The sequence below is a fragment of the Dipodomys ordii genome, unplaced genomic scaffold, assembly GCF_000151885.1.
Source record: "Dipodomys ordii isolate 6190 unplaced genomic scaffold, Dord_2.0 Scaffold25, whole genome shotgun sequence".
NCBI lineage: Eukaryota > Metazoa > Chordata > Mammalia > Rodentia > Heteromyidae > Dipodomys > Dipodomys ordii.
This window is the reverse complement of record NW_012267241.1, coordinates 12733039-12805127: the sequence shown is the minus strand read 5'-3', so window position 1 is coordinate 12805127 and position 72089 is coordinate 12733039. Positions and strand designations below refer to the sequence as shown.

At 37.2% G+C, this 72089-nt stretch overlaps 1 protein-coding gene and 1 pseudogene across 2 annotated transcripts; one reads left to right on the top strand and one right to left on the bottom strand.

Moving 5' to 3' along the window:
• Nucleotides 1-16842: 16842 nt before the first annotated feature.
• On the top strand, nucleotides 16843-17342 carry LOC105984638 (annotated as a pseudogene).
• Nucleotides 17343-22472: 5130 nt separating this feature from the next.
• Dsc3 (desmocollin 3) lies at nucleotides 22473-62511 on the bottom strand. Of its 2 annotated transcripts, none has more exons than XM_013014866.1 (16): nucleotides 62449-62511; nucleotides 53661-53745; nucleotides 51024-51232; nucleotides 48787-48897; nucleotides 45495-45650; nucleotides 44235-44379; nucleotides 42108-42274; nucleotides 38936-39070; nucleotides 38145-38330; nucleotides 34777-35033; nucleotides 34539-34681; nucleotides 32684-32908; nucleotides 28795-29019; nucleotides 27820-27941; nucleotides 24625-24879; nucleotides 22473-22670 (listed from the first exon to the last, which is right to left on the bottom strand). In XM_013014866.1, exons 1-16 carry the CDS (start codon nucleotides 62509-62511, stop codon nucleotides 22473-22475), a joined length of 2682 nt encoding a protein of 893 aa, XP_012870320.1. The 2 variants fall into 2 exon arrangements, with proteins under 2 accessions (XP_012870320.1, XP_012870321.1); XM_013014867.1 differs by lacking the exon at nucleotides 22473-22670 and adding an exon at nucleotides 22766-22792.
• Between the last annotated feature and the right edge of the window lie 9578 nt (nucleotides 62512-72089).

Below are 72089 nucleotides of genomic sequence, written 5' to 3'. Positions count from 1 at the left end.
TGTTATTTATTTAGCAAGCTGTTGTTTACCTCTTTTGTTTTATGTTCATTTGTTGTGCATACAGCTTTTCCCTCCCACAGAAGGAAATTAAGTATAATGTGAACCGATCTTTATGAGTATATACTGTCATTGATGAGGTGACTGCAGTTAGTACGATGCTTACTCATTTTGACCTACACTCTGAAGGCTTGTGCAGTGGGGATATTCTTAGACAATTTTGTTTGGTTTTGTTTCATTTTCTCCTGCATGCCTGCCTGCATGCCTGCCTTTCTTCCCTTCTTCTTTCCTCCCTTCCTTCCTTTCTTTCTCTTTGTCTCCCTCTCTTTTTCTTCCTCTCTTTCTTTCTCCTTCCTGCTTGCCTTCCTTCCTCCTTCCCTCCCTTCCTTCCTTCCTTTCTTCCTTCCTTCCTCTTTCTTTCTTTCTTTCCTTCTGTCTTTCTTTCTTCCTTTCTTCTTTCCCTCCTTTCTTTCTTTCTTCTTACAGTACTGTACTAGGCTTCAACTCATAGCCTGGGTGCTCTCACTTTGCTTTTTGCTCAAGGCTAGTATTCTAACACTTGAGCTACAGTTCCACTTGACTTTCTGCCAGCTGGTTGGAGATGAGAGTCTCATGGACTATTCTGCTCAGGCTATTTTAGGACTACAATCCTCAGATCTCAACCTCCTCAGTAACTGGGATTACGGGTATGAATTGTGGCATCCATCTATAGTATCAATAAAGCTTTCTAACTAGATTTTCATCACAGCAGAATCTAACAAACCATGAGTTTATTTGCTAAGTAAGTAGAAGGTACACATGAAATAAAATAGTAAATTAGTATTATGATGTTCCTTTTGGCCAGGTAAAGCCATGTTTTGTTAATATTTGAACACAGAAGTACCAAAATAAATGTTTAATAAGAAAATTTGAAGATTTAATGTTTCCTGAAATGCAATATCAAGGGCTGTATGAATGAGTAATTAAACATAAAGCTGAGTCATATGTGTAGACTTCTAATGTTCTTTCAAATTGTGTTTTCCCTCATAACTTCAAGCTACATACTAAACCTGACACATCTATTTCTGTAAAACTGAAAAGGGACTAGAACAATTACTCATAAAGATGGGCCAGGTAATGACTTTAATTGGTTTGATAATTAAGACAATGGTAAATACTAGTATTATTTAAATTCACACTTCAATTTTGAAAATGTATTTTCTGTTCATTTCAACTGTGAAAGAGCAAAGCATTTGTTTGAAATTATAAGCAGGCAATCAGAAGGCATCCTCATTTTAGAAGATAATTCATTATCTGCTACCTGTAAGTGGAAGTAGTTTTACATTGAATTGCCTAAAAGAGACTTTCATTCCATTACATGTTGGATTATTTGGCAGTAAGAGCAAGAACACTTGCATAATAGCAGCCTGTTTCATTAAGATTTTTTTTAAAGATAAAACCTGAAGTAGTAACATTCCAAAATAATTCAGCCTGGCTCTATGCTCATCAGCTTTCGCTTTTTCATTACTATACAGATATGATAGATATTTTTTAAACCTAGTTTAGACAAACTGTTCAGGAAGAAATGAATTCTCCTGATCAAATAAAAATTAAGGTAAAAATAAGTGTCTTTTCCTCCCCATCTTCATGGGAATATCTAAGTATAAGAGACAATTATTTCTCAGAACAGTTAAATCCTCTCAGGATTTTTCTTCTTCATACATTATGCAACAACTACTTTAAACTCACCCTATCTCTGCAGGGTTAGAGCTGGAGAAAAATAAATGGAGGAATATTCCTAAATATCATTCTTTCTGGATACAAAAGGCACACATCTGCTTCACCTCTTTTTTTTTCTATTGCTCCACAGAAACTGGAAAGGCTCAAATCAGTCTAAAAAACAAAAAGAAAAAGACAAAAAGACACACACACACACACACAAACCAAACATGGAACTTCTCCACTATATTCATTTCTCAAGTAACCACAGGATGGCAGCATAGGATGCTAAATCAAAATGGATTGCTTAATTCAAAATCATTCCCTAGAGGTTATTAATCAGGCTTGAATCCTTTCCTGCCTAACACATAGCACTGGTATCAAATTCACTCACCAGCAACAGGTGTGGGATATTTCGTTCTACCCATGTGTGGTTGAAATGACAATCTACCAAGAATTTTCTCAATTTACCCAGTAAAGAGGCCATGACAGACTCTGTCTTTCATGCTATCTTGTAACATCTTGTAGCTTCACAGTTTTTATCAATCTGAACATGAGTTTGTTGTGAGAAACACTGCAGCTTTGGAGATGTAAAACATCCATGCATGACAGCCTTAGAGTTTGCTTTTTCAAAAACAAAATCAATGCCCAGTTTCTTAACTCTGCTTCCATTTATTTTCACATAAAAAAGAAATTGTAATGTGTAAAAAAAAATCCATTCTGGTCATTTTGGCTCAATGAACATAAGGTTATTTTTTTGTTTTCTACTTAGACACTGCCAAACAGGACACAATTTATTTCCAAGCTGAATGAAATATTAGGTGAAATTTTTTAAATTAAAGAATTTTTGTTAGCTGGGTGGCTCATGCCTACAATCCTAGTTATTCAGGAGGCTGAGATCTGAGGATTGCAGTTTGAAGCCAGCCAGGGTAGGAAAATCCCTGAAACCCTTATCAACAATTAACCACCAGAAAACCAGAAGTGGTGCCCTAGTACAAAGTGGTAGAGCACTAATCTTGAGCAATAAAGCTCAGGAACAGTGCCCAAGCCCTGAGTTCAAGCCCCATGACCCACCAATTGTTTTTTTTTTAATATTAGGTGACTTTTGATAGTTTTATATCCTTATAAAAATATTCTGGATTTAAAATACTATTTCCATATGTATTTGTGTGTTTGTACACTTTCTACTTACATCCTATTTTATCTCATGTCTACTGATTTCATGTCTTGTTTACACTTATTTCAAATGATATTACACACCACACCTACAAATTCTCACTCTGCAAAGCATTTTCCCTAAGGAAAGCCTGTAATAGAATGTCTCCACTCGGCCAAGTCCATGGTACTCTTCCTGTTAGATATTAAATCATTAAAAATCCTTCCTGAAAAGTCCCATTTTACCTTTATGAGTACTGCTGTTAAAATGAGTACTTGCATTTTAACAGCATATAACAGCACCCAAAACATTGTATTTTTGAAGAGCCAAAATCTCTCTCACAGGCCACCCAGGCATTCTGACATCACAAACATGGAATATATTCTCACTCTGGCTTTGTCAAGCCAGTTAACAATAGAAATTCCAACTTATTTTTGCTAAATTCTAGAAAAAACATGTCAGCATTTTGTTATGTTTCCTGACTGGTGTAAATTGCTCAGTTTGTCTTTTTAAACGTTGGGAAATGCTGCAAGTTATCCAACTGTGGTAACTAATGAATTCCTCGATATGCATTGCCATCTAGTGGCCTTTTGTTATATCACAATTTGGACTCAAAAAGTATTATATTAGAAACACAAATCTGTAGTAGATCATCAGATTCAAATTAATTTATCACAAGGCCATCATGACAACAGTTTAACTAGTGATGACCATTTTCTTCAGGAAATCTATTGGATTTTTATTTCACTTATCCATTTTCTCTAAACTTTTGAATACATATGTGTTAATAGTAATCTGCAGCTATTTCTAAGGTATGAATGCTGACTTGGTTTGATCTACCTACTCATATAACTCCACCAGGCTAATTACAGGAAAATTAATTTCAAAATTTCTCAATTATGTCAGGTGGAACAGTCATACTTCCTTTCATAAAAATAATACTTGGACTGGGAAGGTGGCTCAGTGGTAGAGCACTTGCCTTGCATGCATGAGACCCTGGGTTCGATTCCTCAGCACCACATAAGCAAAAAGAAAAAAAAAACGGAAGTGGTGCTGTGTCTCCAGTGGTAGAGTGCTAGCCTTGAGCTGAAGAGCTAAGGAATAGCACCTAGGCCCAGAGTTCAGGCCCCACGACCAGACCCCCCCCCAAATAATAATAATACTTATACCAGGTTATTGCAACTAACTAAAATTAAGTTTACCAGAACTTCATCAAGTGCTTTATTTTCACCCCAAATATCATTCCATTTCTTTTATTTAAAAAATGCGTTTGAAATATTTCTTTGGTGATTTGTGGTTTGCTAGTAAGCAAGCAAAAATAAATAATAAACATGAACATCTAGCCTGTGCATCATAGGGGATCTAAGGAGAAAAAAAGATAAACAATTGTACACACAATACTTCACTAGAATTTAACATGAGAATTGATCCAATCTATTTTATTACCACTGATCTGTAGCATACTGATTAAAACAGATATTTATGTATAGCTACCCCCTTTGTCTCCCGCAGCTGCATATCCAACTCTATTTGCTGCTGCTGAAAACATTAACCTCTGGGCCTGGTAATGTGGCTCAGTGGTAGAGTGCTTGCCTTGCATGCATGATGCCCTGGGCTCCATTCCTCAGCACCACATAAGCAGAAAAAAAAGCCAGAAATGACACTGTGGATCAAGTGGTAGAGCACTAGCCTTGAGCTGAAGAGCTGAGGGACAGTGCCCAGGTCCAGAGTTCAGGCCGCACAACTGACAAATAAATAAATAAATAAATGACTTCCCCACCACCTATGTGGTGTTTGTTGCTCTCCCCACAGAGGCTCAGTAAATGCTAGCGGAAAACATTTCTTTTGTTTTTGTACCTATATATGTATATATTTTTTCTTTTTTAGTAGTGGGGATCAAACCCAGGATGTAACATGTGTTATGTAAGCACTTTGCCACTGAGCTATATCCCAGCCTGAGTATCACATTTTTTACTGGCTTCTTCTTTGTCTCAAAGAAGAGGGGACTAATGGTGTACATGATTATTACTATAAGTAAAACTTATAAAAGTGGAGTTTGAGGGAGAAAAATCGTATCTGTTGGTTAATTCATTCCTCACAGTGATGTGGGATATTAATTATTTAATACAATATTCTGATATATCAAAAATAAACAGTGTCAAAACACACATCTTTCACATCAGATCATATTGCATGTATTCAAACTCCTAGCAATGTCCCTCAGCACTTAGGACAAAAATTGCTGTGCAAAAATTCTTTAATTGTTCAAATGTTTGCATAGAGAAGTGTCTGCTGGAGAGATACTCAGAAATGCTTGCTTGTTTTGTTTGTTTCTTTGTTTTTCAGTCATGGGGCTTGAACTCAGGCCCTGGGCCCTGTCCCTGAGCTTCTTTGTGATGAAAGCTAGTGCTCTACCACTTGATCCATAGCACCACTTATGGCTTTTTGTGAATAGTTTATTGCTGATAAGGGTCTCACTGACTTTTCCTGGGCTGGCTTCGAACCATGATCCTCAGATCTCAGCCTCCTGAGTAGCTAAGATTACAGACCCAGCAGAGATGTTTGTTGTCCTCCTGATTATCCATTAACTGGGAGCTCTAAGTCAGCAAGTGCAAATAATGTACACACAAATGGATGTACACATATTAATTATCAGGAACACAGAGTTTAAATTAATAGTGAAAAAAATTAAAAACAACAATAAAATTATATTATTTTTAGAGTAAAATATTATATATTTTAACATTAATCATTATTTATTTGTATTTATTATAATTAAATGGTATATTGTATAAATATATAATAAAAATATTAAAATTTCCTAAGGCAATTGTTCAGTTGCCTGGAATAAGCATATTTTATGTGTCTCCCAAACGTGTTATTCTCTTTTGTTCCTTTTCCTTTGTGCAACTCTATGTCCCCAAAATTTCATATTACATACACAACAATAATAAGCTGAACCCCTACAGAACCATAAAATGCACTCTGATGAATATCTCTTTCCTGCACAAAGGCACAGAGATAGTTTGAAGCAAATGGCTAGAAGCTCTTACCCTTGGTGTAACAGGTCAGGTTTATGAACAAGACCACATGTTGGTCTTTTTGTTTTTCTTATGAAAAGGGGAGTAGAACTAAAGATCTTTTATTCTACCTGCACTTTCAGCCAAGTAATCTCTGAAGATAGCTGGCAATGGCCGGCAGAGATGTTGCGGGGGATGTCAAGTAAATGTCATACAAGTAAATGTCAATACATGCTGGTTGGGAGATCTCGTTTAGTAGTGTGCAAGGTTTGGAAGATCGTGACAATGAAGGTGATTGCTGAATTGTTAATTGGAATTAAGTCGATCCAACCGATCAGAGGACAGGAAGAATTCCAAGGAAAGATAAAGTGTAGACAATGTCTTGGGGAAAATGGGGGGTGAACCTTTTAAAGATCTGTATAATGAATGAACCTCAGCATTCCACAGCGGGCTAACTGCTACTTCAACTGAAACATTTGGGGGCTGTGCATTTTTTCTGGAGAGTCGCTTTAACAACGTTCTATGTCATATGGTAGTGACATTCAGATGGCATTCATACTCCAACAATATCTGCTTGCTTGCAGTGAAATCTACAAAGAACAGATTAGCGTACATTCCCAGGTACAAACGCACTTCATCAGGTATCTGGGAATCTCTCTGGAGTCTCCAGTGTTGGGAGACAATGCTGAAGACTTAAGACAACCCGATTGTCTCTTGGGATGGGGGCCACAATTCCTTTCTGGGTATTAGAGGCACCCTCAGTGCTTCATGAGTATCTTCATCGTGGAGGCTTGCTTACTTCAGCAAAAGTATAAGCTGAAAAGCCAGCAGTCTTCAAATAAGATGCAGTATTTTGTGTACAAATTGCAGAATTGACAACTCACCAGATTTACTGTCTCTGAGTGCTAGAAGTTTGGTGAGAATTCAGATTCTACCATCAGGGGCCCTTGGGCATGCGCAGAAAGGGCAAAATGAAGCTGAGGGGTTTTTTTTGCATTGTTTTGTATTGTTTTGTTTTCCTCTCCCATTTCAATTTGAATGGAACCATTTCCAAAATGCCCTGTTTCCTTGCAATGGTTTTCTGATAATTCTCTCTTCCGGGTTGGTGCTTTATACTGATAGCAGTACTCTTTCAGCTGTGACAGCAATAATTTTCTCCTGGTTGAATTCAAGAAGCAGAGGCAGGATTATGCAAATTATACACAATTTAATTTAATTTGTATATTAATTTACATATTAATTACATCACATGTAATTTAATTAAATTATAGGCGATCACAATTGTTAATTTTGCTTTCACCAAACTTATAAGAAGAAGAGAATATGTGTATTACCCAGAAAAGAGGTAGTCAAATTTATAGATATAGATCTTGTCTTTCAGCAGCCAAGACACACACACACACACACACACACACACACACACAGGCTTTTAGTGTCCCAAAATAGGGTGGTATACTCTTTCAAAATATAAACATTGTTATTTCAGAACTTTCTGAGACTTGCCATGATTCTTCTCTTCAGCCTCGTTTACCTCTGAAAGTTTTTGCTGCATTCTCAAAATTGTCTTCTTATCACTGTGTGTGCTTGCATGCATGTGTGTTTTTCTCTCTTTCATCAAATACCCTACAATGCTGTGATCTCAAGAACCCCATCAAATACCAAACATCTGAAATCCCTCCTGGTTTTCTATTTCTTACAATGTAGCCAACTTTCCCTCCTCACTATTCTCATAGAAGGTCACAATTCCCTAACATCCAGGAAAAGAAAATTCTTATATTACACAAAGAATCTTTAACATCTTGAAATATTTACAATTGTTATAAACCTGTTCTCTAGTGCCGTCTCTGATGTAAACAATTTTACAATCATTTTAATTCTAAATTTTCATGAGAAAATACTTATCATATGGAAATGTTTTTAAACATCAAAATGTTGTTGCTATTTTCCGCTATTTTCCTCATCTAGAACATCTGCATATAAATTAAACAGATAGCAAGTATGAATAAAAACAACTAAACAAATAATGAGGTGTTAATTTATTCAGATAAGCTTTGGGGTATAAATTTATCTTTGTTACTTTTTAAATTGGGAATATTATTTTCCTTCAAATACTACCGTTCTTTTCAGGGACTAAGGACAGATCTTTTCCTTATACTTACAATTGGAAACACCTGAAATCTACATGATATGAATAAAGTGTGTGTGTGTGTGTGTGTGTGTGTGTGTGTGTGTGTGTGTGTGTGTGTGTGTGAAGATTAGTATTTGGTTCTATCACCCAGATTTTTGGAGTTGGAAAAATAATGCTGGAGTGTGCCAGCACAATGTGTCTATGTAACTCTCTTCAAATCTCATCATGGAATAAGTTTACCAGTTGAAATCAAATAAAGGATGAAACAATCATTTGAATAGCAGTAAATACCAAAGAAAGGAAGTAAAGTCGATTCATCTTATACATAGCATGGCATATAACCCCCCATAGCAACCAAAACAGAGAGTTGTAAGGAAAGAATATAAATCACCTTTTAACTTCTGAGCACTCCTTCCAATGGGTTTCAGTTCTGAAATTAGCTGGCAGATGTCACAAAGAAAATTATAAAAGCAAAACCACTGAGAATAGAAAACCACTGGGAGCAGAAGTTCTGGTGGTTCCTGTGACACCTCAGCTTGGGACTGAAGATCACACACTACTTTTGATCTTCCAGGGCACTAGGCGGAATGGAGGATGAAACTCCCCTATGAGAAAAAATAAAGAACCATACCTGGGATAGTTCACACTGGTAAAACATAAGAATGACATGAATCTTCTTATTTAGATTTTTTTCTTGAAATGTTTACATTCATTAAAGATAAACATGCCTCATTTTATTATGGTTATATCCATTTGTAAAAATGAAACAAAATTACATAATGAGATCACTAAATATATCGACAAAATATGTGTGCACCAAGGCATCATATTAAGCAGTTATTGAATGATCTGGGCATTGATATTCTGGCTTGCTCTAATGAGCAATCAGCACCATAGATTAGTTCATCTCTCTCTGATGGGTACCTTCATTTCATTATTAAAATAATCCTTTAAAAGTGCTTGCTTGACATTCTCGCAAAGTGACCTTTTTATTCTCAAAGGTCTTATTTGGACCAATTTTTATCCATGAAGCACTGCTTAGTTAATTGAAAAGGTAATTGGAAGCAAAACCCAACTTTAAAACCTACTTGTGAGTATATTTTATAATTACAGCATTAATTGGGTTGATTAAATCAACATGATTTTTTTTAATTACCTTCACAGCAACAGTTCCTGCGTCCACGTAATGTAATTTGTCAGAATAAAAAAACTATCCTTTCAGCTGAACGCTGATGGCTCACCCCTGTAATCCTAGCTACTCAAGAGGCTGAGATCTAAGGGCCAGGGTTCAAATCCAGCCTGGGCAGGAAAGTCCAAAAAAGCCAGAAGTGGAGCTGTGGCTCAAGCAATAGAGCACTAGACTCAAACCAAAGTGCTGAGAGATAGCAATCTGGCCCTGAGTTCAAGACCTAGGGCCACCACCCCACCCCACCCCCAACACACGTCCTTTCTTAAAAAAATTGACAGGAGCTGGGCATCAGTGCCTCAGGCCTACAGTCCTAGCTACTCAAAGGCTGAGATCTGAGGATTGCAGATCAAAGCCAGCCGGGGAAGGAAACTCCATGAGACTATTATATCCAATAAACTACTCAGAAAAATGGGAGTGGTGTTGTGGCTCAAGTGGTAGAGTGCTAACCTTAAGCTATAGAGCTGAGGGACAAAGCCCAGGCCCAGAATTCAAGCCCTATAACTGACAAAAAAATAAAAATTACAGCAAATTCCTATAAATATTTCCAATAGATTTAAAACATAAAGGCAATTGGTATGCTGCACTAAGTATTTTTTAAAAGGTATACATTTTGTTAAATTTATGGCAAATAATTTTAATACTTGAAGAAAATGTATATATTATCTGAAGTATAGATTGATGTGAGCTAAAGAAATAATCAGTGACCATATGATAAAATCAGAGAAAAGCTAGTCAAAGTACTGAGTTTAAGCCCAAGAATTAGGAAAACAAATATACACACAACATCAACAAATATCACTTGAAATAGACCTTCTTAGTTTGTATATTAGGCAACTCATTAATAAGTTGTTGTTTTTCTTGAGGTTTTTATTTTATTTTTTGGACAGTTCTAGAGTTTAAGTTCATGGCCTATCACTTGCTTATCTAGCATTCAGTGTTGAGATATGCCTCCAGCCCTGCTTTGTGTTGGTTGTTTTACAAAGTCTTACATACTTTCTATTCTGGTTTGCTTCAAACCCTGAGCCTCAAGATTTCAGCTTCATTAGTAACTACTATGTCAGGTGTAGCCACTGGTGCCAGAGAAAAATAAATTTGTTTGTTTAGGTTCCTGGCCCTCTGGTGATAGGAGATGCCCAAAACTTACCAAGTTCAGGAATTTAAATAGAAGATGGTTATGTTTCCAGTGCAGTTTTTCATAAGGTCCTGATACCTTGATGCCTTCTGCTGGTAAAGTCATCTAATTCATGGTAAAACTGAGAATTCAAACTCACATGTGACTCCAGATTTGGTAATATTACATAATCAACAAATGTTCACTTACACAGAGTTCTCACTCGGGGTCAGGAGCCATTCACAGTGGTTTGCATGTATAGGCTCAGTTAAGTTCAGAGCAACCTCATAAGGAATTGTCTTTTTATGTCTTTGTGCTACATATAGCTTCTCTTACAAAAAGCTACCAATGGGCTCTTTTCTTTATTCAGAGTTAAATCTCTGATACAGAATTTAAAAGAGTTACAAGTCATTCAAAAGCTGCAAAAATCCTTTGAGAAAACTTAAATTCAGAAACTACCCACAATTTGGAGTTTTATCTCATTATTAGGAGGCCATTATTTCTGTCTCAAGTTTTATAGTGAAATTAGAAAAACACTCAATTCTACTTGAAAGAACTTCTCATTGGCCCTCAATGATGAACAGATTCTGCACCTAACAGATTGTGAAAGAAGAAAAAAAAACAAAAGGTCATCTCACCAACAGATCTATAAAGCAAGTTTGAACAATATGCTCATGTTTGACTAATTGTATATTAGAAAACTAAATCCAGTAATAAGCAAAGGGGCATTTAGCATTGTCTGAGTGCTGACATCATCTTATCCATATTATAAATAGATTTTTAAAGAAGTGGCCGGTCCAGTGCTGGGAATTTCACCTACTATCTACAATGTATAGAAAACAATTTGCTTTAACCATAAAACCCTCTCAGGCACTTTTATTTTGCTTTAGTTTTATGTAAGCATCAGCAGAAAGAAAGCAGTAAGGAAGAGCTACCTACAACACAGGCATCACACCAGGCTTTTAAAGGATGGTTTAAACAGAGACAAAGAAAGAAAATCCATTTTAAATATGAATTAAGGCACAGCTGAAGTAATTAACAATAGATAAAAATGAATTAATTATCATCATATTATAGACTCGTCATAGTCTATGCTTCCATAATTAGATAAATGTGTTATTTAGACACATAAATAAACTCAGAGGGGAAAAAATAATCTCTGTGATAAAACAGGTGGTGTGCTCATTTCTCTTTATAGAGAATGTCAGAAAGCCCAACTGTAAGGACTTTCCATTTATAATGAAGTTAAATAAATTGCCAACTTTAATCCCTTTGAAATCTTTGTTTTAATCTGCTTAGTCCTCCAGAAGATTGTTTTGGATGTTTGTTTGGCAGACACCTTGAGGCATAAATATTTATATCTATTCCTTTCCCTACCATCATCTGAAATTGTAGTGTTGTTGGTTCAGAGATGAATAAAAAATGTGTACCCTGGAATATAAAATTAGAGCAAACATGTAGGCTTTGCTTAGAGGGGATGTTTTCCAAGCATTATAACCAGAGTGGATTGACTGAGGGTGGGGCAGAGCATTTGAAGGTGATGAAAACTGCTGGAGGGAAAACAGTGAGCTCTGAAATCAGGTCAGGCTCAAGGCTGCAAAGACATGTTAAAAGATAAGTTAGATCCTGCTGTTAAAAGAGGAACCAGATGCCCAAAGTTGTTATTGGCAGCTAGAGTTTTCCAAACAACTTGCTGGTGCACGCTTTCGGTGAGCGCTGCGTGCAGTCTTCCAAAGTGGCTAAGCTGGGAGCCTCCACCTTGACATGCAAGTGAGAAGACAGGAAAGCAGCAAAGCTCTGGCACAAACGCAGCTCTCTGTGGAGCAGATTAGACAAAACAAGAAGGGGGAAGAACTACAGAGAAAACCAAGGCACTGAATAGGAGAAAATTAGAAAGGGGAAAAGGAAGCAAAGGAGAAATAGGACAATAAAGAAAATACAGTGCCGGCCTCAGGAGGCTGAGATCTGAGGATCACCATTCAAAGCCAGCTGGGGCAGGAAAGTCCGTGAAACTCTTATCTCCAATAAACCACCAGAAAACCAGAAGTGGCACTGTAGCTCAAGTGGTAGAGAGCTCGCCTGGAGCTGAAGAGCTGAGGGACAGCGCTCAGGCCCAGAGTTCAAGCCCCTTGACCGACAAACAAACAAAAGAAAATATAGTTATTTGTTTAACCTATGATGTCATTATCGTTACAGTTTATTTCTCCCCTCTTCCCAGCCCTCCAGTGTTTTGTTTTGTTTTTCCTCATTCAAGTAAAATCCCAAGCTATTGCTATGGTCACAGAACCCTGCATCTTCTAGCTTCCTATTGTGACCCTCACTCTGTCCCCCCACCCCATGCCTACTTCTCATTCCTTCCACTGAAGTTCACCTGTCTCAGCTTTACTGATCATAAACGTAGCAAGCAAAATCCCACCCAGAGCCTCTGTTCTTCACTGTTCTGTGTCTCCTTTGCCTGCTCCCTTACTTCCTTCAGACCTTACTCCAATAGTGAACTACAGTCTTCATCCACTCCTAATAAGAGTTAAATATTCCCAATGGTCTTTATTTCACTTATATCATTTATGTCTGCGTGATGTATGCTTTACATATTTGTTCATTTATTATCTGTCTCCTTTCCCTGTTTGTGCCTCTTAGAAAAATACTTATTTTAGATATTTGATTAATTGCTATAATTTCAGCTCCTAAAACCTTGCTTGTCATGGGGTAGTTGAACAAAATTTGCCAGTGGCTGGAAGAATGAAGATGCTCACGTAAACAATGAACTTAAACACAGAAAACAGTACTTCCATAGGTGACTTAGTAAAAGAGTTTCATGTTCTAAGTCAGAGTGATTGCTGCTGTTTAGCACATTAATGGTATTCAAATTTGAAGTTTATCTTTTTGTGTACATACACACTTTTATTGTCCTTGTTTCCTTGAGTTTTATATGATTATTCATATAGTATCTTATCCTCACCTACCAAAAGAATAATCTTATTTGCTTTTCACCAGACTGGTATACATGTTGGAAGACATGGGAGGAAAATGATGAAAATGCCAAGATGCATTGTACTCACAAACTGACATGTTGAATTGAAACCTCTTTGTACAACTACTTAAGGATAATTTTTTTTAAAAGTAGCCAGTTGGGGCTGGGAAGGTGGCTCAGTGAGCGAGTGCTTGCCTTTCATTCATAAGGCCCTGGGTTCAATTCCTCAGTACCACATAAACAGAAAAATCCAAAGTGAAGCTATGGCTCAAGTGGTAGAGCACTAAGAGCTGAGGGACAGCGTTCAGCCCCAGAGTTCAAACCCCATGACTGACCAAAAAAAAAAAAAAAATTAGCCAGTAAATTTCCAAGTTAGAGAAAAAGATGTGTTTTCTTCATCTATGATCTGTTACTGGGAATGTAAAATATAGTTTAAGTTAGCATATAAAATCTACCTCCTGATAAATGATAAGGTCTTGGGAGTCAAAAAGCATGAGATGGGTAGGAGTTCCCTTTGAAAGATTGTAGCATTTTGGGATTGGAGCTGAGGGACATATTCAAGTCTTACTCTAAAGCAATAACCTCAGTGTGGTGTGGAGACAGTCTGATGCACCAAGTTTGAATCACAAAACAAAAAAATCTTACCAAGCTAACTTGATGTCAATGAAATCACATCACTTTTTTTCTTTTTTTTTTTTGGTCTCTTTCTCTCTCTAATTTACTTATGCTATTTTTCGTTGGCATTGCTTCAAGTAATGTTGATATGTCTGCTTCAACTTGTCAGCGATGATTGATATTACGTCAGAAATGCCAGAAATATCATAGTATTGAGAGATCTGCAGTTGTCCTCAGCTGAGAACTGGTCCCACCATGGCAAAGAAAGCAGCAAAGTCCACAAGCCATCATTTTGAAGCCCAAACTCAGCAATCAGTAGTGCAATTTAACCATGCAGTCTCTGACTCCTTATGTATAAGAAGCAAACCTATTCAGGCTAAAGTTGAAATATAACTTTTCATAAAACAAATGTATGCTAATACCATGCAGTGTATGTACTATAAGTCATTTGGAAAGCATAATAAAACTAATCTAAATTGTGCCAAGTCAATAACAAAATATTTATGATTTTCCCTGGAATCACACTTTGTCTTTTTGGATCAATGGAAATAATGGCTCATAGTGTCTACAGCAGATTTTCCTGCCCAGGGTGGCTTTTAAACACGGTTCTCAAATCTCAGCCTCCTGAATAGCTAGAATTATGGTACCCTACCTCAGATGCATTCTTATTGAGTCTCAGCAGATCACTGAGACCCTAGTTTCTGATGGTTATGTTAATGGGTGAGGGAAGAGCAGAAAAGCCATAAGGCTCAAGACTTAAGAACTTGGGACACACATGACAGCACATAAGAACCTGGGAAAGAGTTTAATTTTTTTTTCAAAATGTGATATTCATCTGATCAACTAAAATAATATTTATCAAAATGAACTCCAGGAAATAGAAACAAGAGGTTTTTTTTTCTTCAAAAAAAAAAAAAAACGGCAGAGGGGGTTCTTGTCATACATGCAAAATGTCTTCAACGTGATATTTTTTATTCTTTTTGGCATTTAATTTTTCTCACCCAACTCCAGGCTACTGGTAAATCTGATCATTCCATCTTTGTGGCTGCTTGCTTTCAGGTGAATTTATTAGTACGCAGGAACTAGTATGTCAGCATGTTAGGGTCCATGCTGTCTATTTTGAATATGCAAACCAAGACAAGAATTCCCTGAGGCTGTTCAATTACATTGTATAGAAAGTATTCTAGAATGAAAAATCTAGCTCTGTTAGACAGCATACCCATGAGAGTTTAAACAGCATGTTGACAGCAGAGAGAAAGACAAGATGCCATTTTATCATTCTACTCATAAGAACAGACCAAATCAAACAAATTTGCAACTTGTGTTTTAATTCTTTTTTAGAAAAGTTTACCCTTAGCAGTGCACTAGGGCCCACACTTGTAATCCTAGTTACTCAGGACACTAAGATCTGGAATGTTGTGTGATGCCAGACCAGCCTGAGATGGAAAGTCTGCTAGACTTTATCTCTAAATTAGCAAGATTAAAAAGCAAGACTGAAGGCCTGGCTCAAGTGGTAGAGCCCCAGGCTTACAACCATAGGCCCTGAGTTCAAAGCACAGTATTAACAAATAAAAAAGGGAAAGAAAGAAAGAAAGAAGGGAGGGAGGGAGGGAGGAAGGAAGGAAGGAAAATAAAAAAGGAAGTAAAATAAGAAACAAAGAGAAAGAAATGCTTACCTTATGATAGATTTTATAATTAGAGTTGTGGCTAGATTGATAAGCTTCTATGCATAAAAATATTTTCTGCTCTAAGAAAATTATGCCAAGTTAGGCCAGGTACAATGACTCATGCCTATTTTCCCACCTACTCAAGAAATGGAAGTCAGCTGGACACTAGTGGCTCACACCTATAATCCTAGCTACTCAGAGACTGAGATCTGATGATGGGGACTAAAAGCCAGCCAGGGCAAGAAAGTCTATAAGACTTCTATCTTCAGTTCACTCCCCCAAACCTGGAAATGTAGCTAAGGTTCAAGTAGTAGAGGACAAGTCTTGAATAAGAAAGCACAAGGGTAAGTGCCCAAATATTACACTTGCTTTGTCAATAGTCTTTGCAGCCATTAAGATGACCTTTAAATTCTTACCAAAAATATAAAATGTGCTTACAAATAACTATTTGGACCCATTGCTCTTTTATTATCACATCTCCTTTTGCCTTATTTTGTTTTATTTCACAAGATGTCTTGATAATGAATTTACTTACATAAATAATACCCATATTTGTTTATTCAAAAAATTCTGAATAAGATATGTTTGTTTGAGTGTATTTCCAAAAGGGAAACGTTTTGTTTTGGGTCAAGTCGTGGGGCCTGAACTCTGGGCCTGGGCGCTGTCCCTCAGCTCTTCAGCTCAAGGCTAGTGCTCTACAGCTTGAGCCACCGTACCACTTCTACCTTTTTTATTTTTGCTTATGTGGTGCTGAGGAATGGAACCCAGGGCCTCATGCATGCAAGGCAAGCGCTCTAACCACTGAGCCACCTTCCCAGCCCCTTTTTTGTTTTGTTTTGTTGGTCTTGGGGCTTGAACTCTGGGCCTGGGCGCTGTCCCTCGGCTCTTCAACTCAAGGCAAGTGGTCTACCACTTGAGCCACAGCACTACTTGTGGTTTTCTGGTGGTTAATTGGAGATGAGTCTCAGGACTTTCCTGCCCGGGCTGGCTTTGAACCGTGATCCTCAGATCTCAGCCTCTTGAGAAGCTAGGATTACAGGCATGAGCCACTAGTGCCCAGCTACACATATTTTTTATTTCAGTGAGAGAATCCAGACACACAAGGTTATGTAGCGTTCATTGAGATAAAATAGCCAGTCCAAGACTGCTGATAGGCTCAGATATTCTAAAACTATGGATTATCTACATTTTCTCTGACATGCTTTAGTTTTTTTTTTCTGGAAACCGTGTAAATATTCTAAAAGTTCAATGTATTTTAGAACAGACCTGTGGCCATGGCAGTATAGAACCATGTTTCAAGATGTTCTGGGAAAACCCTTTTGACTTGTAGGCTATCCTATTCATTGTGGGTATATAGCCCATTGTGCTTTGGACTGGGTTGGTGGTGTCACAATGTGTTCTGAACCATGAGTGAAGCCTACGATTTAAAATTCAGATATTGTCTTTGCAGAAAAATCTTAGTTTACATTTTTGGTATCCAAATTAGTGACCGTGTGATTGCAAAAAGTCGAAATAATCCAAAGTCAAACATTTGTAAATTAGTAATTGTCTGGAAGGAGACAAAATCCTTACCACTAGTCTATCACATGTCTTTTAAAACCACAGTTCCATACCAATGGGTCATGTTTGGCTAGAAGGGAGTAATCTACTGAATTATCCAGATTCCAGGTGCTGTGGACCCATTCCATATGGACAAATAAGAGGACACATTTTCATTAAGCTTTGGCCCCTGAGTGATTGTGGTTTTTCTATTTGACAGCCCAAATGGCCACAGATTTTCTGATGATTAGCAAACATTTATTCTTTTTACTTGATTGTTGTCTCCTGAGCAAGTAAATTTATATGGCAGCTGAAACCATGTAGTTGTCAATAAACTATCATTCAATAAAATCCAGACCAGGAATATCCCTAGAAATTGAATGCAGATTAGCACTTGCCAGGGACTGGAGATAGAAGAAAAGATGGAGGGGAGGCTGGGAGGTTTTCTACTGAGAATGACAGTGTTCTTTAACAGATAGTGGTGATAGTGTGTAGCTTGGTGGCATGTGCTAACTGCCATTGAATTGTACACTTAAAAATGGTTACAATGGTGACATTTATGTTTAATAAATTTCACCACTACTCTTCCAAAGTGACAAAGTGTAAACAAAAGTTGACTTCCAAGTATGAAACCACAAGTATTTATCAAAGAATCAAAGGGACCGCAAACTTATTCAAGCTACAATTTGACTATTTTCTTGACATACATCTACTTCTATGTCTAGTCTAGATAATCAAGAACTGAGAAAAGCTGTCTGGATTGACTTTGTTATTTAAAATAGTAATTCAAAATACTGTTGTTCTTCATGCATAGAAAACACCCAAAGCTAAGGTCAACCATAATTTGTGTGGAAAGGACCTATTTAGGTCTTTATTTATTAACTTTCTGTATTTATTAACTTTCTGTATAAGCACAAATGCTTTAACCCTTTAAAAAAAGAGATTTTTTGGTAGTGTGTCCAACATTTTTTTCTTACCAAGGTTAGGCAATGTCCTATGCACTTTAAGCATATTCACCAATTTAATCATCTCAACAACCTCATGAGATTGTTCTCATTTTTAAAATAAGAAAACTAGGAAAGGGGCTATGCAACATTTCTAAGACCAAAAAGCTACCAATTAGCAGCACTAAGATTCATCTGCAGCCATTCTGGCTTTAAGGTAAGTGCTCTCAACTCTTATGACCCAATCTTTAACCAAATAATACTAACTGAACACTGAGAAGCCATTCAATGTTTTTCAACTGCAAAGGAAATGTAGGCCCATTCCTGAAAGCCAATACTTAACAAATGAAATCATAACCAATAAAATCCCTGAACTTAAAATTGTTCCAAATTCCATTAAATTTTAAGTCTTTTGATACAGGTAATGATTTTTTTTTTAATTAGAATGGACAGCCTATCTCTATGAAGGATACACTGCCTTGGTGAGCTCGGCCGGGGGCGGGGCTGTAGAGCACATGGGCAGCCAAGATGGCGCTGGGAGAGAGTAGAGTGAGCAGAGCCCAATTGATCTTCCGGATTAGTGCCTAACCAGCCTGTGAAGGCTCAGGTGCATGATAGGGTGTGACCTTGACAGTGATTGGTTCCTCTTCCTCCCTTGCCATGCCACCCTCCCTTTTTGACTTTAAAAAGGGCAACTCTCTGTTAATAAACGAGTTTTCTACCTGCTGGATTTGGCTCCCCGCTGCGTCTGATTGTCTCCTGGGCTGAGGGAGGCTAGGGAACAGGCAAGCTCCTCACTTACCTTTCCTAGGACCCTGTCTGTCTTTCGTGAGACTGACAAAGACCCAACACGGGGCGTGCAAGGATTCTCTAGGAGCCCATAGTATCTCAGTTAGTTGTATAATCTTGTGTTTAACTTTGGACATTATTTATTTTGCCTGGTTTTTTATTTCTGCTTTTTAAATTCATAGTGTTTCCCCTTGACACACTGCTCCTCAAAATTAAACTCTTGTCTCCATGCAGCATCCCTGCCTCACTCTGAGTCACAACAACCCCGTAGTACTTCTCCTATCAAATCAGAATCCAATACTCATGTGTCCATAGATGATACAAACCGAGATGTGACTCAAATGGAAATATCTCCTCAATATATAATATATATTAATGATGTCAGTCATGTTCCAACGGCCCATTTGCAAAAATATTCACTCCAATACAACACCATTGAGGATCTTTATTCCCATGGCAATTTTGCCACACAACCACATTGAATAGTTTATTTTTAAACCCCAAAAAGACAAAAAAAAAACAATTAGCATCATTTTATTGCATTCATTTTACATATCCAATTTTCACTTATTGTTAACTCTCCATGTTTCCAAAGCAAGGTAATACTTATTTCATGGTAAAATTAAAGCTTAGGAGAAAACATGGCAAAAAAAAATCATTGCATTTTAAGACAGCCAAAGCTTCCTTATAAATGTAAGAAAAAATTAATCTGTATATTTACATTTAAAAACCCAAGACTGTTTGGTAGAAAAAAAGCATTATAAAGATGTTTCCTTGCACAATAAAATAGCACAATTTTCACCTCATACATGAAGAAAGAATGCTAAAATGTTACATGTTAAAATGGCTGCATTGAAATTAGGAAGACTTTGAAAGGAAAATAACTCATTTAAAACCCTACCTGTAAACTGAGCAGTGGTAGCTCACACCTGCAATCCTGGCTACTCAAGAGCCTGAGATTTGAGAATTGTAGTTTAAAACCATCCTGGGTAGGAAAGTCTGTGAGACTTTTGTCTCTAGTTAATCACCAAAAAGCTAGAAGCAAGCTTTGGATCACATGGTAGATCACAGGCCTTGAGTGGCAAAGGCTAAGAGACCGCACCCAGACCCCGAGTTCAAGCCCTAGTATTCATACACACACACACACACACACACACTCACACACACAGAGTGCCTATATATACATATTTTTTTAAGTAAGATTTCAGGAGCAAATATGGGGGGGGGATGAATGTAGAATCAAGTCAGTAAATATATATAATGAATTTAATTGAAGACCTGGTTAGGGCCCAGAGATCTAAAGCAGGGATAGAGCCTTCCTCATCAATGCCTTTTTGTGTTTTACACAACCTCTTCAAGTCCTGTCCTGAATGCCTTACACTCTTCATGCAATCATCTTCTTTTGACTCTACCCTCCAAACAAGTCAGGGCATGAGGAAGGGTGTGGCTGACACTTCCCCAAAAGTCAAATGCCAGCTGTTCTTGCTAGCAAAAGAGGAAAAGGCAGATTGAGGCCTATGAGAAAATGAAGCAGAAAACGCCGCCTTCCAGACTGATCACGGTTTTTGTCGGTCTTTCTCTTTGACCTTGGAGGCTTGGGTCTTCGTGTTGCTCTCTAGGACTGTCAAGTACCTCGCACTCCTGCTTGCCCTCTCCCAGATAACCACTTGATCTCTTGGGCTTGCCCATTCCTTGTGTTTTTAAGTGAAAACTTACTCTTTCCTCCTTAAAGACTCCTGTATCTTCTACAATTGTAAAATTCCTTGTAGCAAAGCAAATTGATTGAAAACAATTCACATTGAAGGAGGAGTGGAAACCTGGAATATTTTCTCCCTTAATGGATCTCTGCTGGAAGTCTTTTGGACTATGTTAGCAGATGGATGAAAGAAGAGAGCCATGGAGGTCTGGCTTTGCTTGAGTCATGCTGATGCTACTCTGAGATATATAGCAAATTAGGAAAGGAAATTCAGATCACACAGTACAAGCAGCGACAGGTCTGTGGGCCTGAGTCTAAGGACAGTGTGGTCAGACCACTTGCTTTCATGAAAAGCTACATCCCAGTTCCTCCTAGCCTTCAAATTCTGACTGACAGGGCATAGTTAGTTGGCTGTAAATTTATTTTTAAAAAAAATTGGGTATTGGAGGGAGAAAAAAGAAGAAGAAGCCGGACGCTGGTGGCTCACGCCTGTAATCCCAGGAGGCTGAGACCTGAGGATCGCAGTTCAAAACCAGCTGGGCAAGAAAAATCCATGAGACTCTTATCTCCAATAAAAAACACTAGAAAACTGGAAGTGGTGCTGTGTCTCAAGCGGTAGAGTGCTCTCCTTGAGCAGAAGAGGACAGGGACAGTGCCCAAGCCCAGAGTTCAAGCCCACAACCGACCAAAAAAAAAAGAAGAAGAAAAAGATTACTGCCCAAGACTTGCCAACAGAAAACTGATTCCTAGTTGTGTGGGTATTCTTCAACTTGCTGCCAGTTAGTGGATACAGAACTCTGTCAGTGAGACAATTCAAATCAACTTTCAACCAGGTCCTCTTTTTCCCCCATTGAAGCCAGAAAAGGCTAATTAGTTTCCAAGTTTAAATAAACCATCCCAGTTTACATGAACTGTTAACTGGTGGGTTCAGGTATTATGTAACACATGAATATTGACAAAGGAAGCTCTATTTTTTTGAAAATCTTGGTAACATAGAGAAGGCTGAGTATATTTCAGCCTCATTTTCAATTATTGATGTTCTCTTCTTTGTTTTTGTTTTGATTTTCATATTTCATTGATCAATATTTTATACATTCATTTCAAACTATGCCCCTATAGAAAATTACTACTCAACAAATTCTGTTTCCAAACTAAAGAATTTGAGAATAAGGCCAAGTACGGTAGCAAATTTTCTAATTTAATTTAGTCTTGACTATTTACTCCTAAAACTACCTTTAAATTATGGTACCCAATAATTGTGTCTTTTTTAAAGCAATCACTTGAAGGAAAAGTATAGTAATAAAGTGTTGACATAGCCTCACTATTTTTCTAACTAATGTTTATCCAATGAATTTATTAAGAAGAATGATCTTGTATATACTCTAAATTCAACTATAACATAAGATTTGCTCTTTGCCTTAGTTTTAAAATAATTTGTATGTCTTAGAAATATAACAGAAATTGCTTTACAAATACAAATTAGTAAGGAACTGAATTTGAAAAACTTATAAAAATTCATTATACATGCTTTTTTACTCTTCTGGTTAGGAGGTTATATCTAAATAAAGTGGAACATAAGCTGCAAATGTCACTCAATTGAAAATGCACATCATGCACTCAGACCGCTCAACATTGTAGCCCAGCCACCCATTATATCATAGAATATCAGCTGTTTCCCTTTCTATCATGTAGCTGACTGAGACTTATGGTTTTAATCCATGTTGTGCATTATATCACCCACCTGGGAAAATATTAAAATTTAAAATTTGAAGTACTATTTCTCCCTAAGATATATCACTTTCACACTATAATAAAGTCAAAACATCATATGTCAAAACACTGTAAGTCAGGGACCAATCTGTATGTAAATTGGAACCGAATTTTCCAGCATCATTTTTTTTTGAAACTTCCAGCATATCTAGTAAGTGAGGCCTAATTGCAGTACAGCGACATTATCTCTTTGTGCAAGCTTCTGCTAGGGTAAGAAATTTGGGTTCCAAATTATTTAAAAAGTCAAGTGCATCTTCTTCCTGTTTTTCACTGCAGCAACCCACAGAGCCAGCTGGAGAGCCCTTGCCTTCGTAGTTATAGGTGAGGACATAGTCTTGTGAGGAGATGTGGCCTTCATTCTGATTACACACATGCAACTTCTGTAACATCAAAAGAAATGTTTGTATTATTGCTTTACACAAATTAAACACAGGAACATAAAATGTATTTGTTATTTACCTTTTATGTTTATTTTTTAACCAGTGTGTCCTCTAATCGATTCCTACACACAAAAAATGCACATGATTGGTCTATATCACAACTATATTGTAAAGTCAGTATAGCTTACATTACTAACAACCCATAAAATGAAAGTTACGTACACACATTTAAAAACATTTTTTTTACTATCAAGGAATATTTATCTCTTAAATTTATGTCTAGAGGTCAGGCTTATTTACAATATGCATAATAGTTGGGATTTGATCTTGGATATTAAGCAGTCCTATTTTTTTGAGTAAAAGCTCTGGCTTACCCTACTGTATTACTTTTGACATTGTTTATTTTATAAGCTTAAGTCTCGTTTTCTTCAGGTCTTTGCATTCAGTCCCTCTCTAAATCAGAGTCACTAGATTGGCTTTTGTTATCAAGTATCTTTCTTTAGGACCTGAAAATACTCCTGTGTGTGTCTTAATCTGTGTTCTTCTCAGCTTGATCATAAAAGAATATTAACTCATCGTCATACAGGAAAATAACAGCATTGTTAGAGACATATGATAAACTACAGCTATATCACAAAACATAGCCTATTTGCCATTAAACCAAGGATTGAGGGGGCCTGATTCAGTTTGCTACAAAGGCACTAGTAGCCCTACTTTTAAAAAAAGATGTGGGAATTAATTCCATAAAGAATATTTAACCCAAGTTCTCCTTCCTTAGCTTCCCATAAAAATCATCTGAGAAAATTTTTAAACAGAAAAGTTAATGGAATTAGAACTGTTTATAATGAAGCTTTTCAGGAATTTTGATGGAAATTGAGAATCTGCTATTTAATCCCTCCTTTCTTTGTGTTATTTCTTTTTTTTTCCTTTTTTTAAATCTCTAATTACAAAGTATTTGGAAGAAAGAAATATTTAGAATTTGAGCCTTACAGTATCATTATTAGTAATATAAAATATCAATGAATTAAATAAGTTATTTGATAATGCCTAAAAGTGGAGTAGAAATCACAGGAAGATTTATTTATTTCTTAATAGAAAATTTCATATTTGCCTAGTGATTTATAATACTAAAAATATCTCAGTTGTGACTATAGCTTATAATAGTGGGTTGTATATTGTAAGATTGCTAAGAATAAAATTCATCATCAAAATGATATTTCAAGCTGGGTTCCGGTGGTTCACACCTGTAATCCTTGCTACTCAGGAGGCTGAGATTTGAGGATCACAGTTCAAAGCCAGCCCAGGCAGGAAAGTCCATGAGGCTCTTATCTGTAATAAAAACCACTAGAAAACCAGAAGTGGCGCTGTGGCTCAAGCGGTAGAGCACTTGCCTTGAGCTGAAGAGCTCGGGGACAACACCCAAGCCCAGGGTTCAAGCCCCATGTCCGACCAAAAAGAACAAAAAAAGATATTTGAGGTGATTTAATCATTCTACACACTAAACATTTTCCATACTATTGCTTACAATGCCCTATAGATACATATGATTATAATTAGTCAACTTAGAGGGGGAAAAAGTGAAAACAACAAACGTTTTGTGAAAAATCAGGAAACTATCCTAAATTAACACATGTATGTCTATAATGTCACAGAGAAATACAGACTTAATTTGGGCTATCTGTAATTATAAAGGAGATTTTTTTACTTTCTTCTGAAGATGAAACTCCAGTGGAGGATACTAGAAACCTCTGACTTGTGGTATTTTACAAACTAAGTATCTATGACAGAGGAATGAGGACATCTTAACTAAGAAAACCAATGAGTACTCAGAAATGAACAGAATGAGCAAGAGAGGGTTCATGGAACATTCTGGAACAGTCATTTCTGAACATCAATACTCATCACAACTTCCTGTGGTTCTCCACTAGCAGTTAAAAACACCTGGAGAACTCACTTCACCGAGTCGAGGCTGAGTGAAGTTGTGCCACTCGGAGTAGGTGTATCTGCAGTTGTCCGCATCCAGGTGTCCTCCCCTGTAGGAATCCAGGGTGTGGTGATGGCCGGTCCCACGGCAGGAGTCCAGGGTCTGGTGTCCTTTCATCATTTCAATGGTTTCCTGTCCGCCATTTCTCATCCCCGACCCCATGGTGCCACAAAAGCCTTGGCTAGAGTTGTTAGCAGTGTGGGTGGTGAAGCCATTGGCAGAACACTACAAAGCAACACACAAGTCATGCCGGAAGGAACTGGATACCAGGGAAAGTCAGAATAGATACAGAACATCGACTCAGTTTTCATTCACACATCCAATAGGCACTCATCCGCTTGTAATTAATTATGTGTGTAGATGCAAAGGCATGAAAAGATGAGGCTCTAAGAAACTCTTATTCCAAAAAGAGAGAAAAACAGACCAGTAAGAATGTGACCACTCGTCTCTCTAAGTAAACACAGAACGTTTGAGGAGCACAGAAGTACTGCATTAAAACACATATAAGTAGAGTGTTAAAATTCCAGTCTAGCAAAGGTAAATGGAAGGTAAATGGAATACCCCAGGAGAGGAACAAAGGACCAGTGAGAGTATGGTGGGGAGTGGGAGAGATGCATACCTGTAAGAGAGTCTGAAGTCAAAGGTGCATAAGGAGGCTGGGCATGGTGGTTCGTGTCTGCCTACAATTCCATTTACTGGGGAGGGGAAATACGAGGATCACAGGATGGGGGGGGCGAGGAGTTAACAGGTCAGTCCAGCAAAGTTAGCAAGACCCTATCTCAAAACCAACTATAGTGGTCCCAGCCACTCAGAAGGCACAATTAGGAGGATCTTGGTTCAAGGGTAGCTGAGAAAAGTTAGCAGAAGATGCAAGTCAGAAGCTCTGTTAAAGTTGGTTCCTCATCATGTGAGCTCTAATTATAAAGTATCAAACTACCTTTGAGATAAGAGACTCTGTTCTAATTAGGATTTCCACTGCATTGTTTTGGTTTCAATTGAATTTTCCTCCTATTTAATGTACAAAAACTCTAAAGTGGAAGATTTTGAAGTTCAGATGATTTACTGCACCTGAAATAGGCTTACAAAATTCATACATACTATTTCATTGCCTTAGAAAAATATTCCCAGGAAGAGAATTTAAAAGTGGCCATTTGGTGGCAGTGCTTGCTATCCTATATTTACTTAGGTTGACTAAGACAAAATTCTACCACCACCACCAACACAAAAACAACAACAATAAATTTCTGATGGTTAATTCTCCTTGTTGATGTAATTTTGTCATTATAAACACAGGCTCAAAGACGTACTTCTAAGCTAATGAATAATGAATTGAAATTGGATAGAATTGGAAGTGTATTCTAGCCCACAGAATTTATGGCTGTGTCTACCTCCATTCCTTCCTGCTTAGCTCCTCCAGAGTCTCTCTGAGTAGCAACTGTTACTTCCTTTGTCTATAAATCCCAGACATGCTTTTCCAGTCCACGGTTTTTCAACTAACTTCTAATCCCATTTGAAAGCCTTCAACTAGAACTCTGACCCAAAACTAAAAGTTACCTTGCCTCAGTGATTTTACTGTATTCACTCTATTTCAGATAGCTTATAAAGTTGGCTTTGATATTAATAATAGCAAACTCTTTTGAGAAATATCTCTAAGAGGTATAAATATGATAAAATGCCCATCAGTGCTATCAATGCTAACACCAAATGGTAAAGAACACACGTAAAATGCATCCACCCCATTTTCAGATATAATATAGGAATTTCTTATGAGGTGAGTCAAGATTTGTCAAAACACTAAATTCATTTTCTGACCTTCCCTTCAGATTACAGAAAAAATCACAGTACTGAGCAGGAAGGCCTGTCAAATATAGAACATAGACTGGTTGCCTTCTTGCATGATAGTGAAAAAGGAAGGGAAGATAAAAAGAGCAAGGAAGAAAGGTATTATCCTGAGACATGGAAAAGGACCAATGTATCATTGTTCCTGGCTTTGGTACATATAATATAATATAATAGGCTATAATACTTCGATTCCACTTCCTACTTCGTCCCTGAAATTCATTCAAGAGCCCATTCTTCTATGCCTTTATTCATCTTGATTTCAATATTCCAATTATTATTATCATCATAGTGTTATCTCATGTTTAAATCCAGTCTGTAATGTCTTCTCGTTCTCACTGATCCCCTCCTGACTTACGGTACCACAACGAACTCATATCCTTCAGTAGGATGGAGAAGTCTCATCTCCCAGTTTGTTCTCAGATCCTCTTGTCCAGTGCCTAAATAGCAAGCCTTTATTCCCATTCCCAAGTTTTATTCCAAAGCAAATTGTTTTCTATTTATTAAAGAGCCCAGAAACTTGGCCATCCCCTTTCTTCTTCTTTAGACTGTTTTCCTCTACTTTAGCTAGGCTCACCATCTCTTCACTTTCAGCCTTGTCTTTGTCTTTCAGCCTCACAGTGAGCCGTACCTCTTTCTTTAAGCCTTCCTGGTTGATCCAAACTCTATGAATAGACTCACAAATTATATTATTGTTGAACACTAACAGGGCTTTATCATACTGGCTTACTCTCAGATACCTATTTCTTTTTTCCATAAAAGTAGATTCTATTTCCATTAAAAAATAGAATTGCTTGAGAACAAATAAACCTTCTAAGTACTGTTTGTATACTTCCCACAAAACAGAACTGTAAAGCCAAGTCCCTACAAAGACCTGAAAATAATCAACAAAGGAGAATGGTGGCAATATTTCAAACATACCCCTTTTTTTAAAAAAAATCTATCTTTAAAAAATTATTGTTTTAATACTTTCCACAAGCTTTCTTTTCTATTAGAGATGATCAAGAGTTAGAGAAATGAATAATATCTGGAAATACACATTGCAGAGAGTAGCCAAAAAGATTATTGTTATAACAAGCAAATAAAATCAATGTTTCAATTATAATACTAAAGAAGAGGGAAAAGCATAAATAAAACAGTGAATCTGGTTTAAGAAGTTAATAAATGCCACTCTACAAAGGCTTAACTATTGGCAAAATATTTATAGTTCACATAATTTGGCCCAAGTAAGAAGTATAAAATTAACTCCTGCATTTCATGATAAATTTATGAAGAAGAGTTTAAAATATTTGAGCGAAAGAGAAATATTCATTAAAAGTTACTTACCACTCTATCATCTCCAGGTGCTTCTGTGTTTGATATAATTAAATTTTGCTGTGCTAAGTCTTCAGGAAATTTTTTCCCTTTTCTGGCACTAACAATTCCACATACTAAAGTTAGCAGTACAGCTGAAGAAAAACAAAACAAACCCCAAAGTCAATTTAGTACACAAGGAACAAAAAAGAATCATTTTTTATTTCCTATGGCCTAAGGGCAGCAGAAAGAAAATGCAATTACTTTTACAATTAAATTTTTAAAAATATAACCACTGATTCCCCATGAACTATTTTGATCTTTCCAAATCAATTAACCATGATTTAGCTTAGATTTAAAAATGAGATCATTGTGATTTCAGTATCTTCCCTAAATCTATAGCTGAGAGGAGATAGATATGAAATTAAAGTGACTTTTAGTGGACTTTCACAGAGCAGAATTTAAGATTGTTCTAATCAGTCCTAAACAGACTAGCATTCAGATTAAGAAATACAAATGGGATGTTGAGACTTTTGGTGCAATCTAAATGTTCAAAATTCTGTCCAAGTAGGAAATCTTCTGTCTCAAGAAAATAATATTCAAACAGAAAATATTCAAACATAATTCAGATATTAACCCCAAAAGAAGTCACACTTGATAGTTGCTGGAACACTTTTACTTCTCTGTTGGCGGTGATGGGGCTTGAATTTAGGGTCTGGGCTAGGGCTGCCCCTGAGCTTTAGTGCTCAAGGCTAGTGTTCAACCAGTTCAAGCCACAATTCTACTTCTGGTTTTCTGGTGATGAATTGGAGATAAAATTTTCACAGGCTTTCCTGCCCAGGCTGGCTTGGAACTATAATCCTCAGCTCTCAGCCTCCTGAGTAGCTAGGATTAAGGATTACAGGCCTGAGTCACCCATGCCCAACTAACACATTTACTTTTTAAAAACCTTTTCTGCCCTCCAATCTTTTACTCTGCACTTTAATCTCAAGTAAAGTGGAAACTTACAGAAGAGTAGAGCTATGCCCAGTAGTATGGCAAGGATGGCCCACTTCCCCAGGGTTATGCCCGCACTCCTTGCCATGAGGAAACACTGGCTTGGGTGAGTGCAGTCACACAAGTTAACCCTCAAGATTTTGGTTGCAGATTGGCCTGCTCTGTCTTTCACAGTAATAGGAATTGAATACTCTTGAAATGCAGCATTTTTCTGATATGACAGACGGGCAGCTGTATCTGTAAGAAAACAGATGGGTTTAAGCATTATTTTTTATAAGAGCATGAAACAAACTCCAAGATATGGAAACAAGAAAGCTTTTCTTTTAAAGTTTTTAGTTTATGAAGATTCTATCTCCTATACTTTATGTATGGTATATTCAAGTGCATACCTTCGGAAGGGTTGTGGGAAGGGACAGGAATCAAGGGGAAAGGGTGAAACAGTGCAGCAGTGGAGCTCACTGGACACTGATGAAAGTGAACTATAGAACTCATGGTAGAAATGGGAGAGAGGGACTGAGTGGGAGAGAGGGAGAGAACAGAAAACTATACAAAAAGGAAATGTACTCATTACCTCACTCATGTAATTGTAATCCCTCTGTACATCATAATAACAATAAAGTAAATTAAGAGAGAGAAAAGGATCGTGCACTCTTTCCTTAGCATCTTTTCACCATACTTGTTTTAAAAGGTATTCTCTGCAAAGAATTGCCTGCCACATGCAAATGAGTACAAATAGAGAACTATCTTCTACGTTTTTAAGTACTAATATTGTTAATGTTGACCCTCGTCAGTCCTTAGATATCCCTAAAGAAATCATCTGGAGCCAGGTGTGAAAACAGGCCAAAAATTCTGGCACTCAGGAGGCTCAGGCAGTTGGTTAGCAAATTCAACACTACCTTAGGCTATATAGTGAGATCTCATGTCAGATTAAAAAAAAACACAAAATAAATATAATTATAGTTATACATTACAATGACCCAATATCATTCCAGCAATATTTAACATTCCATTAAATAATGAAATAATATTAGATACAAACTAATAATGCTAGACTGGCTCTTAATGAACAGTTCAAGTATTTTTCCTTAGACCCAGCTCATATACTGTAAAACTTACTGTTTCTCCTACAGCAATATGCAAAGGATGTCTTCAGTTCATATTCTTTTAGTCATCTATCTTTAATATGTAAAACTATTTTTCAGAGTATGCAATATATTTGTTATTATTATTAATGTCTTGAATCTAGAAGTAATCTCCACAGGGGGAAAAAACTAATTATGTCAGTAAAACTTACAGGGAATCACAGCATTGGGGGATTTTTATTTGGAGATGGTGTGTGTGTGTGTGTGTGTGTGTGTGTGCGTGCGCGGCGCGCGCGCACATGCACCTGCACGGACGCCAATACTAGGAATTAAATTCTGATTCTGGAGCTCTTGATCAGTAATTTTACTCATGGCTTGAATAACACTTGATTCACACCTTCACTTCTGGCTTTTTGATGGTGAGCTAAGATAAGAGTCTCACAGAATCTTTTCTGGCTATCCTTGAACTATGATTCTCAGATCTCATTCTCCTGAGTAGCTAGAACTATAGGCATGAACCATTGGCACCCAATTCAAATGATTTGTTTTTATCAACTATGTTGGTAAATTTCCCCTAATCATCCTTGCATGTTATATTACTGTTAATTAACCAAAAGCTCTACAGACTTTTAATGTCATTCAGAACTTCCTTGTGTTTTTATAATAAACCAAGTTCAGTGATAAACACATAATGTACAAACTGGAAGTCATTTGGAATGCCTAAGCCTTGATAAATGTACTGTTACAGTTGTAAAAATTTCAGACTTTGGATGCACTTAATATCAGAAAGCATCCCAGAGGAATGTGAATTATTCCATTGGCTACTTTAGGACCCTTCAAAATCATCAATGTCTAAGGTGAGACTTTGTAAGTCCCTTCCTTCTGAGCCCTCGAGCTGAGCCATAGTTAGGTTATATCTTATTTATTCATAGCAGTGCAAAATCACTACTACTGGTTTTCTTTCTCAACTCAGCCTTCCTCAAATTCCCATCACCAATGTCAACTTTATGAGACATAAATCCGGATGCAGTTCTGCTTTTCTTGAAAAATCCCCAAGGTATATCTGCTGTCACCTACAATACAAATGTCAGTCTCAGCCTACCACACAAGGATTTTTATCACTTTTCATCCTTCTTCCCACTCACACCCTCCACATAGTTAAAAAATGTTCTAAACTTTCTAATACCAATTTACTCCATCACCTAACAGGTTTTTTCTTCTGTGACTATTTCTTAACTAAATATTGATTAAATAGGCACATTTTAAACAATATCTAAAAGTCACAGGACCAGAAGTACAAAGATGGATTCTAATTCTGATTAATTCAGGTATTGGAGGAAAGAGATACAGTGATAATACGTGATGAAATGTGCTGCAAGACAGGGCACAAAAGATTGGGGAACATCTGCAAAGGTGTAGCATCTGAACTGGGATTATGTTTCATTGATCATCTCTGTGTATCCTAGAGCACTACCTAATGGATAGCAAGCATTTCATAAATTTAATGATGGGCTGGGAAGGTGGCTCAGTGGTAGAGCGCTTACCTTGCATGCATGATGCTCTGGGTTCAATTCCTCAGCACCACATAAGCAAAAAGAAAAAAAGCCAGAAGTGGTGCTGTGGCTCAAGTGGTAGAGCACTAGCCTTGAGCTGAAGAGCTGAGGGACAGCGCCCAGGCCCAGAGTTCAGGCCCCATGGCCAGACCCAATGAATAAATAAATAAATAAAATGCGATACTATGTGGAAAGGAGGTAGTGTTTATAGAAAGGACATATACAAAAGTGTAGCTGCATGAAAGAACATAACACAACAGAGTGAAGTGCAGACGAAATACAAGCTATTGTTATAGGAAAAGCTACTGTCACTGCAAGCAGCTCCTAAAGTCTCCAGTGCTAGATCTCTTTCCACATCCTGCCACCTCCCTTTCCAGGAAACCAGACAGTGCTCTTAACTTAGGTCTGGATTTCTCACTTCCTTGCCTATATAATACAGTTTAAACAACCTCTCTCCTGGCCTCTCTGCATTGTACTGATATTACTTTAAAAAATACACACACATAGCCAGGAGCCAGTGGCTCACACCTGTAATCCTGAGATTTGAGGATTGCAGTTCAAAGGCATCCCAGGCAGGAAAATCCCTGAGATTATTATCTTCAATTAATCTCAGACTAAGCCAAAAGTGGCACTGTGACTCAAAGTGGTAAAGCACCTAGGCCCAGAATTAAAGCCTCAGGACTGGCAAAAACACACACATGCACACACACACACACACACACACACACACACACCCCTTATGCTGCCTAATTTTTTTTTTTTTGGAGCTTGGGTGCTGTCCCTGCATTCTTCAGCTCAAGGCAAGCATTCTACCACTTGAGCCACAACACTTTGGTTTTCTAGTGATTTATTGGAGATAAAAGTCTCGTGGACTCCTGCCTGGGCTGGCTTTGAACTATGATCCTCAGATATCAGCCTCCTGAGTAGTTGGGATTGCAGGTGTGAGCCACTGGCACCCAGCATGCTGCCTAATATTTTAAGAAAGCTTTTTTTCTTTATTGCAAACTTTACCTGCATCAAAATTATGATTCCCTTATTTTATCTAATGTGTGTGTGTGTGTGTGTGCATTTGTGTGTGTGTATGTGTGTGTGTGTATCGACACCATATGACATTTGCGAAAGATTAAGTTAACTATATGAAATGAAATTGTATTTGACTAAAAAAAAGTGAATTGAGCAATATGCTTTACATAGGTAAACAAGTAAACCCGTCCTCTGGTTGTAGAGTTCTTTCAAAGCATGTAAATCATTCTTTCTATTAAATACCATTAACTTTGTTGAGGGTCCATAATCTGTGGATTTCTCGGGAAGTGTTTGCCAAGCTGAACTGGAATGGAGCTCCATGGATCGGTTCATCAGGATCAACAGCAGAAATGTCCATATAGCCCATCTTCGGCTTGCAAATTACGAGGTAATCCTGAAGTATTTCTGGCGCATTATCATTCACATCTTCAATATTCACAGCAAGCGTTCCTGTGCATGATCTACCCTCTAAGAAAAGAAACACATTTCTTTACTTTTAATGTTCTTCATGAAGTTTTGTTGCATAGTTTCTTAAGCACAAGCACTAGCACTTGATAATTTCTTGATGCATGTTTCAAGGAAACTTTTACCATTATTACTACTAAATAATAACAATGAGTGTCTGAATTGCAAAATCTTATCCCTTGGGAATCTGATGCAGACAGATGTAAGCTTTGAAGTGGTGACAGAAAATTATTTTCACTAGTTTCAGAATCTGAACTCAAAACTTCCTTGGCTTGCTTTCTGAGCTGATGCTCTACCACTTGAGCTCCATCTCTAGTCCTGCTTTTTGCTATTTTTTTTTTAGAGATGGAGTCTACAAAACTTGTCTGCTTCCACTGTACTCAAATCTTGGTTTCCTAGATGTCAACTTCCAGAATAGCTAAGATTATACATGTGACCCACCAGTTCCTGGCTCAGAAAAGTAATTCTAATTATCATACACATCAAACTAGCTAGGGAGATTTTTAAGGTATTTTATTTTTAAAGTATCTGGGTCCACAACAAGATGGTCTGATTCAATTAGTCTAAATTATGTCTATACATTGTTATATTTTATTTTAATATGAAGCCAGAGTTTTATAATTTGGGGTTAAAGGAACAAAAGTCATCTGGGCTCCGGTGACTCTACGTTCTCAAGAGGCTGTGATCTGAGGATCACAGACTAAACTTTGGTAAGGGGAAATAAAGGGGGAGGCAACAATGCTTGATAAGAAATGTACTCATTGGGCTGGGAAGGTAGCTTAGTGGTAGAGCGCTTGCCTTGCATGCATGAGGCCCTGGGTTTGATTCCTCAACACCACATAAGCAAAAAGAAAAAAGCCGGAAGTGGCACTGTGGCTCAAGTGGTAGAGCACTAACCTTGAGCTGAAGAGCTGAGGGACAGTGCCCAAGCCCAGAGTTCAGGCCCCACAACCGGACCCTCCTCCCCCAAAAAAAGAAAGAAATGTACTCATTATCTTGTTCATGTTTTTGTAACCCCTCTGTACGGTATTTTCACAATAAAAAAACTTATTAATAAAAACATTTTAAAAATTAAAAAACTACCAAAAGTCCATGAGACTCTTATCTCCAATAAACCACTAGAAAACCAGAGGTGGTGCTGTGCCTCAGGCGGTAGAGCGCTCACCTTGAGCTGAAGAACGGAGGGACAGTGCCCAGGCCCAGAGTTCAAGCCCCATGACCAACCAAAAAAAAAAAAAAACCTACCAAAAAACTGGAAGTGGAGCTGTTGCTCAAGTGATAGAGTCCTAGGCTTGAGCACAGGGGAAAAAAAAACTTCAGGGATAGAGCTTATGTCCTGAATTTAAGCCCTAAGACCAGCACATTTTTTTTTAATGAACAAACTTCAAAGGATTATCTTTACCTAATAATTGTAAAACATGTGGCATAAACACTTAAGGTCCTGTTATGTAGAAATATAAAAATAAATAAAAGATGGTTTCATGTTTCTCAACAGTTAATTTTATGACGTGACTGAGGGATAGAAGCAGAATTCTCAGACTTACAAGAATAATTCTGCACAAGACAAACTAATTTTCTCTTGGTTCCTTATAAAATACTTAAATGTTTGTCCATCTTGTTTATTTATTTTTACCTTGGTCTATTGCTAGGACTGTAATGTTATATAAGTCATTTCTAGGTGTCGCAGCCTCTCGGTCCAAAGTTTTGGAAATAGTGATTGATCCTGAAATTTCATCAATGCTGATCCAATCTTTAGGATCGTGTAACTTTTTGTATCTGTAAATGAACAATAATAAGTTTTTGGCATCATATTTCAAAATAAGTAGACATCTCAATTATTATTTACTATGTAATTATGAATTATGTTGCACCTTAAAACATTGCTGTTTTTATTTTCAGGGTCATATGCCTTATAGCCATTCATCTTCGAGCCTACTGCTGAGTTTTCTTTAATCCGTACGTATTGGGATGCAGGGATGCACTCAGGCCCCTCATCCTGGTCCCTCACGTGAACTGTAACCAAGGCTCGGTTCATGGATGTCACTCGGCTTACTTCTCTAGTCAGTGGAACTTCATTGTTGACTCCAATCTCGAGGATCATTTGACGGTTTTCTTCATAATTCAGTGGCTTTCAAATAAAGGACATATGTCTTACATCAGGGCAAAGCATATTTGATATTTCAAAAGGAAAAATGAACTTTGATCAAGATGAACACCGCTTAAACTTAAATATTGGATTTATCCTTTCTTATATGTATAGATTATTCTGTGCTAATAAGCTTTTACCAAAAAGCCAATTAAAACTGTATTCCAAGTGGGTACCTGCAAATCTGACTTGTTTGGTGGATCTGCATAATGTTTTGCATGGGCTAGCCTGAAACTATGATCCTTCTGATCTCTACCTACCAAGTAGCTAGAATTATAAATGTGAGTCACTGTAACCCACCTCATCCAATTTTTTTATAGAATTGTGGAGAACAAATTCCTGAACTATTTTTATTATTCATTCACACAAGAGAATATTATCCTGAAAATGGAAATATCGCAATAAAATGACAATTAACAGGGTGACATGTGAGTCATCTGACTCACTAGATAAACAACATTGACTTAATACTGAACTTAACGTTGAGGCATTGGACAAATCTTGTAAAGTTAAGCATTGACTTCAATACACTGGAAGGGTACACGGCTTGTCTGTCTCATAGAAGAGATATATTTTCTTTCATTACTCTGTGAAGAATCTCGGCTCTCTCATTGGCTAGTGAACAAAGTAAAAATGGATGAGTAATATTTAACATATTGAAATGTTACTAATCTTAAGTCCTTTAATAAGTCAAGAACATTTTGGCTGGACACTTCTAACTCATATCTGTAATCCTAGCTAGACATGAGACTGAGACCTAAGGATCTCAATTCAAAGCAAGCTAGGACAGAAAAGTCCATTAGACTCTGATCTCCAATTAAGTGGCAAAAAGAGGAGGTATGATTCATGTTTTAAAGTGTAAGTCTTGAGTGGAAAAAGCCAAATAAGAGCACAAAGTCCTGAGTTTGAGCCCATGTATGGGCACATATCAAAAAGAAAGGGAATTTCTGAATCTTAGAATCCACAAAATATATCCTAACTGAAGATTCAGGAGTGAAGAGCATTTGTATCTGTTTATTTAATTCTGACAAAGACTGTCTCACAAGCTATGCATGACAGGTGTAAATTTCTAATGTTCAGATTATGCTGCTTGAGTTTTAAAAAGATGTTTCACTGAGACTAAGTTGATTTAAACATATAACTTAACTGCCTAATCACAAATATTCCTAGGAAAAGAGCACAATACCTTCAAAGACTCCTGTGACAACCAAGGTGACTGTGAAGAATTCTGTTTTCTAAGAGTTTGCACAAAAGCAAATAGAAAAGAAGATGGGGCATGACAAATGAAAATTTTCGTGATAAAACTGTTGGAAAATAATTTGTGGCTCAAGTTAAAGAGGATGCAAGATTAGCAATGAAGATAACAAGGGCAGAAAAAGTAAACTCAAAAAAGTAGAAGTAAATTAATATTTCAATCAAAGATCAAAATTCATTGTATTCAGGTACTGCTTTGTTAAATGGCAAATCCTTTGTACAGCTACTTAAAGATCATAATAAATAAAAAGAAAATTCCCTTGTGCCAATGAGGTTATGGCTTTATCAAGCCAATTAATTTAAGTATGCAAAAAAAAATGGGGGTGGGGAATGTGACCAAAGACACCACAGTGGAAGAACAACACAATCATGATGAGTAAGGGCTCAGTACTAGGCATGTCTGGATTTTCATTTTAGTTGTATGAATAGAAATATCTCTCATGGATAGGCCAGATATGCAAACACAAACCATCTATCCTAGCTCTATGAATATACCACTACTAGCATCTTACTTCTTTTTGTCTAAGCCTCCTTATTTGGAACTGGGAAGAATGATTGTAGAAACTATCTGGCTCATTGTCAAAATCAAATAAGTCTTTTAATTCAATGGTGAGCATGGAAATAAAGAAATTAAATTATTCTATGAAACATCATGAAGTTGATAATAGAATATAAAAGTAATTCAATGATACTGGAATTTTTACATCAAATCAAAGCATGAAACAGAAGAAAAATAAATTATTTTATGAAGATGAGCATAAACTTGATTATAAAACAACAGCAATTGTATAATCCATCTGGTCCTGGGCTTTTCTTAGATGGGAGGTCCTTTACTGCTGTTTCTATTTTAATGCTTGATATGGGCCAGTTAAGTCGGTTTAACTCATCTTGGTTTAGTTTTGGCATGTAGATATTTGCTAGGAAAAGGTCCATTTCTGCCATGTTCTCAAACTTATTAGTATAAAGGTTTGAGAAGTATTCCCTTATAATGTTCTGAATCTTGGTTGTTTCTATGGTGATGTTTCCATTCTCATCTCTGAGATTATTTATTTGGGTGTGTTCTCTTCTTTTTCTGATAAGATTTGCTAAAGGATACAGGTGGACCCATCACAACAATAAGATGTACAAGATGTTATGTCAAAAAAACGAACTTTACAACTTTGGCACTGGAGGGGGGTTGAAGGGGAGGGGAAGATGGGAAGGAATGGGAAGGGGAAACAAAGGAGAAGGCATCAATGCTTGATAAGAATTGTACTCATTACCTTCTCATGTAATTGTAACCCCTCTGTATGGTATTTTCACAATTAAAAAAAAAGATTAAAAAAAAAGAAATATGAATGTCCTAAAGAAGGTAAGTCTGCACTGTATATAGCAACATTTTCACAAAACACCGTGTATGATGCTAGTGGCTCACATTTGTAATCTTAGTTACTCTGGAAGTTGGCTGTTTGAAGCCAGGCAAGGAAGAAATATCCAACAAAATATAGGACTGGTGTTGTAGTCCGCTGGATAGAACACTACCTAGCAAGCATGGACCAAAAACATGGATAATGCCTTGTGAGCATTTTCTGAGAGCCAAAGCTCCCCAAATACCCTCTGTCAACTGAGTCGAAGAGATCTTTATCATTAAGAATGTTCAGGCATTCTCTTGGAAATTAGCAATGGGCAATAAACTATAGAAGACAAACATGACAATGGATTTGAATAGTTAGACTAAACAGGTTTTATGTTCTCCCTCAACTTGCAGAGTCCATGATCTGAAACTACTTAGTTTATTCCACTATTTGTTGATGAAAAGACCTTAGTTTCTAAATTGTTGGTTATTGAACATTACTATACCTTTTCAACATAGAGAATGCCTTCATTTGTCGCTTTGTCTGTAGTGATTCTGAAGTGTCCATATTCATTTCCTTTCAAAATGGTGAAATTGGCCCTCCAATTTTCAGTATTCATTAAATCCTTATCTTCTATAGGTATTCGTAAGATTTCCACATTGTGTGCATTTTCATCTACTGATGTTTCATACTGAAAGAATTCATGAACAGTTGTTTTACAAAGAAATATATTGCACAAGAAGTAAAAGGTGTCTTTTACCCCCAAAATATTTGTTCTTGTATGTTTTCAACATGCATCATCTCAAAATAGTTGTAATACAAAAGTATTGTTTCATTAAATGTTATCTTTTTTCTTTTTTATCAGTCATGGGGCTTGAACTCTGAGCTTGGGCACTGTCTGTGCATTCTTCAGCTCAAAGCTAGAGTTCTACCATGTGAGCCACAACACCATTTCTGGTTTTCTCTGGTGGTTTATTGGAGATAAGACTCTCACAGAGACTTTCCTGCCCAGGCTGGCTTTGAACCACAATCCTCAGATCTCAGCCTCCTGAGTAGCTAGGATTATAGGGTAAACCACCGGCACTTGGCCAGTATTATCTTTTAAATGAAAGAACTTTACTATAAATGATCTTTAAGGGGGAGACATACATAAAAATGCTAATATAAATGAAAATACATAATCTATTTAAGCTTTAATGTTATTTATATAATAAACACATGCCTCAACATATGACCAATATATAGTTAACTCAGATTAAATAAATTAAAATATAGATTTTGATATTACATACTTACAGTATTTTGCCTGAATGTGGGTGCATTGTCATTTGAATCTGTGACTGTTATAATACAGGTTGATGTACTGATCAATCCAAAAAATTGTCCATCCATGTCTTGGACTTTCATTATCAATGTATACTTGTCTACCACCTGAAAACAAATCAAATGTTTAATTCTTGTGGGACATGTCTGTCTAGAATCATAATCAATACCCTAATTATACAATTTATGTGTGGATATATTCTTTATTTGACTTTTATATTTGCATATACTCTAAGAATTTGATAGAAAAGGACAAAGCTGAAATATAGGCACAGGTGAAATTATACAGAGAACTGTTAAGAATTTAGACAGAGGTATAGCAGATAATTGAGGGATATTTTATGGAAGTCAGAATGAAGGCACAAAATAAGAGCATTTTGCAGAAAATATTTGTATTAAATATTGGGCATAATTTGAGGTGAACTAAGTTGAGAGTTAAAGCAATTATGGAATCCCTTTAATAACCTCAGACCTCATTGTCCAAATTTGAGGCAGTATCCAAGGGGACAAGGGAAAGGAGAGGGAAGAAAGTTGCTTTGGAATTATAATGGAGTAGGAATTAATAGCAGATTCTGGAGAAAAGTTATGAGGGAAAAATTGTGGAATTTGATGCTTAATTGTCCTTCTTGGGTAGGGATATCAGGAACCAATACAAAGTAACAACAGACAGTTCTTAAGAGAGTTGGCAAGGGTGACTGAAGGTATGAATTTTGCTGTGTATGTGTTGAATTTCATACGCCTAATGGAAATGTAGGTAAATAAGTTCAGACACCTGTAGGGACCCATGCTTTAAGCCTATGGCCAGAAATACTGCCTTGGGAGTGAGCCATCAGGATGTAGATGGTGGTTGAAATTACAACAGAAATCAAATACTCAGGGCAGATTACAGGAGGAGAAGAGCTAAGGAAACATGGAATAAAACAGTATTTCAAGCCTCTTCTAGGAGGACAAAAGACTAAGCAAAAGATATGAAAAAGGAAATGTCAGAGAAACAAGAGAAAGGCCAGGATTTCAATGGAGAACAGTTTTGGTTAAGTATCAACAAAAAACGAGGATTGTTTTCAACATTTAAGAAATCACTGTTGACTTCACATTGTGTGGTGATGGTGAAATATATAATCATTTGTTTGTGATGCATAATCATTATTGTTGCCCTGTCTTTTCTTTTCTGCCCACTCCTTTTTCATTTTCCATTTTCTAGTTCCCTCTCCCATCATTCAGTCTTCCATTTAACTTGCTCTCGCCCCTTTACATTGTATGTCAGCATTCCCACCCCGCAATGCTCCTCTAATAGACTTCAAGGATCACATACCTTGTGTTTTTCTTTCACTAAATTCACTCTCTATCTCTAATATTTGTTTCTTTGCTACTCTCATTGTTCCAAACATAATCCCACTATATTTTTTTCAACAAGCAAATAGATTTGGCCCCAAAAGTATAACCTTAAATAATTTAGCATTTCTAAACCTCTTGTTTTATTCTATAGAAATTGAGGGTAGATTTTTTTAACTTTATTATTATATTCTGTCTACATCATGCAAAGATACAAACGTCTATATATCCTCTAAATTTTTCTACTCAGTCTTATCATTGTGCTTTATTATTTAGATGTTCTGATGCTACAAAAATTAAAATGGTGAAAACCAAAACTTTGTACTATTTTTTTTCTTTTTGCAGAGTCCCACCATTCTCCCCTTTCTCTTTTAGCAACAAATTCAAGTATTTTCTTTTTGAGGATATTACTTCCTGTTATATCCTTAGTCTATTTATTTATTCTAGCTATAGTGGGACCATTAATGTATCCTAATAGTTATTTTATACCTATAAATCTAGTTCATCTGCTTCAGCTAATCATTCACAATTCGAAGATAAAACCGGCTAACAAAATGAAAGGAGAAATAATAACAACAAAAGAAGAGAAGTTCTTGTGGAATTGACTTAAGCAAGCCCTCACATTTCTTCTCTATAGATGAACATAGCAGCTATCTAGTCAAACACGCAAACTAAAAAGACAAAATTAAAATAAGCATACACATTTAAACATAAATTACAATATACATGACCATATGCCATTGTTATTAGGCAAATAGCATGGTAGGTTTTTCTAAAATAATTCATCAATTCCATCTCAACTAATCCTTTCCTCACAAAATGTATGTACATCTATTATAACTGAATAGGTGTTAGAGTATGCTTGATACTCCTGAAATAAAGCTCGTCATCTTACATAAGGAATGTAGTCTTCAGGAAAGGGTAACAAATTCGACAAGAAATGTACTCACTTTTTAAACATTTTGTTTTATATACAGGTTGACCCATTGTAACCATGAGATGTACAAGGCACTATGTTGAAAAACGAACTTTACAATTTAGGCTGCAGGGGTGGGGAAGTATAGTTTTGGAGGTGGGAAGGGATGGTTGGGGAAAAACAAACAAAGGAGGAGGCAACAATGCTTGATAGGAAATGTACTCATTGCCTTGCTCATGTAACTATAACCCCTTTGTACAGTATTTTCACAATAAAAAACATTAAAAAAAGAAATGTACTCACTACCTTATTTATGTAATTGTAACTCCTCTGTACCTCACCTTGACAATAAAATTTTAAAAAGCTACTTACAGAACAATAAAAAAAAACAAAACAATAAGAGAAAGAAAGAAATGTAAACTTTATGGAGCTGCAAGTAATTAATCACAACAAAATAGAATGAGATAATACTTACTAATAGTAATAATTTTAGGAGATTTTTCTCTTTTTCTATTCTTATGTCTCCTTTTACATGAAGAAATGGAAATAATGTTTTTTTTTTAGAAAAGGAGAAAATGACAGGAATCCTTATATCTTACTACTTTAAAAATCTATCAGAGGCTGGAAATGTGGCTCCATGGTAGAGTGCTTGCCTAGCATGCATGAAGCCCTGGGATTGATTCGTCAGTACCACATAAACCAAAAAAAGCCGTAAGTGATACTGTGGTTCACGTGGTAGCCTTAAGCAAAAGAGGCTCGGGGACAGTGTTCAACCCCTGAGTTTGAGCCCTAGAACTGGCAAAAAAAAATCTATTTATAGGATAGCAAATTATAGAAAATAGGGCACAGGAGATTCAATCATCAGAAAAATGACGTTTCGCAGAGCGCAGAAGCTACCTCTCTGTCCATGTGATGGGAGACCGTGGTAATAGCTCCTGTGTTGGGATGTACAGAAAAGAGACCAGGGGATCTGGGTTTCTGCTCCAGAATGCTGTACTTCAGGCGCGTGTGCATCGTGTCCGGTTCATCTCTGTCCGTGGCACAGACCACTCCCACTGTCGTCCCTATGCATTTAAAAAAGGGGGGAAAAGAACTTAAAATTTCCAGAATTGCAAAATATGTCTACGCAGTAGTACATACTCCACTCAAATTTTAACAACGGTGGAAACTTAACTTGACATATATTTTTTTTTTGCCAGAAATGCTACATCTTTAGAAAGGACAAATGAAAATTACTTTAAATGTAAAATATAAAACATTTTCATACCAAAGAATAATGTGTTTTGCTCACATTTAAAAAATGTATGACAGCAAATTAGTAAAAAAAACAATCATTAAATGTCAATCAAGAATAATTTCAATCTATGTTCTCACATAGTACAATATCACCTCACTCAAGGCAAATTCTGGGTGTCCTCAATATAATAGCTAAATTTAGGCTTAGAGTATAATTGTACCAACTTTCAAGTTGACGTTTAATTGTCTACTCTCCCCTTCCAATGTTACTTTTCTCATGCATTCCTATTTGACTCATTCTCTTCATCCTATGGTTGATATACCTTAAGTACCTAGGGCTAATCAAAGGGTTAACATCAAAGTGTTTGCCCCCAATTCTTCACTATTATTACTGGAAATAAACAGAATCCTCAAGAAAAATATGTTTTCTCTTTGAAAAAAAAAGAAAATGTAATAGATTCTTGGAATTGTGATGCCACACATAATATAGTTCATCTAATGTAACTAACACTAAAGAGCTAAGAAAATTGAAGGTGACTTTCATGATTCTTACAGTGATTCATAAGAGAATCAACATGAATAAATAGATTTTCTAAACTCCCAACAATAATGCATTTTAATTGCATCAATTGGACATAAGAGTAATAAAGAGGTTAACTTTGTTATAACAGCAAAATATAAAAACAAACAGAATAAAAATGCATGAAAATGTGAATAACTTCTACAAACTTTTCCAGGTCAATTAGCAAAGTGGTTCTCCATTATGATTGACGTCACAGTCTTTCAACTTTTTGACTCTGGTTATTCTTATTTCAAGTCTCAGAAGACATCATAGACACTATCACTAATAGATAAGTAACCTGAAATAATTCAGTTTTCCACATGGGACACCATGCTTTAATGATAAAACACTTTCAGCATCCACTTCTCTAAAGCTATTCTGGTATTTGCTCTGAAATGAATGTAGTAAAAAGTTGAAGTTATAAGAGAAGAGGCAATATAAAATAAGATTTAAAATTGTGTCCTCAGTAGATATTATTTAACACCCTTCTAAATAAAATCCCATTAAAATATTTATATGGTTTTTAAATTGTATTGTTCATTCTATCCTGAAGTTTTGGAGCTGAAAGTCATGATAAACCTACACAAGGAGAAAATGAAATAAAACTCATAAACCAGATAGGGTACAATGCTTCAGTAACTGTTGCCTGTGGCTACAGTTAAGGTAGAAAGGCCAAAATTTCCTCACATACCTGGTAAAATTCATTAAGCCTAGTGGGAATGTATGCATTATGATAAGTAGTCAGTGCTATCTCAGAATGAAGTAACCATTAATATAAAAATCTCAGTTTCTAACACATTTATAAGATGATTTCTTTGTTGCTTTGTATGTTCCTCCCCCACCATATAACCCCTGCTTTCACTGTATTTGGTGCTGGTATACTTTGTGGAGGGGAAGGGAAAAAAACAAATTGTTTAAATAGGGATACAGGTGGACCCATTGAAAAAATGGACCCATTGCAACAATGAGATGTACAAGTTGTTATGTTGAAAAACGAACTTTACAACTTTGGCTGGAGTGGAGGAGGTGGGGAAGGGGGAAGCAGGGGAGGAGGGAAGATGGGGAGGGTGGAAACAAAGGAGGATGCAACAATGCTTGATAAGAAATGTACTCATTACCTTGCCCATGTAATTGTAACCCCTCTGTACTGTACTTTCACAATAAAAAAAACCGCAGTACCTCAAACAATGTACACAAATACATTTCACATTAAAAAGCAGCCTTACCAAGTCTACTACTTTCTGGAACTTCAAAATTATAAATGGTTTCAGTGAAGACAGGATGGTTGTCATTTTCATCCTCCACTTTGATGGGCAGTGGAAGAGGTAAATCCGCTGAATAGCCATCGGCAGTGGATGCATATGCAATCAACTGTAAAAGAATAGAGCAACTTGAGTTTTCAACTGACACCAGACTGTAGCAAGAGAAGAGAAGATGCCCTACAATCTTGTCTGCAAATCTTTTTAAAAGTTCACCCCTACCTAGTCTTTTCTAATTATCAATGCACTGTATGGCGAGACACATTACACAAAAATCTTTGGGCATTTGGTGGAAATTAGTATACTACAAATTAAAATTTACATCAGAGTACATCCAAGCTAGGATGCCTGTGTACATTATTCTGAAGAATTAAATGTGACCATAAAGACTCAAATTCACAGCAACAAAAATATGACTATGACTGTGTGTGTGTGTGTGTATTCTAAATAAAGCAATGATTTCCAACCAAGTCACTTCCAAGCCCATTTACTAAGTTTTACCAAGCACATTTCTAAGTTTTCTAGCCAACTGCATTTGCTACTCCCATGTCACAAATTAATCAAAACTATTCCTATTTAGTATTTAACTATTACACTGAGTTGAAACTTTTAAGCATGTGACATGGAAAGCATCAGTCAACTAGGTTACTTAGTATCTATTTTTTCTTCTAGAAGTAGAACCTTTCTCTCCAACAGGAAATCCACCCCCTGAACCACATGGATGATACACAAATTTGTGAGACTTAATATTTTATAATAAAAATCGTCTGACTTTATAATAAAAATCTCATTGACTAAGTTCATTCTTTCAAGGATGCTGGTTATTAAGCTGCATTTAGGCCTGGCCTCCCACTTTTATTTTCTTATCTAGTTCTCATAAAGGATCAGAGAATCATTTATGTAAAAAGAAAGTAAAATAAGGAGGTACACTATTGGGGAATCTTTTCCATCACCTGTGAACATATCCTGGAGAGACAAGAATATGTAAGTGTCAGGAGAGGGAAACTATATCTCAGAAGCAAAACCAATGTCTTTAAAATGTACTTGAATTTATATTACAACTCTTTGTTTTATTTAGGCTTACCTATCAAACACAATGATAAATTGTTGACCAAGAATTCAAAAACACTTTATGAACTTGAAGATATCCTTAAGAAAAGAGTGCAAGAAGACAGGAAAGAGTAGAGGAGGTATCAAATAAGCCATGCTCATCAGTTAAATTCCTACATCAAAAACATCATATTCCTCACGATCCACAGGCCGAGTACAATACAGATTTCCAGTATCTCTTTCTATGTAAAACAGATTCAAAGGTTCTTGGTCAACTCCACGTCCACTTATTGAATAGAAGATAGTGTAGTTCTGTGCTGCATCAGATAGAACCTGAAAAGAAAAGAACATGCATATGTAAAAAATTAATTAAATGCAATAGAGCTCAGAAAATTCAGCTACTCAGTTTTTTTATTTAAAGGAAAATATTTCAATAGAAGAGTCAGAATGAAATTTTAGGTGAAAGGCCCTGGGTGCATATAAAGAGTGGCTATTAGAGACCAGTATGGAATTTATCTGAAGAAGTGTGCTTACTAGTTATAAAATAGCTACTCATTTATAGATTCATTTTCTGGCTTAATCTCTCATTGGCAATATAATACAAGGACTAGAGTGTCCAAAGGCTTATGAACAAAAGTTAAAAGCTAAGTGTAGATGTCTTAGATAGATCTACCTGCTTCAAATGATAGAAATAAAAATAGAAATTGTAATAAACCCTATTTACACTTTGTCTTTGCTCAGATGATTTCAACATCTCAGGAAAGCTTAGCTGTTAGCATCCCCTTTGGCTCATTTGCCTATAACTTATAAGAAGCTGAGATTTTTTTGTGTGTGCAGTAGGTACTGAAGAGAAACAAACTAGGCATCATTTCTATTTGGAGATTATGAGATGAAAGAGAAGAAGGAAAAGTCTAATATTTTTTTTCCTATAGGTTGGATGTCCAAAACTTTTCCAAATCATTTGTATTCTTAGATAAACCTAGATCAGCTCTGAAAGTTGTAAATGTAATGCTCCCCTGCCACAAGTTAATATTTCCCTTTGTCTATTGTTTATTTTTAAAAGACCCAGGCAATGTCTCAAAAAGAAATGTGATTTCCAAAGAACTTTTTCCCACATTAATTAAACAATTAAAAATTATTTTGGGGAATGAGAGGAAAAAAAAGAAGAGTGAGAAAAATAAAGTTACACTTATGGTTGGCAAGCAAACAAAAGCTTTTATTATTATTGTGCAGGAATGTTCCTTAGAATGACCTTATGGAGCAAAATTAATAAATATTAAAAGATTGGATGATGAGCCATGAGTGCCTACTTCAGAAAATAAGACCAATCTTAAAGAAACTATCTAATGATGCATCTCCAAGCTCTTATATAAACAAGAACAAAATAATCTCCAAAACAAGTAAATGGAAAAAAAATTAGGGCAGAGATTGACAAAATTGAGCCTGAAATGACTAAGTGAAACAAAAAAGTGGTTCTTTGAAAACAAGACTAATTAACCAAAAAAGGAGAAGATACTAATAAAACCAGAAATGAAAAAGAACATATTATAAGAGATAGCAATAAAATTCATTAGGTAATGAAGATCCCTAGTAAAGATCATTAGGAAAGAACTTATAGACTAGAGACTCAAGGAGAAATTGTATGACACACCAACACGTATGACACACCAAAATTGAACCATAAATAGACATACAAGAAGTAAAAAGACTGAATCAGTAACAAAAAATTTCCAAACAAAGAAGGCCTAGGAACAGATGGATTCACAGCTGAATTCTCCCAGAGCTTTAATAAACAGCAATATAAATGCTCTTCAAACTATTCAAAAAATACAAATGGAAGGAAGACTACTTTATACCTTATACCTGGAAACTAGTGGCTCATATCTGTAATCCTAGCTATCTAGAAGGCTGAAATCTGAGGACTGTGATTCAAAGCTAATCCAGGCAGGAAAATCTGAGACTCTTATCTCCAATTAATCACCAAAAAGCTGGAAGTAGAGCTGTGTTTCATGTTGTAGAAAGCTACGTTTAAGCTTAAAATCTCAGAGAGCTCAAGCCCCAGGTCCAGCCTCAGGAAGGAAGGAAGGAAGGAAAGAAGGAAGGAAGGAAGAAAAGAAGGAAGAAAGGAAGGAATGAAGGAAGGAAGGAAGGAAGGGAAGAAGGAAGGAAGGAAGGAACAGAGGAAGAAAAGAAGGAAGGAAAATAGGAAGAAAGGAAGGAAAGAAGGAAGGAAGGAAGGAAGGAGAGAAGGAAGGAAGGAAGAAAGAAAGAAAGTAGACACCATAATCAAGTTGTTTTCTTTCCAGGATTCAAAGATATCTCAACATATCTAATTCAATTGCAACATATAAACAGAATTAAGGACAAAAAATATCATTTCAATATGTGTAGAAACATGGGAGAGTGAAGAACAACCAGAAACAAATTAGTGAAAGAAGTGAAAAACTGAGTGACTGGTACTGTAGAATCCAAATGAAGAAAATATTTCGAGGAAGAGAGAAATGTCATCTTTGTCACTGTACATTTGTTAGGGGAATGAAAACTGAGAGGCAGTAACTTAAGCAATGCAACAGTTAAAATTACTCATGATCAGCATAACTTTGGACTCACTCCCTCAGCGTATTTAGTATGAATGAGCAAGAGTATAACAGTGGACAAGTAAAAAATTAAATGCATGGGTCAGGAACTCAGTACTACACAGCAATTTCTGTTATAGAAATTCAATGGGATGAAGGCTTTCACTTCAATAATAGTTTCCATTGTGTATGTTCCATCCAGATTTTAATATAAAGGAAACCTGGTTACATCGTTACCATGACCCAAAACTTCTGTTTTTAGGATAAAGAAGAATTTAATCACAGAATATATTCAGCCCATAAAATTCGGGCCCCACCTGCCTCTTGCACCTCATCATCCACCTCACTACATCATACCCAGGAAGACTGAGCTCCACAGCACTTTCAGAAGCAGATACAATTATGTATCTGCTTAAGACTTTCAGAACTCAGCTCAGACATGTCTTCCTGGAAGCCCACCTGACCATGGAAGTTCATGTTACCAGATCACCCCAGTGACTTCTCTGGAAATATACTTCACACATAGTTCTGCAACCATTTACCTAGTCTTATCTTCTCCAGAGACCAATAACGTACATGAGAACAAGGATGAGGCCTAGGTTTCTTTCCACCTTTACCAGCTAAACAGGTGCCTATCCCAAGTGTTCAACAGCTGTCAGCTAAATGTGCGAATAAACCCATAAACATCATTCTCTGCTGTAGTCTGTCTCATATCATTAGTATTTTAACCCTTTCCATTTGCTCATTTCACACATTTTTATGAAGTCTCCTGTATACCTTCAATCAAATCTGTTTGCTTTTAAATGCCTAAAGAGTCTCAAAGCCTGAGGGGAGGAACAGATGAAGCAGACTATTAGAATGAAAACATCCATTCAGAAGGAATGTAAACTTACTTGTTGAAGAAACAAAGGGAAGGGACCCAAGGAATTCTCTTGCATCGAACAAGGAATAGGTGCCCATCTCCTCTTGGCTCTCCTGAGAACAGTTTCTCCAGTGTGTCTTTTCTTTAATAACTGAATTCAGAGGAAGAAAAAAAAAGATAAACAAAAGCATCACAGTCAAATTTATTGGAAAATAGTGACCAGTTCATAAACCTAATGTCTACCTAGTTAATAAGATCTTTTTGCATTAGAAGAGTCAGAAAGAATATATCCAGATTTTTAAAAATGTCACTAACTAGTGAATTTCCTTAGTATTCCTTTCTCACATTATCATACTTTCAGGGTGTTAAAATTGTTACTATACTCATTTCTTCTTGTTCTATCCTAAGTAGAGATAAAGAACACATGCTTTCACTAACAGTCTCATGAAATGGCACTCACCTATTTTATCTATTGAAACCTCTTCTTAGGTAAACCAAAGAGAGAAAAGACATGTTCTTAATCACCTTCATCTACTCTCACTGTCCAACATGATAACCACTGACAACCACTAGCCATGTACTACTTATGTAAATTATAACTGAGTGAAATGGAGCCAGGCACCAGTGGCTCACAATTTCATCCTAGCTACTTTTGTCCTAGATAAGAATGAGAGAGTCATGGTTTGATGCTAGCTGAGGCAGAAAAGTGGCATAAATCTGTCTTTTAAGCTTTGTATGAGGCTAAGAGGATTGCAATTCTAGGCCAGCTAAAGGAAGCAAAATGGGCAACACTCGCCTCTAAGGGAAGATGCTGGGCATGATGGCATGTGCTTCTAATCTCAGGTACAAAAGGATCACAATCTAGATATATCTGGACACAAAACAGTACCCTATCTCATAAATAAGCAGCACAGGAAAAGATTGGAGGCATGGCTCAATGATAAAGCACCCTCCTAGCAAGCATAAGGTCTTGAATTCAAACTCAAGTGCTGCAAGTAAGTTCTATCATTCCATAATATGCTAAGTGCTCAGTAGCAGTTAATATTGGTTCTCCATACCAGAGAGCAAAGATTATAGAATCTCTATCATTGGAAAAAGTTCTACCAGACTTCTCCTTTTATTTCATGATGTAGCAAAAGGAAACATTTGATTTCATGTTAATCAATAATTTTACAAGTACTAAGTAAAATGCTGAGCAGCCATTTAATTAGTTTTATCATTAGTCCAGATAACATAGAGTAGGGGTAATTCAGTCTAAACCTTTCATCATTTTATGACCACTTTCCTATTGGCATTCCTCATGATCCATTGTTTGTACTAATAAGAAATTCCAAAGGCTACAATAGTTCCTAACTGGTGCTGGTACATAAATGCTAGAATTAAGAGAAGTAGAAGAATCCTTCATAGAGAAGGTATCATTCAGATTTACCAAAGTAAAATGAATGCCAGAGCTTTACTACTGCTAAGAAAGACAAAAGAGTAGAGAGGAAGAGAGGAAGAAAAGGAGGAAGAAGAATTAGTGAAACTGTTGGAGAGATGATAGAGGATATCAGAGCCAGGGAAAATCCTATTTGTCCTTTGGTCCTCTTTGCAATTCTTTTTATCAATGGTTTTTTTTTTTATTGTGAAAATACCGTATGGAGGGGTTACAATTACATGGGCAAGGTAATGAGTACATTTCTTATCAAGCATTGTTGCCTCCTCCTTTGTTTACCCTTCCCATCCCTTCTCATCTTCTGCTGTGCCCTTCCTCCCCTGACCCGCTGCCAAAGTTGTAAAGTTCATTTTTCGACATAACGTCTTGTACATCTCATTGTTGCAATGTGTCCACCTGTATCCCTATTTAAACAATTTGTTTTTTTTCCCTTCCCCTCCACAAAGTATAGCAACATCAAAGACAGTGAAAACAGGGGTTATACCATAGTGGAAGGACATACAAAGCAACAAAGGAATCATCTTATAAATATGTTAGAAATAATAGTAAGAAACAAAAACAATTGAGTCCTTATCTTAGGGTTCATTTCGCCTAACATCAACTTATCTGACTGTTTCTGCTTGTCTCAGACATATACTAGTTATTGCAAATAAGGGAAACCATGGGACCTATGTTTCTTTGGGCCTGGCTTACTTCACTTAATATAATTTTTTCCAAGTCTTTCCATTTCCTAACAAATGAGGCATTGTCATTCTTTCTGGTGGAGCCATAGAATTCCATTGTGTAATGAAAGTATTTTAGTTAAAGAACATGACTGAAAATATTTAATGTACTTTGCATACCTTCTTCTGGTGTTCCAGGAACACAATCATCTCTTTCTTCATTTGTGTCTTCCTATCAGAAAGCCGTATGGTGAATGATCTTTTTTCATCAGACAGCACAACAGTGCTGGCTGTGAACACAGACCCATCAGCTAGAACTCTAAAATCAGGATCACTTGACTGGATGAAATCTGCAGACCTGAGGCATTCTTTCAAATTAACTTCAAGTGAACATTTCCCAGTTGTAAGGTAGAAACACATAGAAAAGGGGAAAAAATGGTAAAAAGTCACTTCTCCATCAAAATTGTGAAATGAAACAATACAAACCAATCACTTTGCAATTGCCTGTCTTTCTTGCTATTTAACAAAATGGCCATTTTCTTTCAGTTAAAAATAATAGAAGTTTTAAACTGGGCACCAGAGGCTTGCATCTGTAACCCTACCTACTCAGGAGGCTGAGGTCTAAAAACTGCAGTTTGAAACATGTAAACATACAGTAGTAGAGGTGACTCAAGTGGTAGAACATGAGCTTTGAGTAAAAAAGTCAAGAGACACCACTCAGGTCCTGAATTTAAGGCCCAGTATTCACACAAAAATAAATGAATAAATAGTTTTGGGCAGCATCTAGGACTGAACTTGGGGCTTCTGATTTGTGAGGAAAACCCTAATTCCTGATTATATATTTCTGTTGAATAAGATGTTCTAAACCTTAATATGTTTCTAATAAACATATGGAAGTCATCTTCCAATTAAAGAAGTACATGCATTACACTCATAACAAAGTTGACCCACACACTCCCACATACACCTGAATAAGCACACAGAAGCTTTTCTCACAACACAGTCTGAGTCCTTTAGGTCAGAAGTTATTTCCATGAGCACAAAGAACAATGGGATGTATGAGTTAGTCATGCAAGAAAACATCTATCTCTGAATTTTCCCATTGACACCAATGTTTTCCTACTTTTCCTCACAAACCCCAAGGTTCTATATGTGTTTTCAGATCTCCACAGCTCCCAATAAAACTTTTTACGACATCCACCCTCCTTGAGAATTTTGCCAATAAAACATAGCAAAAGTAAGTATGCAGTTAGAGCCATTTCCTATGCCTTTTGTCACTTGTTCACTTCAGTAGAAACCAAATTGTTTACATTCAAGTACCTATCGCCAAGTAAATTCATATACTAAACTTGTTTAGTGTTTTCACTTTAACCCAGATCTGTCATAGCTGAACATATCCAGTCAAACAAAGAAGACAGCATTTTTCTTAAGGGAAGATGACACATTTCTCTCATCTTCATGTTTTTAACCAGGTGATAATTTCCAGTTCATTCCCCTAGAGGAACTCTTCTGTTTCTCTTTGCATCCATTCAACCCCCTGAGCTCCACACAAAAAGAAAGAAAAAGTGTTCTTTGTCTAATAAAATTAGCTGATGCACTTTAACCAGAAATTGTATACTTTGTTAAAAAAAATAATGTTGGTATCTTCGAGACAAGCCATGCATTCTTCTTCAAGAAACAATTGTCATGGTGCTTTCCTTTCTTGTTCCTTGTACCATAGTGGATAGCTCCGCCCTGGTTAGAGCTTCCCAGCCATTGAGAGAGCTTGAGGCTTGCCCAGGTGCTCAGAGCTTGCTGTACAAGTGACCAGGTTATATTTCATTTCGACTGGAATGGCTCAGTTGGTCATTTTCCTCAATACAGTATTGATAACATACTGCTTCAATTCTCTCAGATTCTTTTCTACATTTCTTTAATATTTGGAAGCCCAAAATAATGGAAGTGCTGTTTTTACCATAAAATTGCTGTGTTATTTTTAACCTACAGCAAAAGTGACCACAAAAGCATGGACCAGCCCTGTACAAGAGTTCAATCCTACAATCCTAGCTACTTGAGAGGTGGAGTAGAATGAGGGCAACCGTGGTATTAATGGTCACAAACTCCATGTCATTCAGTGGCTGGATGAAGGAGCATCCACCTATGGGGGAATCACAATTGCTGGATACTATGCTGGGCATCTTTCATTACCAGCAAAACAGGGAAGTATAAGTTGGAGAACTGCAGCCCTCCGGACCTGGGCATAAATTGAGACCCTACCTTAAAAGTAATCAACACCAAATGGGACCAGACGTGTAGATCAAGTAGTAGAGCTTCTGCTTATAAACACAAGACCTAGAGTTACACTTCCAGATGTTTTGTGCTCAGATTAACTATAAAATTTAGCAGTTACAAAAATCAAAAGCATATACTCTAAATATTCTTGGATTTTATCCATTTACAAAGAGACTCAGATCAACTCCAGAAGGCAAAGACTATATATCATACTCTTTACAGACTAGGAATTAAATTTTTGTTTAAAAGCACATTGTTTTTGGCTGAGCACAGTGGCTCACCTCTGTACCCCAGCTACTCAGAAGACTGAGATCTGAGGATCATGTTTCAAAGCCAGCCTGGGCAGAAAAATCCTCATGTAACTCTTATATCCAATGAACCACTCAAAAACCAGAAGTAGACTTGTGACTCAAAGTGTTGAGCACTAGCTTTGAGCAAAAGAGCTCAGGGACAGCACCCAGACCCTGAGTTCAAGCCCCTCAATCAACAACACAAACAATAATAACAACAAAAAAAAACTGTTTCCAAATTTCTCACCTCTGCCAATCATTCTGTCTGCTTCTAGTTTAGAAGGTACATTTAAGATCACCTTTTCACAGGCTTCAACTGCAAAACTGAAGATCTAGAATTAAAAAGAAAATAGTCACATTCATGTAATAGAAAATAAATTCCATATGATCATATCAATAGATCCAAAACAATCAATTGACCATTTTACTAACCATTTATGTTGAAAACCATCAACTCACTAAGAATAGAAGGACACTTGCTCAATACGATAGAGATATCTATAAAAATGTGCAACTAACTCCATACTTAGGTGAGACAGATTGGATACCTTCTCTAACATTCGGAACAAGACAACAGTAACCACACTTTCTACCTCTACATTATATGGGACCTTGTAGCCATGACAATTATAAGAAAATAAATTAAACCCAGGCCTACAAGTGGCTTGGGAAGGAATAAGTAAACCTTTCTCTAGTCACAGAAAATATGGTCTTGTTTATAGAAAATTCTAAAGAATCAGTAAAGATTAGCAATAAGGCTCCCGAAAATAAGATAAGCCTACAAAAATCAACTGTACTCCTGTAAATTGGCAAAATGTCTGAAAACAAAATTAAGCAAACAATTCTATTTGTCATTGCATCAGGAAAAATAAAACTTTGGAATAAGTTTAGTCAGAAAGTACAAAATTATACACTGGAAAAAATGAAATATCAGAGAAAGAGGCTTTATAGGACTCAAGCAAATGGAGAAAGATACCACCTTCAAGACTAGAAAAGATATTCATCAAACTCATCAACAGATTCAGTTCAATCCTTCTCAAAAACAAAAAAAAAAAAACCTCACGGAAACAACCCAATTAATAAATGGGCTAAAGACTTAAAGAGAGACTTCTCAGAAGAAGTAAGGATAGACAATAGACACATGAAGTAATGTTCAATATCTCTATCCATAAAATAAAAAAGAAAATCAAAACAATATTGAGATTCCATTTCAACCCAGTTACAATGCCCATTATCAAGAAAACTAACACCAGATGCCTATGGGGATATGGCCAAAAGGCAATGCTACTATACCGGTGGTAGGAATGTAAACTTGTTCAATGGCTCTGGAAAGCAGTATGGATGTTCCTCAAAAGATTAAACGTAGAGCTTTCCTATGATTCAGCAATCCCACTCCTGGGCTTGTATCCAATAGACCATAACCAAAACCAGCCAACACAACTATATTCATTGCAACATTGTTTACCATAGTCAAGACATAGAATCAACTCAGATGCCCCTCAGTGGACCAATGAATCAAGAAAATATGATATATATATACACAATGGAATGCTTCCATCAGAAAGAATGATATTGTACCAGTTTTTAAATAAATGATTATTAATCCTTATGAAATGCAGAAAATCCAAATATATTCAGGGGGAAAAAAAACAAGAACAAAGTTTGAGAACTTGCATTCTAATTCTGATAAACATTGAGTGGAAGTGATATAATGATAAAAAACAGAATAGAACTGAATTCCTAAAAATGAGTCTTTACTTATGGCTAGCTTTTTGAAAGTTCTGCAGAAGAAATCTCTTTAACAAATGATACTGGAGGATGGGAAGGGGAAACAAAGGAGGAGGCTACAATGCTTGATAAGAAATGTACTCATTATCTTGCCCATGTAATTGTAACCCCTCTGTACAGTATTTTCACAATAAAAAAAACAAATGATATTGGGATAATTATAAACCCTTATGCATAAAAGTGACTATGGGCACCTACATCACAGAGACACAAAAGTTAACTCAAAACAAATCACGGGCCTAAGTATAAGAACTAAAACTATTCAAAGAAAAACTTAAACCATCTTCATGATTCTAGGTTAAATAGTGATTTCTTAGATAAAACATCAAACATGAGCAACAAATAAAAGTTGATGCAAAAATTTAATCAAAGCTTAAAACTTTTACTCTTCAAATAATATTATAATGTAAAACTATAATCTACATAATGAGAAATCATATTTTCTAATTATATAATAACAAATACTTATATCCATCACTTATCAAGGTACTTTAAAACTCAATAACAAAACCTTGAAAATAGGTAAAGATTTATAATGGACATATTCCAAAGAAGATATATAACTAGTCATTAAACATTTTTAAACATGCCCATCATCCTTAGACATTAGGGAGATGAAATATTAAACTCCAGTGAGATAACTACAAAAGGTAATTAAATAAACAAAATAGAAACTGACAAGTTGTTGAGAAGGTGGACAAACTGGAATCCATAAGAACTGCTAGAAAAAAGGTAAAGAGGAACAGATACTTGTAAAATAGTTCAGCAGTTTCCAAAAGAGGTGAGTTTCTGACTGACTATACTGGGGAGTTTCTAGATCACTTTTCAAAGGGTAATGGTGTGGGTGGGCCTCAGGCCACACAGAGAGCCCAGCCCATGAAGGTTCAACCTGGTTCTGTGGTCACCAAGCTCCATTCATGACCCCAGGAGTGTGAGACAATCCATCAAAGTGTGAGAAGGACACCCAGAAACTTCTCTATATTTATTTCACCTGAGGATTATAATAACTCTTTCTGACGGGGGAGAGAGGTAAGGATATACTCTGCATGATTAAATAAATAAATAAGGTAAAATTAAATGAAAACCTATGCCCACAAAAACTTTTTCATGACTAATCATAGCAACACTATCTACTATAACCAAGATGTGTAAAACTGCACTGTACACTAGCTGGAGAAGAGATGGAATGTGATTCATATATAAAATGGAATATTATTCAGATACAAACAGAAACATGGTACCACATGAATATACCTCAAAAACACTATGGCCAGTGAAAGAAAGCAGACATAAAGAGACATGTATTGTATGATTTCATTTATATACAAATACAGAGAGGAGAGAGACAGAGAGAGTGAAAGTACATTCTTGGGTACCTAGGGTGAGGGTAAAGAAGAAGGAGTTTTCCTTTTGATGATGATGATGCATTCTGTAGATTTACTAAAATTCATTGAGTAGTTCACTTCACAGAGGTGAAGTTTATGGGATGTAAATTTTACCTCAAGGAAGTTGTTTGAAACAAAAAATGATATTATCTGAAAAATGATCTTTTCCACACCTTCTTCCATTTTATACACTTTTTGCAATTTATACACTTGCACAGGTAATCTCAAGAAAAATATAATGGAATAATAACCATAGAAGAATTGCAGCTCTGAATGAATCAAGATAAAATATATCTATGCAAAGTTAAAAGATACTTCTATGCCAAGTTAAAAGATTAACTCCCAATAACACAATTGTAAATTTTTTTTTCTTTTCTCTTCTTTTTGGTCAGTTGTGGGGCTTGAACTCAGGTTCTAGGCTCTGTCCCTGAGCTTTTGTGTTCAAGGCTAGCACTCTACCATGTTGAGCCACAGCACCATTTTAAATTAATGTACAGATAGATATTCACATAATCCAAAAATATTAATCACCTCTTCTAATTTCAGTTTTTGTATATAATTAAAGAAACCTATTTTGTTCTACAAATTATGAAGTTATTTCTAATTTTTAAACTTTTTGCCCAAATAGAACATATTTTGTGTATGACTTTTCTTTAGCTATCTAATCTTTCTTGGCATTACATATCACCAATTGACCCAGAGCCATGATAATAACTCTTCCTTTTTTAGCTAATAAAGCCATTTCCCAAATAGGCTAATCCCAAAATATAGAATCTGTTTCTATGTTTTCTAGACTACTGTATTAATGTGTGCCTTTATCTCTTTATTAATATGATGTACTTTTAATTAATATAGCTTCAAAATAAGTCTTGGTATTTGTTATGGTGCCTTAATCTCTGTTATCATTCTTTAAATTATCTTTGCTCTTTTTAGCCTCCATCACTTTCCAAAAACTTTATTATCATTTGACAAAGTTTCAGGAAATTTTGCTGAACCATTCAGACGAACTCAACAGATCAGGGCTATTGAGCCTTCCCATTCATGAAGATTATGTATTCTCTAGCATTTTTTTAACTTTCCTATAAAGCTTTAGAATTTTTGGTTTCAAGATATTTCACAGTTTTCTTAGATTATATCAAAATATATTATTATTGCTATTAACTTATATTTTCTCACTATCTGCTGATTGCCTGTGGAAGTAATTTTAAAATATCGACCTATCTACAAGGAAACTTGGTTTTATCAGTCTCAGTAGTTTATCAGTCGACAGGTTGTATCTTCAATGGAATTAACCCTAGACCTGGCCAAATGACAGTTAAATTTCTTTCCTTATATTCCTATATCTCTTGTATTATTGCCAGTGCATTTGTGCTTGCTAGAACTGTCTATAGAATGCTGAATTGAAAGAGCTATGGTCATAAATAGCTTTGTTCCTAATATTAAAGAGAGAGAGAAGTTATACATCTTGAAACTATAGAATATAAATACAATAATTTGAATATAATTTGTAGGGATTGAATACATTATTCAATATATTAGCCAGACACTAGTGGCTCACACCTGTAATCCTAGCAGCTCAGAAGACAGAGATCTTAACAATAGACTGAGATCTAAGGATTGCAGTTTCAAGCCAGCCCAGGAAGGAAAATCTGTGATTCTTATCTCCAAGTAACTACCCAAAAGTTGGACATGGATCTATGGCTCACGTGGTAGAGCAGTAGATTTGACCAAGAAAAGCTCAGAGATAGCACCAGGACACTAAGTTCAAGTCCCAAGATGGCAACAGAATAAATAAATAAATAAATGGATAAATAAATCCTGTAAAAACAGCATTAAATTAACAAAATCAACTACTTTTTAAATTAACTATTTTAAAGTCACTACTACAACATGCAACTTAAAAACTGGACACTGGCATCTTATGCCTATACTGCTGATTACTCAAGAGTTTGAGGCACATAGGAATGAGATTTAAAGTCAACCCAGGCAAAAAGCCAGGCTGAAGGTGTAGCTCAAGTGATAGAGTGCCTGTGAAGTAAGAAAGTTAAGCCAGCAGGGGGGACCCTGAGTTCAAGCCCTGACATCAGAAAAAGAAAAAACATAAAAGTTTTGTATTTTGCCAGGCTCTGGTGGCTCACGCCTATAATCCTTGCTACTCAGGAAGCTGAGATCTGAGGATTTCAGTTCAAAGCAATCCCGGGCAGGAAAGTTCTTGAGACTCTTATCTCCAATAAAGCACCAGAAAACCAGAAGTGATGCTGTGGCTGAAGTGGTAGAGTGCTATCCTTGAGCTGAAGAGAGTAGGGACAGTGCCCAGGCCCAGAGTTCAAGCCCCATGACTGACCAAAAAAAAAAAAAAAAAGTTTTATATTTTAAACACTGATAACTTACAGACTGGTAATTTTAGTTTAATGTCGTATACCTTCTAAAGCAAAGCTCTTGAATAACTTAAAAAAATATATGATTTTAAATACCTATAATTATGAGCAACCTTAAATGAAAAGGCAACAAATTTAGTTTTTAAAAATGAAAATGTAGGGATTGGGGTGTAGCTCAGTGGTTGAGCACTTGCGTTAGCACATAGAAGGTCCTGGATTTGAGCCACGGGAAAAATAATATTCAATATTGGAAAAATAATATACAATCTTGTCTACTGAAATCTAGGAGAAATAAATTACTTTGTTTTATAATGTGACTTATAAATGTCATTAATATGCAATTATACTAGCAGAAAAATAAATCCTGATAGGAAGATCTAGTGCACAAAGGAAAGTGGAAATCAATGACACTCTCTGTGATTACTTCACTTTTGTGTTGTTCAATTTTGTGAGTTGAATACACAAAGAAGGCTTTCTGCAAGATACCTTTCATCAGTAGAGGAAATGGAGCCAAAGAATGGAACTGGAGGTGTGGCTCTGTAGTAGAGTACTTGCCTTGCTTGGGCAAGTCCTAAGTTCACTCTAAATAATAGAAAGAAAGTAAGGAATGGAAAGGGATACAGTGTCTGAAATAGAGAGGAGATGTCTTGACTGAACATACTAATTATGGTATTTTTTTTTTGGGTCCGGTTGTGTGGCCTGAACTCTGGGCCTGGGCGCTGTCCCTCAGGTCTTCAGCTCAAGGCTAGCGCTCTACCACTTGAGCCACAGCGCCACTTCCGGCTTTTTTCTTTTTGCTTATATGGTGCTGAGGAATCGAACCCAGGGCCTCAGGCTTGCAAGGCAAGCGCTCTACCACTGAGCCACCTTCCCAGCCCCTAATTATGGTATTTTTAACTTTTCAGTTCTCGGCACACTTCTTCAAAGTGAAAATACTATCTATTCAATCTTACCACCTCCAAGGTTGATGGTAAGAGTTACCTCTATTGCCAATCCTCTGGTGATTCTAAGAGATCTCGTCCAAACCAAGCTCATTCCCATCATAAAATGGGAATTCTGGTTAAATGGAAAGTATGACTAATAGCACATCATCACAGATGTCATATGTGGCAAACAACTGGTGTGAGGGTTTCAATGGGATCAGAAAATGTGTACTGGCTTCCATTTACTCAGTTACTCAGAAGATACTGATGAATCTAGCAACAACATCAAAACCTTCTTTTGGAAAAGGTAATTGATCATGCATTAATTTAAATACATATTACACATATACTAAATATATACTACAACTGTGTGGCTCTAAAATAATCTATCTCTCATTTACTTACTTCATTTGTCAATATAATAAATAAATTGTCAATAAAAGTCAATATAAACTGGGTTTAATTTTTTAAAAGATTTGTGTGTCAAACAAAAAGATCTTTCTGGTAAAGGAGTCATTGGTGATTTATTAATTAATAATATAAAATATGAGATTGGGTGTGGTGATGCACACCTGTAATCTTCATAATCAAAAGGCTGAGAAAGCAGGATCTTGAGTTCAAGGCCAGCCTGGGTACATAGGGAAACCCTGTCTCAAATAACAACAACGACGACGATAATACAAAACTTGAAAATATGGAATTCACATTTGTCAACATCAGTTGCAAGGAGGAAAAGTACAGAATTGGAAGGTTGGGGGGCTATCAAACATTAAGCTAGCTCAAGTGGTAGAGTTCTAGCCTTGAGCAAAAGAGTTCAGAGACAGTGTCCAGGCCCTGAGTTCACGCGCGCCTACACACACACACACACACACACACACACACACAAGACTGTAGGGTTGACAGGATCAAAAGACATCCTAACCTATCCACCCAGACCAAAATTGAAGTTGTATTGAAGTTGTATGTTAAACGGGGGCAGTTTGCAGAAGAACTGCCATTCAGTGTCCCCCATTTCATCTATGAAGTTCTTTATAAAAAGAATTAATCCTAAACAAGTCTATAGCTTCAAAGATGAAGCTTTCTCTATTAGGTTTACATACTCCATCTCGCCCGGCCATTACTAAGCATCTGCATCCACACACACAGTCCTGGCTTCCTTGCCTTGCGGAACTCTTGGAAAGGCCGACAGTTTTCTTCTCATTCCCTCATCCCTGACTGAGGGAAAACACAAACTACCAGATTTTAAGTCAAAATGCTGTAAATGCTCTCAAACAAAACCGCAGACGAAGCAGTCGGTGTTTGTAAAGAGCTATTCCATCCACTCCATCCAGGTATTTTGTTGTCACAGTGGCAAAGTTAATCCATATAGTTCCTCGAACCATTTCTTGACCATAGTTTTCATCACAACTACAAATCCAATGTTCAAATTTCTCTGATTTAAAGATTGGCAAAACTTGGGCCCTAAGTAAGGGCAGCAAGAATCCATTTAGCTGGAATGAACCTACTCCCACCGCGGGCGGAATCCTCTCCCGTCCAGATAGACCCCAGGACTATTTCCGGCTTGGGATCCTCAGTTGCTGCCTGATCTAGGTTAAATCTGAAAGCTTGGCAAGTAGCTATGTCGCCAAAACTCCGAATTTCTCGCTTCCAGTCTCTATGTTCTTTGGGGAAGTTGTTTCTCACTTGCTTTCCAGGGGGATCTCCATACAGGCTGGCAGCATTTGGGAGCCCTAGGCTGGGCTCTGTGCCCCAGGTGTAATTATCCCCTAAACCGTTCTAATTTAAGTACGATCCACTCACTCCCCTCGCACCTGACTCTGGCCTTATACCTGCCAATCGCGGCCACATTCCCACCACCAACCAGCCCACCCACCCAGCCTTCCCACGCCCTGCCCTAGCTCCCCCTGCCCCCTTCATACACCCACCACCTCTACTGAGAAGCCCATGGATGACTGGTTCCCCAATAGGCTCCCTAAGAGCCTTTTCTTGAAAGCCCAGCAGGAAACCCCGTTTCTCAGATGCAACCCCACCCAGAGGCCCAAGGTCCAATGTTCCATTCACTAAAAATCCCCGGTTGGAGGTCAACTGAAACGCAGTGTGCTCAGGGCAGGGAAGGGCAGACAGATCCTTAAGTGCCATGTCCTGTCTGAGGTCTGCTGGATCCAGAAGCCTAAACAACTGAACAGCAAGCTTCCTCTCTTACTGCTCTCCTCCCCGCCCCGCTCCCACCAAGGAGCCTGATCATGATCACCAACCTGGCCTGGGAGCCTGCAGAGCCGCTCCAATCCCACCCACGCCCGCTCAGTCACCGGAAGGCGCCCACCCGCGCGCGGGGGAACTCAGGCGCCTCTCCAAACGCAAGGAACAGAATCGGCGCCCCCCAAAACAAACCTCTCCAGTCGCCCCCTCAAAAGTCCTTTCCCCTCTCCCTCCAGATACGAACTTAGGGCTTGTTCCTGCCCTGGAGGAATGAGCTGAACCTTGGAAGTCACCTTGGGGGTCCTCTAAGTCCCTGCAGCCGCGCCCCCAGCGACCCGCCCCCTCGCCCACCCCGGGCTCACCAGGACGGTCAGCAGCCCGCACGGGGCTCCGCACCGCGGGCTCCGGGACCCGGCGGCGGCCATCGGGGCGCAGGCCAGACAGCGGCAGGAGGACGCGGGCACCAGGCAGAGACGCTCGAAGGCTTCTTGCAGTTGCTTTGGCTCCCTGAGCTTCTCTGCCCGGGAGCGTGTTCTCTCTTGAAACCCGATTGGACTCAGGCGACGCCGAGCGGCCCCTCCTAGTTATTTCTCAAGTTTTATCACCGCCAGGGCCGCTGGGGGAGCTGCCTGAGCCTGTCCCTCTGCTCGCCAAGGCCGCCAGGGTGCTCGCTAGCTGGGAAAGCGGTCCCGGGCCCACCCTCTGCCGGCTTCTCCCACGCCCATCACCTGCCCAAACCGTCCCGAGGCGGGCATCCTCATCGCTGACGCTGCGCCCCTGCATTCCCACTGCGGAGCCCAAATCCGCCTGCCCCAACTTGGTGCTGCCGGGGTGCCAGGAACAGCCTTGTGATCTGATCACACGTTCCTCCCTTCAGCTCCGGAACAAATTCTGGGCCATGTCTCTAGGTTGAAACAAAACATACACCTTTTCTGTCCCTGAGAACGTGGGCTGGAAGATCTGATCTTCCTGCCCGTCTTGGCGCCTTCTATGAGACTTTTAAACATCAAATTGTTCTAGGATCTAAATTGTCGGTCTAGTACTTTTTTTGTTTTGATAATTACACGGAGATATTTTTGTTTTTCAGTTTGCAATCGAAAGAGAATGTACTGCACCTTCCTTCTACTCGCAAAAGAGGCTCAGAAAGGCAATATCGTTCCAGAAATACTTAATCGGATTTCAAAGCCAGTCAATACTAACTCCCACCCCTCACCCTTCCGGCTGTAGAAAAGGAAATTTCATGAGACGCAGTTTCCTCTCATGACCATTTACAGCTCAAGGAAGCAGTCATTACCCCCCTTCACCCCCCGGAGCTGGTTCCTAACTGTACCAGGGATATTCCTTTAGTTCTGCCTAGACCCCCTTTGATTTCAAATGCAACTAAACAGATTGGATTCCGGAAGTAATCTCTCCCAAAAGTGTGTGTGACTGCTCCTCAATTCCAAAGTTCAGGGACCAGACCTTAATTAAGACAGTCCCCATTCGCCAGTTATGGTCATCTCTGATAGAATTCTTGTCCACGCCAGGTGTTTCCCATAAAAGACTTCCCTCCAAGTCCTGACTCCTCTCTCTGAGGACTTATGCACTCTTGTGTGTTGCTTTCCAGTTTCACTTCTGAGGCTCAGGGGGACCCATCAATGGAAGTCTGTACAGAAGGCCCTTCCCAGCTCAGAGAAAACTCACGCAACTGCTTTCTTCCATTCCCATCCTCTCAATCCTCATCTTTGCCCATGACCTTAAGGAAAGCTTCTCAGTTTCCCACCAGCCCCATGCACCTAGCTTTTCTGAAACACAGATAAGAAAAGGGCCAGCCATGAGCCTCCAATGTTCAGATTCCTCTCTCTCTCTCTGCCCTACTTGGGGAGGGAGTGAAGGATTGAAGAACTAAAGTGAAGAAATTGTAGGGCCAGGTCTATAACTCGCTAAAAAAAAAAAAAAGCTTTGAAGAAGCAAAAAAAGCCTGTTATAAGACCAGAGAAAAGACCAGGAGTAGGAGAATATTCTGGATAGACTCAATGATAATTTTTCACTTTAAGGAGAAAGGGATTGTGGGCTCAGCACAGCTGAATAGATGAACATCAGTGGCTGAAAAACTGGGCTAGCATGATCAATTCATGGAAAAACCATGCTGAAGTCTTGGCAATAAATAGAGCCAGATGCTGGTGGATCACACCTGTAATTTTATCTACTCAGGAGGCTGAGATCTGAGGATCAAGGTTCAAAGCCAACCCAGGCAGGAAAGGCCTGAGACCCTTATCTTCAATTAACCACCAGAAAACCAGAAGTGGAGCTGTGATTCAAAGTGGTAGAGTACTAGTCTTGAGCAAAACAAACTCAGAGACAGTATCCAGTCGCTGAGTTCAAGCCCCCTGACCAACAACAACCCCCCCCCACCAAAAGGAGCTCCATCAGTGTGTACAAAAGGGTTTCTAAAGTGTTCTAAAGTACTGCCGATTTGTCCCTTTTTCGGGGAATTTTTATATTATTAATAAACCTGTTTTTGACTGAGCATGGATTGTATTATGTAAATGTGCACGTGTGATGGATTTTTATGTAAATTTATTCTAAATATCCTTAGTTTTTCTATTATTTCCATTTTACCTCCTCATTAGCTAGAATCTGACCTAATTATAACTGTTTTCCAAGTGACTAAAACTATAAAATAGCTATCCTCTGGTTGTTTAGTCTATGATGCACAATAGGAGTATTGTTAAGCCTACTGACAATGGCAATTGGTTTAAATTTCCACTTTCTGCTCCAACAAACTAAAAGTTATCATAGCAAGAGTTCTTACTGTAAGAGAGCAAATGGAAACATTTGTAAATTTGATTGCATAACTCTAGATATAATATGAATATTAAATTATTACTGAGTGTAGTATTAGTGACTATTTTGGATTTCCCATTTTGTTATAGCATGTATATGTCCCATATAACTTTATTAGTTTAAGTCCTAATATAGAACAATGGGTGTTTATAGAGGGCAATCTTTAAAGAAATTATAATAGCAACATAAAATGACTTGTTTTTCTGTTTATGTGGTGCTGAGGAATTGAACCCAGGGCCTCATGCATGCAAGGCAAGTGCTCTACCACTGAGCCACCTTCTCAGCCCCTAAAATGATTTTCAAATAAACTGAATCACTCATATTATAACTTAAAGTAAAGTAATTAAAATTTTATTGAAAATGTGTTTTACTTGACTATAGTTAGAAGTAGATGTCTTCCATAATAAAATTAATTTTAAGTGATCATGAGCTATCCTAAAGCATAAAAAGCTTTTCTAGCATATCTTTATTTTTTATTTAATTTTGAAAAAAAATAGTATAAATTAATTGTACCATGAGGTTTCATTATGATATTTATATGAATTGATCAAATTTGCCATCTATAGAACTTTTCCTTAACTTTTCCTTAACTTCTTTTATTGTGAAGGTGATGTACAGAGGAGTTACAGTTAATTAGCACATTTCTTTTTAAACAGTGTCCCTCTTCCCTTGTTTTCTCCCAGGTGTTCCTTCCTGTCCATCACCACAAGTTGTATAGTTCATTTTTAACATAGTGTCTAGTGAGTATCACTGGTGCATTTTGTTCACCCTTTGTCCCACATTTCTGCATTTCCTCCTACAATATGTTCTTTATTTTAATATCCAAGCCATCAAACTATGAAGTCAGTTGGAAGTCACTGCTTAAATCATAATGGCCCAAAACAAGAAAGTAATTTATTATTTTACCTTGTTATATACTTTGTAAGATGAGAGCAGCAGTAATAAAGGATCAAAAACAGGAAGATTTTAGATGAAAGCACACAACTGGAGGATTCCAGATGGAGTGTAATATTTTTTTTTATCAGAAAGCAACCTCCCAATAATTAAGAAGGAATGCTGTTTGTATCCGAAAGGAATCCCTGGCAATAGAAACGATGGCTGGTTTTATAAGGTGGGAACTGACCCCTGGCCAGATCCAGGCTTGCCCGTTCAGTTCTGTGAGTAGGTGTAACCTACCTACTTACCTCAAGTCTTACATGGTCAGTTGTGGCAGGTATGGATCACCTCAAACACTGCTACAAAATACAGCCACAACAATCACATAATATCTGAAACAAACAATCAAAAATAGACAAATATATATGAATGAAAGTTTTATATATATATGAATATAAAGAAGCATAAATTAAAACCAAGATTGTTTTGAATAATCCTCTGCAAGACACAAAGTGAATTCCACCACAGAATTCTCACCATCACATGTGGAATATTGTTTTGGTTAGAGAGTCACATAGTGTGACTAGAAGGTGCTCACTTATTTCCCAGAAACGACTGAACACAGCTTTGGCTATGTGATCATTGCAAAAGACTATTGGAGGATCCTGGATAGAAGAGAACTTAAGCAAAGAACAACCTATATGTATCTTATTTCTACCTAGGAGCTCTGCCTGCCTCCCTCTTCTTCTAATTTCCTGCAAAAGTACTCTCTTTCCAGATCTAATTCCAGTCCCTTGCAAATATTCCAGATAGCAAAGGGCATCTCAAGTCTACAACAAAATGGTGCCTGGCCTGGAAAAGAGGAGCAGCTCCTCCAGATTCTGTGATGGGTGTCCTCACATCACTATTTCTCCTTCTAGGATTAATTTGTCCTTAGAATGATTGGCCATAGAACCACCCATTCCCATCCACAGAACACTTTTCAATCCACAGAGGAAAGGCCTTTCATTCACATCTTAACAACAGTCACTCAGAAGTACAACACTTGTATAATTCTTGAATTCACAATTATCCTAACACACACAAAGACAGTAACTCCAACCTAGGTTGGGTGTGCCAGTTTCTCTTTACTAACTAATGAGTCAAGAACTATTACAATGCTTTTCCTTTTCCTCCACTACCATCTTCAGTCTCCCTCAAAATATCCTCTTCTGCAAAGTATTTTCAAAGAGGAGCAGGCAGTGTGACCCAGTGGCTTCTCTCTAATCTCGAAGGGATAGTCCTTTCCACAAAGACAAAGTTACATTGTATGTGTGTGTATGTGTGTGTGCATGTGTGTGACAACTCCTTACAGAAACAAAGTAAAGGCAGAGTGACAAAGCTCCATTCCAGAAGGAATTTTCTTAGTTTCTCTCATTCAGAATCATCCATTGGTACCCCTTCAGAGTAAAACTGTCTTCCTACTGGGTGAGACTCTAGTTTTTTCTGGATGTTCTAATATCCTCTGGACCTTATTGTGAGCATCTGCCTACACAAATAGGATTGCATAAGTGAAGGTTACAGGTGTGCGCCAGTTGACTTCCAGATCTCATGTGTCATTTTCCCAGCAACATCCCCTGATTACTGCCCCATCAGCCTTCTCTTTCCCAGAAGTTGTGGAGGACCATCCCTCAACAGAAGGCTTGGGAAGGGGCACAACATGCCCAACTCAGGAGCAGAGAAGGAGCTTTTCCACCAGCTCCCTATGTGCAGTACATGACTTAACATGCAGCCCCTTATTATTTTCTTCATTGATAATAATGCATTTGTAAACTTGATTTACTTCAAAATCTGTTCATCTAGATTTTTCTCTCAATCTGTCACAAATTTCTAAAGGGTTGCATTTCTAGAAGAGAAATACTTTCCATCAGTTAGCTTATTAGTGTTCATGGAGCAGGCATGCAGTGCCACCAGTGTTTCTCTTGCATAGCTTTTGAGGATCATGTGTACATTGGCCTCTCTGTGTTATAATAAGCTATACCCTACCTTCACAGGAAAGCAACAATCTAACTTGCAGACATCTATGTAGGATTGCACTGGGTACCTATCTCTTAAAAACAAACAAAAAACCCCACTAATTCTGAGGTCCTAGCTAAACATTACAAAAACCAAGAAACTAATCATTTTCCTAGAAGAGCCATTTCATTCCCCTTACCTAGTAAGATGCCAGTGTTGTTCAATAAAATTGTTATTTATCTATGGCCATTCTTAAAGTTTCAGCCTTGAGCCTCCCAGGGTAGTTTTATATTTTCTTGTCTTTCTGTAATAGTTTTTTCCTTATGATGAATAATTTTGAGCAATTGTTTTCATGCACACACTTCTACCAGTAAATATAATTGAGTTACTCTTCTTTGTATTAATGTTTTATAATGGCAATGTTTATTAACTCTTCACAAATGTTTATTTCTGTATAATATATAATATATAAATTAGTTATTAAATTCAAATTTTGGTGCTCTTTTCATAGAATGATCTTTTATTTGCTAAAAGTTGAGCCCAAGTACTCCTCAACCTTTTCCTATGGGATCTCTTGATGGTTTTATTTATTTCATAATTCTTGAATGTACAGGTGGATGGGTAGAAGAAAACATATCTTCTCTAGTGCATTATTGTCTGAACTGATGGATGAAAGCCACTTTTTATATTTTTCTTTTATTTCTTCTTCTTCTTTTTTTTGTTTTCTTCCTCTTCCCAAACCAGCCTGTGGTGACCTATGAAAACAGCATATTATTTATCTTGACCCAGAAAATCTCACAAAAATCATACAAGTCAAGACATTCAACACTTCAAGCTTACCTTAGGAACACCCATGAAACTGTCTAGGTCATGAAGAATTTGCCTATCTGAAAAGTATATCAGCAAGCATCTGAAAGATGTCACTTTCAGAAAGCAACATATGCCATTCTGGCGTTGGAATGCTGAAGATGATACGTGTGTCCAGGCCAAGTAGTGAGGCTGGATACAGGACCAGTGCTCCCCTTCAACTCCAAAAAACATGCTGAGCCTAGTTCATGGTGGTACACACTTGTAATCTTAGCTACTGGGAGGCTGAGCTCTGAGGATAGCAGTAAGCCAGCATGGTCAGGAAAGTTCTTGAGACCCTTATATCCAATCAACTACTCAGGAGCTGGGAGTGGTACCATGGCACAAATGGTAGAGCATCAGCCTTGAGCAAACAAGCTCAAAGACAACATCCAGGACTGGCACACACACACACACACACACACACACACACACAAACATTTTCTGAGTTCTTGTTGCACAAGCTTAAAAATGTAGAGAATAATGGTGAATTTAGGAGTTTAAAGGTAGACATGATGGCGAACAAAGAACTCAGGATGCACTACAGCACTTACAGAAGTCAGTGTTGTAGTAATCTATATCTGAGCTCCCTCTACCACATTGAGATGATCTTCCTGGAAAAAGTGGAGGAAAAGCCAGAATTGGAGATTGCCCAAAAGAAAAATGTATTCCAGGAGAAACTGAAGAAACAAAAACTTATAAGAATGAACTCTGGGCCTGGGTGGAATCCCTCAGGTCTTCAGCTCAAGACTAGCACTCTACTATTTGAGCCACAGTGCCACTTCCAGTTTTCTGGTGATTTATTAGAGATAAGAGTCTCACAGACTTTCCTGCCAAGGCTGACTTTGAACCACAACCCTCAGATCTCAGCCTCCTGGGTAGCTGGCTCTATTTTTAATTTACAGTCTTCAAAAAGAAAGACTTGGCACAGCAAATGATTGGAAAGGTATGAGAAATTGTCGCTGAAGTTTGTCTAGGTCCGACTAAGGTCCTGACTTCCGAGAAGCTGTAAAGTTAGGAACATCATCATTAGTTCTTACTTTTGACTGCATGTCATTGTATGATGGGGAGACTTTAATGAATATCAACATGCTGGTCCACCTCAACTCTTATCCTAACCCTCAAACCATTTGTATTGAACTCACTGTTTGTAAACTCACTCAATGTATTCTAATGTGAGATCAAGGGTAAGATTCTTGCTCTAGATAACTGATTCTAAAACATGTTTCTTGACCAAGAGCACAGGTATCTGCTAGAGAAGAGAAGACTCTCTGCTCAGCTAGAAATATAATAGCAGAAATTTAAAAACCCATAAAACAATTTGAGTTTGGAAGAATTCAGTCTCTGGAAGTTTTCAAGATGCATGTTTTTAAATGACTCTTCTTTAACACTAGTTTTCATTTAATTTAGAAGTAACATCTCCAGTTCCTATGTTTTAACCATCTTTGATGCACTTGCATAAACTGTCTACTCTGTGTCCAATCAGAAAGCCTTGGGTGTATTCATTTCATAGTGGGCATGAAAAAAATTCCACTTTGCTGTCTTCATTGTTGTTCATCTGTACTCCATTACTCTTACTTTCAGACTCCATTCCTTAATATAAGACAACTTCAAGAGTAACCCTCATTAAGAGTTATTTTCTCCAATTATCCATTCAAAGCCAGATATTTCCTGTTGTCCTTGGAGAAAGTCATCTCTAGTAAACTTCCAACAGCTCTGCTTGACTGTACAGAAAATATTTACTCTGATTATTGGGACTTGGTGTTTCTTATATGGTTCTCAGATAATTACAGTTTTCCTCCGCTTGGACTTGGAGTGGTGCATGGCTGTAATTCCAGCTACATGAAAAGTATAGGTGGAAGGACCAAGGCTGGCCCCAGACCTTATCTATAAAACTAAGTAAAAGCGGAAAAAATATGACTGGCTCAAATGATAGAGCACATGCCTAGGATGTTCAAGGTCTTGAGCTCAAATCACAGTGCTGGCAAACAAAATACCTCATCTTACAGAGAAACAATTTTCACAGTTTGCTTTGATATCTAAAGGCATTGGCAAGAAAAAAAGTCCATGTTATTTTGGTATTCTTTTCATGCTTAGTAAACCAAAATTATTAAGCATCACTTTGATGAATATGAGATAGTAAATATAAGACAAAGTTAGATGTTTCCATAGCCTTCACCCTAATGCTGAAGTATAATACCTTCCTAATCAGAGGCATTGCAGTCTTAAACCCTGTTTCCTTTTGAGACAGCTCCACCCAGAGATTATGGGTTTGGTTTGGTTTGGTTTTAATCTCTTCCTTTAGCACATGCTTCACCTAAATTTGTCTTTCTAGCCCACACTGTGAACCAGGAAAACAGCCAAGTTTTCAGGACACAGATAACAGTAGGACCAAATGATTCCTGAAACTAAAGGTTTTCTAAAACCCACCTCTTAGGAAGACCAAATAGCGCTGACATCTGAGACAGTTTAAATAGCTCAAGATATGGATATTTTATAGAGTAATTGAAATAATACTAGATGGGACTAGTGATCTGAAGGAAAAGTGTCCTGGCTTCAAGTGTACAAGTCCTGGGTCAAGGTAAGTTTGATGTATTCAGAAAAGAAAGAGAAGTCAACAGGTGCTGAAATGAGTCAAGAGGGGTAAAAAGACATGAAAGTATAAAAAAAGAAGCAATGAATGTTTTTAAAGAAAAAGAACTCATAAATAAATATAGGCTTTATATTAACTACATCTGTTCCTAAAAAGTTATGGACAGATTTTGAATGCAAAGGGCCATGGATCAGTTTTACATGTATTTTTAAATTCATGATTGCTCTAACCAAACGATTGCTAGAGGGAAATAAAAAGCATAGGTATCAAAATTTTCATTTGTGATAGCCCTCCTTGGACTAGTCGTTGGGTTGGAGACAGGTTATAAAAGATAGAGATGACTCAAAGATGCCTACAATGACTTTAGACTAGACAACAGAATGGGAAATTAGGAGAAAAGGAGAAAGAGAGAGAAAAAAGAGAGAGAGAGAGACTTACATATCATTGGATTAAAATATCAAGGGGTTTATTAGATGTGACATTTGACATGTCTTCTATGTATGCAAGTTCAGATACATTAATTACTTAAAACTTTGGGATGAAAAAGAGAAAATTTAGAGAAGACACAGTATTCCAATTCTTAGAGTAGGGGAGGGAAAGAAAAAAATGCCTCCTAGGCTAGAAAGCTGAGATCAGTGACCAAGGTAGGTGCCCTGTGAATGTGGCACCCCATAAGCAAGAAGAGAATCTGCAGACCAGAAGGCAGTAGGGCATTGGAGAAATCAAGTAAGATTAGGGCTAGAAAGTGAACATTGGGTTTGACATGAATAGGTCACTGGTGACAAGAGGGAAGTGATACTCATCAGAGTAGTGGAGATAAAAAGCATGATTGGAAAAAGCTAAAGTCATTTTCTACCCAGTAGTTTG

What these genes read in the sequence shown, in the direction of transcription:
- Dsc3 (XM_013014866.1), bottom strand. Translation starts at nt 62,511, where the DNA reads ATGGCCGCCGCCGGGTCCCGGAGCCCGCGGTGCGGAGCCCCGTGCGGG. An exon ending in AGGAATATGATGTTTTTGAT is followed by an intron (nt 44,380 to 45,494) that starts GTAGGAATTTAA and finishes ATTCTTTTACAG; the next exon opens with TTGATTGCATATGCATCCAC. An exon ending in GACCCTCAACAAAGTTAATG is followed by an intron (nt 29,020 to 32,683) that starts GTATTTAATAGA and finishes GTTTTCTTACAG; the next exon opens with ATACAGCTGCCCGTCTGTCA.